Genomic DNA, 72,089 nt, shown 5'->3' with positions numbered 1-72,089 from the left:
TAGTTTTGCTGTGGATTTTTCAGGGTTTTCGACATATAGTATCATATCATCTGCAAACAGTGAGAGTTTTACTTCTTCCTTTCCAATTTTGATGCCTTGTATTTCTTTTTCTTGTCTAATTGCTCTGGCTAGAACTTCCAACACAATGTTGAATAACAGTGGTAATAGTGGACATCCTTGCCTTGTTCCTGATCTTAGGGGGAAAGTTTTCAGTTTTTCCCCTTTGAGGATGATATTAGCTTGGGGGTTTTTCATATATTCCCTTTATCATTTTAAGGAAGTTCCCTTGTATTCCTATCCTTTGAAGTGTTTTCAACAGGAAAGTTGTTCAATTTTGTCAAATGCCTTCTCTGCATCAATTGAGATGATCATGTGATTTTTCTGCTTTGATTTGTTGATATGGTGTATTACATGAATTGATTTTCTTATGTTGAACCATCCTTGCATACCTGGGATGAATCCTACTTGGTCATGATGTATAATCCTTTTAATGTGTTGCTGGATTCAATTTGCTAGAATTTTGTTGAGGATTTTTGCATCTACAGTCATTAGAGAGATAGGTCTGTAGTTTTCTTTTTTTGTAATATCTTTGCCTGGTTTCAGTATGAGGGTGATGTTGGCTTCATAGAATGAATTAGGTAGCTTTCCCTCCACTTCAATTTTTTTGAAGAGTTTGAGCAGGATTGGTACTAATTCTTTCTGGAATGTTTGGTAGAATTCACATGTGAAGCTGTCTGGTCCTGGACTTTTCTTTTTGGGAAGCTTTTTAATGACTGATTCAATTTCTTTACTTCTGATTGGCTTGTTGAGGTCATCTGTTTCTTCTTGAGTCAAAGCTGGTTGTTCATGCCTTTCTAGGAAGTTGTCCATTTCATCTACATTGTTGTATTTATTGGCATAAAGTTGCTCATAGTATCTTGTTAGTACCTCCTTTATTTCTGTGGGGTCAGTGGTTATGTCTCCTCTTCCATTTCTGATCTTATTTATTTGCACCCTCTCTCTTCTTCTTTTTGTCAGTCTTGCTAAGGGTCCATCAATCTTATTGATTTTCTCATAGAACCAACTTCTGGTTTTATTGATTTTCTCAATTGTTTTCATGTTCTCAATTTCATTTATTTCTGCTCTAATCTTTGTTATTTCTTTCCTTTTGCTTGCTTTGAGGTTAGTTTCCTGTTCTTTCTCCAGTTCTTCCAAGTGGACAGTTAATTCCCAAATTTTTGCCCTTTCTTCTTTTTTGATATAGGCATTTTAGGGCAATAAATTTCCCTCTTAGCACTGCCTTTGCCTTTCCATAAGTTTTGATATGTTGTGTTTTCATTTTCATTTGCCTTGAGATATTTACTGATTTCTCTTGTAATTTCTTCCTTGACCCACTGGTTGTTTAAGAGTGTGTTGTTGAGCCTCCACATATTAGTGAATTTTCTGGCGCTTTGCCTATTATTGATTTCCAACTTCATTCCTCTATGATCTGAGAAAGTGTTTTGTATGATTTCAATCTTTTTAAATTTGTTGAGATTTGCTTTGTGGCCCAGCATATGGTCTATCTTTGAGAATGATCCATGAGCACTTAAGGAAAAGGTGTATCCTGCTGTTGTGGGGTGTAGTGTCCTATAAATGTCTGTTAAGTCTAGCTCATTTATTGTAATATTCAAATTTTCTGTTTTTTATTGATCCTCTGTTTAGATGTTCTGTCCATTGAAGAGAGTGGGGAATTGAAGTCTCCAACTATTATGGTATATGTGTCTATTTCCCTTTTCAGTGTTTGCCTCATGTATTTTGGGGCATTCTGGTTCGGTGCATAAATATTTATGATTGTTATGTCTTCATGTTGAATTGTTCCTTTTATTAGTACATAGTATCCTTCTTTGTCTCTTTTAACTGTTTTACACTTGAAGTCTAATTTGTTGGATATTAGCATAGCTACTCCTGCTCTTTTCTGGTTGTTATTTGCATGAAATATCTTTCCCCAACCTTTCACTTTAAACCTATGTTTATCTTTGGGTCTAAGATTTGTTTCCTGTAGACAGCATATAGAAGGATTCTGTTTTTTAATCCATTCTGCCAGTCTATGTCTTTTGATTGGGGAGTTCAATTCATTAACATTTAGTGTTATTACTGTTTGGGTAGTACTTTCCTCTACCATTTTGCCTTTTGTATTTTGTATGTCATATCTAATTTTTCTTCTTTCTACACTCTTCTCCACACCTTTCTCTTCTGTCTTTTCATATCTGTCTCTAGTGCTCCCTTTAGTATTTCTTGCAGAGCTGGTCTCTTGGTCACAAATTCTCTCTGTGATTTTTTGTCTGAAAATGTTTTAATTTCTCCCTCATTTTTGAAGGACAATTTTGCTGGGTATAGAATTCTTGGTTGGCAGCTTTTCTCTTTAGTAATTTAAATACATCATCCCACTGTCTTCTCGCCTCCATGGTTTCTGCTGAAAAATCTACACATAGTCTTATTGGGTTTCCCTTGTATGTGATGGATTGCTTTTCTCTTGCTGCTTTCAAGAGCCTCTCTTTCTCTTTAACCTCTGACATTCTGACTAGTAAGTGTCTTAGAGAACGTCTATTTGGATCTATTCTCTTTGGGGTATGCTGCACTTCTTGGATCTGTAATTTTAGGTCTTTCATAAGAGTCGGGAAATTTTCAATGATAATTTCTTCCACTAGTTTTTCTCCTCCTTTTCCCTTCTCTTCTCCTTCCGGGACAGCCACAACACATATGTTTGTGCGCCTCATATTATCATTCAGTTCCCTGAGTCCCTGCTTATATTTTTCCATTTTTTTCCCTATAGTTTCTGTATCTTGTCAGATTTCAGATGTTCCATCCTCCAGTTCACTAATTCTAACCTCTGTCTCTTGAAATCTACCATTGTAGGTTTCCATTGTTTTTTTTATCATCTCTTCTACTGTGTCTTTCATTCCCATAAGTTCTGTGGTTTGTTTTTTCAGACTTTCCATTTCTTCTTTTTGTTCATTCCTTGCCTTCTTCATATTCTCCCTCAATTCATTGATTTGGTTTTTGATGAGGTTTTCCATGTCTGTTCGTATATTCTGAATTAGTTGTTTCAGCTCTTGTATCTCATTTGAACTATTGGTTTGTGCCTTTGACCGGGCCATATCTTCAATTTTCCTGGTGTGATTTGTTATGTTTTGCTGGCATCTAGACATTTAATTATCTTAATTAGTTTATTCTGGTGATTGCTTTCACGTCTCTTACCTAGGGTTTTCTTGCTAGATGAATTTGTTGTCTATCTGTTCTTTGACCTTCAGTTCAGCTCTTTCTGGACCTCTAGATTAGGTTTTGTTTAACAGAGGATATTTTTTCAGTTCTTGTTTCTTGCCCTGCTTGTATGGTGCCTTTTCCCTCCCCACCCTTAGGAGTGTCTATGTAGGTATTATAGACTCCAACCGGGTTTTCCCAGACTAAACTGGCCTCCTATCAGGGGGAAGGAGTCACCTGAGTCAGTTTTCCCTGAGGGTGTGACCCAGGAGGTTAAAAGACTTTCCTGTGAAGTCTCTGGGCTCTGTTTTTGTTATCCTGCCCAGTATGTAACGTGTCTGCCTGCAGGTCATACCAGCAAAAGATGTTGCAGTGCTTTTAACTTTGGAAGACTCTCCCTGCTGGGGGCATGGTAGAGACGGATGAGAGGTTGTAGGCTGGTTTTAATGGCTTCAAATTGCCAAGCTTGGGGTCTGAATTCCTTAAGAGAGGGATTCCACCTGAGTTGGGCTTCACCCCTCTCCTGGGGAAGGCACAGGTGGGAGACAGCCCTGAAAGCAGCCCGTTTCTGCCTATGCCTGGGGCAGTTGCAGCCTGAGAAGTCCCGCTGTTGAATCCAGCAGCTGCCATGTCTCCGTAGAGACACAGCCACTAAAGCCTCCGTTTTCTCCCCTTTCCTCTTTCTCCATGAGCCCAATGAGCGACCTCTGCCTTGACCAGGTTTAGAGTCTCTTTCCTTTCCCTCTGGGAAGCCGCCTGTGGGGGAGGGGCGCCAGGCGCCGGCCACCGCGGCTTGGGGAACTCATGGTTTTGGGGAGGCTTGCAGCCGGTCCAGCTGGTCCAGACTGGGGTATGCTGTGTGTCCGGTCACTGACGTGGCCCTGGAAGCTGTTCTGTACTGTTTCTGGTTATTTAGTAGTTGTTCTGGAGGACGAACTAAAATGCAGACATTGCTAAGCCGCCATCTTGGCCCAGAATCCCAAGTTGAATTCTTGATATTCTCACAAGCAGTGTGGACAACCAAAGCCATAGGCTGAGCCCCCAGTCTTGGGGTTTGTCCACATGAAACTTAACCCCACAAAGGATAGGTCAAGTCTACTTAAAATTTAGGCCTAAGAGTCACCCCCAAGAGAGCCTCTTTTGTTGCTCAGATGTTGCCCCTCTCTCCAGCCAACACAACGAGCAGTCTTACCACCCTACCCCTCTCTACATGGGACATAACTCCCAGGGGTGTGGACCTTCCTGGCAACGTGGGACAGAAATTCTAGAATGAGCTGAGACTCCGCATCAAGGGATTGAGAAAAAACCTAGAATGAGCTGAAACTCAGCATCAAGGGATTGAGAAAATCTTCTTGACCAAAAGGGGTAAGAGGGAAATGAGACAAAGTGTCAATGGCTGAGAGATTCCAAACAGAGTTGAGAGGTTATCCTGGAGGTTATTCTTATGCATCAAGTAGATATCATCTTGTTATTCAAGATGTAATGGAGAGACTGGAGGGAACTGCCTGAAAATGTAGAGCTGTGTTCCAGTAGCCATGTTTCTTGGGGATGACTGAATGATACAGCTGTCACTATGTGACTGTGTGATTGTGAAAACCTTGTGGCTGATGCTCCTTTTATCTACCTTGTCAACAAAGGAGTAGAACATATGGAATAAAAATAAATAATAGGGGGGAACAAGTGCTAAAATAAATTTAGTTTAAATGCTAGTGATCAATGAAAGCAAGGGGTAAGGGTATGGTAGGTATAATCTTTTTTTTTCTTTCTTTCTTACCTGTATTCGTTTTATTTCTTTTTCTATTGTCTTTTTGTTTCTTTTTCTGAATTAATGCAAATGTTCAAAGAAATGCTGACTATGCAACTAAGTGATGATATTGTGAATTACTGATTATGTATGTTGTTTTATTTTATTTTTTTAATTAATATATAAATTTAAAAAAACTTAAAGATAGTAGGTTAAGTGAACGAAGTCAGAAATGAAAAGACAAGTATTAAAATGTCTCACTAATATGGACTAACTATAATGTACAAACTGTGAGAACTGAATTTGAGAGTATAGGCTATCCATTGAAGGCCTATTGTAACAATTCCTAGATTGTAAGCTCTCACAGCAGTCACATCTATCTTGAGCTGTAACTGTCATTTCTAAGTTCTAAGATACTGAGCTCTTTGTGTATAATAGTCATTCCATGGAACTTTGCCTATTTGGGTGACACCTGAGAGTTAGAGCTAGAATTCTGCAGCTATGAGTGTCAGCATTACCCCATTTAGCAACTATGAAAACACTGAAAAAGTGGTCAGATTTCAATTAGAGATATGAATGAGGTTGATCTGGGTAGGACTAAGATAAATCACACTAAAAGGTAAAGGATGATATTGACTGTGTTTTAAAGCTTTAACTTCTGTGTGAGATCAAAGGAAGGGATATTTATTTGGTTAAAAAAATTGATCTTTTTGGTAGCACACTATCTAATTTAAAATGTATCGTCAGTTTATATGAACACCATAATTACATGGGCCCATGAATAGGGAGTGAGATCTTCCTTTCTCCAGGTTGGTATGATGTGCCACTATATCCCAGAGTAAGGTAGGCAGAAGATTGAAAAGTACTTGCAGTTTCCTTGAGGGTCCAGGGAAAAAAGTGGAAATATTAAACTTCCCTACCTGGGGAAGACCTGATATCTTCACCAACATTGGGGACTGCCAATATAATGGAACAGGCCTTCAATCTTGGGGCTAGTCCTTATGAAACTTATTCCTGCAAAGGAGAAGCTAAACCTACTTACGAATATGACTAAATGTCATCCCCAGAGAATCTTTTTTGCTCAGATGTGGCCTCTTTTTCAAAGCCAACTCCATAGGTGAACTCACTGCCTGCACCTATGTGAGACATGATTCCCAGGGGTGTAAATCTCCCAGGAATGAGCCTGGCCCCAGAATTATGACAGAAAGAAAGTCTTCTTTACCAAAAGGGGGAAAATAGATGAAACAAAATAAAGTTTCAGTTCCTGAGAGATTTAAAATAGAGTTGAGAAGTCTCTCGGGAGGTTATTCTTATGCAGTACATAGATATTGCGTTCCCTTTTTTTGGTGTATTGGAGTAGCTAAAGGGAAATACCTAAAACGGTTGAACTGTAATCCATAACCTTGATTCTTGAAGATGACTGAATAACTATAGAGCTTTTAAGGTATGAACGTGTGAGTGTTAAAACCTTGTGACTGTACTCCCTTTATTTAATATATGGAAGATGATTAAGAAAAAAAAGACAAAATAAATAAATAAACCAAAGGGGAACAGGGAATGGATGTTTTAGGTGTTCATTTTTACTTTTATTTTTGTTGTTATTGTTCTTGGAGTAATGAAAATGTTCAAAAATCTACTGCAATGATTTTGTGAACCACTACAATAATACAAGAGATGTCAGTGTTGACAATGTTTGCCTCATGTATATGAAGCACCCTGGCTCGGAGCATAAACATTATGATTGTTATGTCTTCTTGCTGGATTGTCCCTTTTATTAATTGTCTCTTTTAATTTGAAGTCTAATTTGTCTGATATTAGTACTGTTATACCCATTATTTTCTGTTTGTTATTTCATGAAATATCTTTTCCCAACCTTTCACTTTCAACCTGTTTTTGTCCTTGGGTCTAAAGTGAGTGAGTCTCTTGTAGATAGCATATAGATGGATCCTACTTTTGATGATATTGTGAACCACTGATTGTACATTTTGGATGATTATATCTCAATATAAAAACCATTGAAGAAAAAATAACAAAGGTCACCTTTCTATTTTGCAATGACACATTCATCATTTCTGTCTTAGGCCTCAGCAGAAGTGCCTTGAGCGTCCATATATCAACAGCCTCTTCAAAGCAATCTAGGTCTTTGCTATCAAACTCCTCACAATTCTTCCAGAATCTTCCCCTTACTCACATATAAATCATGCCAGCATTTTTGGTATTTGTATCTCACACCATCACAATTCTTTGGTGCCAAAATCTGTTTTAGTTTGCTAAGGTGCCAAGAATGCAATATAATAGATATGAGTTGGTATTTAAAAATGAGGATTTATTAGTTTACAAATTTACAGTTCAAAGCTCGTGAAAATGTTCTACAATTATTTGTTTAAATGTAGTTTGAAATTTATTGCTTTTTGTCTATGTTATATTTTCCAATAAAAAATGTGAAAAAAAACAAGATGAATGTGAGTTTAAGATATTTACCAACAGATACTAGGAGAGGCTCGTGAACAAGAGACCTGCTCTACAAGAAATACTAAAGACAGTGCTACTGGCAGACAGAAAAAGACAGGATAGAGAGAGATTTGGAGAACAGTGTAGAAATGAAGATCACCAATAAGGGTAACCAATAGCATAGAAAGAGAGGAAAAAAAATAAGAAATGACACATAAAATCCAAAAGATAAAATGGTTGAAGAAAGTACTGCCTTTACAGCAGTAATATTAAATGTTAATGGATTAAACTCCCCAGTCAAAAGATATAGATTGGCAAAATGGATTAAAAAAATAGGATCCATCTATATGCTATCTACAAGAGACTCACTCACTTTAGACCCAAGGACAAAAACAGGTTGAAAGTGAAAGGTTGGGAAAAGATATTTCATGAAATAACAAACAGAAAATAATGGGTATAACAATACTAATATCAGACAAATTAGACTTCAAATTAAAAGAGACAATGACACAAATATGTATTAATAAAAGGGACAATCCAGCAAGAAGACATAACAATCATAAAGGTTTATGCTCTGAGCCAGGGTGCCCCATATCATAAGGCAAACATTGTCAACACTGACATCGCTTGTATTATTGTAGAGACACCTCTACAATAATTGTAGACTTCAATACACTAATCTCATCAATGGATACAACATCTAGTCAGAGGATTAATAGAGAATAGAGATCCTGAATAATATGATTAATGAACTAGACTGAACAGACATTTACAAAACATTGCTCAAAAGCAGGATACACATTTCTCTCAAGTGCTTATGGCTCATTCTCTAGGATAAACCACATGTTGGGTCAAAATCTGGTCTCAGAAAATTTTAAAAAATCAAAATTGTACAAAACACTTTCTTGGGTCATAATGGAATGAAGTTGGAAATCAGTAACGCTGAAAAATTCACAAATATATGGAGGCTAAATAACACATCCTTAAACAACCAATGGGTTAAAGAAGAAATTACAAAAGAAATAAGTAAATATCTCAAGGCAAATTAAAATAAGAATACAACATATTGAAGCTTATGGGATGCAGGAAAGGCAGTGTCAAGAGGGAAGTATATTACCCTAAGCATCCATATTTTAAAAGAACAGCAAAAATCCAGGAATTAACTGCTCACCTGCAAGAACTAGAATAAGAAGAGTAAACTAACCCCAAAGCAAACAGAAGAGATAAATAACAAATATTAGAGCAGAAATAAATAAAAATGAGAACATGAAAGCAATAGAGAGAATCAGCAAAACCAGAAGTTGGTTCTTCGAGAAAATCAATAAAATTAATGGACATCAGCAAGGCTAACAATGAAACAAAGAGAGAGGATAAATAAAATCAGGATGCGAGGTGAAATATAACTCCTGATTCCGTGGAAATAAAGGAGATAATGAGAGGATACTATGAACAACTATATGCTATCAAACGAGGTAACTTAGACTAAATGGACACCTTCCTAGAAAAGCAAGAACAACCAACACTGACTAGAGAAAAAATAGAAGACCTCAACAAACCAATCTTTTTTTTAAATACCTCTTAAGATAGGTCCTTTTTTTTTTTGTTAATCTTTAATGTGTTGGGAATTCCATCAAACATAATCATATAGTATTGTTTTTACTAACTATCCCATTGGTCACCTCTACTATATTGGGCAAATAAGTTTATAGACATTACTTCAAATGCACTTGACTATTTCAATTAGCACAATTTCATTTAAGTTATGCCGTCTATGTTGCCAGTGTTGGCATTTTCAGGAATATATGGGGTAGTATATAGAACAAACTTCTGGCCCAGAAGTCTCACTTTAAGCCCTGCCCCTACCCCCCAGTAGCATGTGATCTTGGGCAAGCCAATCCATCAGAACCCTGGGTCCACATCCACTAAATATAGACATTACAATTTGTACTATCTACCTCACAGTGTTCCTGTACAGATCAAGTAGGTCAGTGTGTGTTAAAATTTTTTTCTGAAAACTATGAACTACTATACAATGATAATTACAAAGAAGTTAGTGAAGTTAACCACCAAAATAATGATTTCAAATTCATGCCTGTAATAAGTTTTTAAATAAAACAGCTTAATATAAAGTAATCCATCAAGTAAATGAAGACTATTACACATACTTGATCCTAGTCTACTCTACTAAATCTATTCTTTGGGAAGATTAAATTCACTTTAGGGGGAGAAAATCTGAGTTAAGATATTTCTTAGTGTTCATATGAACAAGCTGCAACCACTAATTCAAAAATAAGGAGACTGGGTGGGCCACGTTGGCTCAGCAGGCAAGGACGCTTGTCTGTCACGCCAGAGGACCCGGGTTCGATTCCCGGTGCCTGCCCATGTAAAAAAAAAAAAAACAAAAAATAAAAAATAAAAAAATAAGGAGACTTTTCCCCTCCCAGCAAGAGTGCATTCTTCAATAGGACTGCATTTGAATAAGAACACCATACAAATAGAATATATACTTCACAAAAAGCAAGAGGAAATATTTTATATTATACAGAACAGATATTCAGTTGATTCAACAGGATGAGTTACCACTCCAGCCAAATACTCATTTTTTAATATTTATTAGGAATGTTGCTGTCAATCCAGCATATGCCAACAATCATGTAGTTTTAACATTAGTAGTGTGAAGCACATGTAACTGTTTCCAAAGGGATATGGGACTTAACCTTTATTTCAGAGGAGCAGAGGGTGAATTACTATCTGCTCTTTAATGTTTCAACCAACCATTCTGTTGCCACATCAAGACCAGTGCCTTTGGTTGCTGAAGTTTTAAATATTTGCCATTTCTGGTCCTTCAAGGTAGGTAACCCAAGTGGGTTTGCCGTCTCTGAGGGAGTCATGGCTTGTTCTATGTTCTGCTTATTTGCAAAAGCACTAAAACGGCTTTTCTCAGCTCTTCTCCCTACAACATGGCAATTAACTCTGATTTAGAAATGCCAATTCGGTCTCGGTCACAATTGTCTACTATATAAATCACTGCATCTACGTTTGACTAATGACATCTCCAGTGTGGCCTGATCATTGTCTGTCCTCCTAAATTCCAGACTTGGAACTTAAGGTTTCCATATGTTACCATCTCAATATTAAATCCAACAAAATTGAGGTTTTATCTGCTCCATCTAATCCCCAAATTAAAATTCTTTGGCTTCCTGCTCCAACTGTGAGGCTGTTCCCTTGGAAGCCTCATCCACTAGCAAGTGCCACCTCAAAAACCAATCTTAAATAAAGACATTGAATCAGTCATCAAAAACCTCACACACACAAAAAAAGTCCAGGACCAGATAGCTTCATAGGTGAATTCTACCAAGCATTCAAGAAAGAATTAGTACTAGGTCAACTTAAACTCTTCTAAAAATTAAAGAGGAGGGAAGGCTACCTATCTCATTCTATGAAGCCAACATCACCCTAATAACAAAGCCAGGCAAAGATACTACAAGAAAAGAAAATTACAGACCAATCCCTTTAATGAATACAGATGCAAAAATCCTCAACAAAATACTTTCCAATCAAATCCAGCAGTACATTAAAAGAATTATCTACCATGACCAAGTGGGATTTATTCCAGGTGTGCAAGCCTGTTTCAACACAAGAAAATCAATTAATATATCATTCAAGCAAAGGGGAAAAAACATATGATCATCTCAATTGATGAAGAAAAGGCATTTGACAAAATTCAGCATCCTTTCTTGATGCAAATGCTTCAAAGATAGGAACAGAAGGAAATTTCCTCAACATGGAAAAGGGAATATATGAAAAACCCACAGCTAACGTCACACACATGAGGAAAGAATGAAAGCTTTCCCTCTAAGGTCAGGAAAAGGATGGTCACTGTCACCATTCTTATTCAACATTGTGCGGGAGGCTGCAGCTAGAGCAATTAGACAATTAAAAAATTTTTTGAAAGGCATCCGAATTGGAAAGGAAGATGTAAACTTTCATTGTTTGCAGATGACATGTTCCTTTATGTAGAAAATCCTGAAAAATCTACAGCAAAGTTATTAGCACTAATAAATGAGTACACCAAAGTTACACGATACAAGATCAACATGCAGAAATCACAGTGTTTCTATACACTAATAATGAGTAATCTGAGTAGGAAATCAAGAAAAAAATAACATTTACAATAGCAAAAAAAGAAAAACAGAATCAAATATCTCCAAATAAATTTAAACAAGGACATAAAAGATCTATACACAGAAAACTACAAAATGTTACTAAAAGAAATCAAGAAAGACATGGAAATGGAAGGACGTACCATGCTTATAGATTGGAAGACTACATAAAATTAAGATGTCAATTCTGCCCAAATTGATTTATAGGTTCAACGCAATACTAATTAAAATCTGAACAACTTACTTTGCAGAAATAGAAAAACTAATAATCAAATTTATTTGGTAGGGTATAGAGCCCAGAATAGCTAAAAAAATATCTTGAGAAAGAAAAATGAAGTGGGAGGGGTCATACTCACTGATTTTAAGGCATATTACCAAGCTACAGTGGTCAAAACAGCATGGTATTAACAGAGACCATCAGGAGATAGAAATAGGGTAAGATAGTGGATAATTGGAGCTGAGGGGATACAGACTGTGCAACAGGACTGGATACAAAAGCTCAGAAATGGACAGCACAATACTACCTAACTGTAATATAATTATGTTAAAACACTGAATGAAGCTGCATATGAAAATGATAGAGGGAGGAGGGCTGGGGACATAAATGAAATCAGAAAGAAAGATAGATGGTAAAGATCGAGATAGTATAATCCAGGATTGCCTAGAGTGTATAATAATAGTGAAATGTACAATGTACAAATTTTAAAAACGTTTTTGCATGAGGAAGAACAAAGGAATGTCATTATTGCAGGGTGCTGAAAATAGATGATAATACTTTAAAATGTCACCTTCTGTGTGAGACTAAAGCAAAAAATGTTTACTTGTTACAAAACTTAGATTTTGACTAGAGCATTTCCTAATATAACTCATGTAGATAGTTTGATTGAACGTCCTAAGTACTTGGAATCTCAGGTAGCACATGAGGTTTTGTTGGTTTGTCCAGAGTGATGCCCCGATGAATCCCAGAATGATCTGATCAGTGACTGGAAAAGTATTTGCAAGTCCCCTTCGGCAATGGTGAGAGTGGGGAGAAATTCAACTTCCCCAAGTTGAATTCTTGATATTCTCACAAGCAGTGTGGACAACCAAAGCTATAGGCTGAGCCCCCAGTCTTGGGGGTTGTCCACATGAAACTTAACCCCACAAAGGATAGGTCAAGTCTACTTAAAATTTAGGCCTAAGAGTCACCCCCAAGAGAGCCTCTTTTGTTGCTCAGATGTGGCCTCTCTTTCCAGCCAACATGACGAGCAGTCTCACCACCCTCCCCCTCTCTGCGTGGGACATGACTCCCAGGGATGTGGACCTTCCTGGCAACGTGGGACAAAGATCCTGGAATGAGCTGAGACTCAGCATCAAGGGACTGAGAAAAACCCTAGAATGAGCTGAGAATTAACATCAAGGGATTGAGAGAAACTTCACAACCAAAAGAGGGAAGAGTGAAGTGAGACTAAGTGTCAATGGCTGAGAGATTCCAAACAGAGTCGAGAGGTTATCCTGGAGGTTATTCTTACGCATTAAGTAGATATCACCTTGTTGTTCAAGATGTAGTGGAGAGGCTGGAGAGAACTGCCTGAAAATGTAGAGCTGTGTTCCAGTAGCCATGTTTCTTGATGATGATTGAACAATGATATAGCTTTCACAACGAGACTCTGTGAATGTGAAAACCTTATGTCTGATGCTCCTTTTAGCTACTATATCAACAGAAGAGTAGAACATATGGAATAAAAATAAATAATAGGGGGAACAAACGTTAAAATAAATTCAGTTTGAAATGCTAGTGGTAAATGAAAGTGAGGGGTAAGGAGTATGGTATGTATAATCTTTTTTTTCTCTATTATCATTTTATTTCTTTTTCTGTTGTCTTTTTATTTCTTTTTCTAAATTGATGCAAATGTACTAAGAAATGATGAATATGCAACTATGTGATGATATTAGGAATTACTGATTGTATATTAGAATGGAATGATATCTTAATGTTTTGTTTGTTAATTTTTTTTAACTAATAAAAAAAGTTAAAAAAAAAAACAGCATGGTACTGGCATAAAGATAGATGTACTGACTGATGGAATAAAGTTGAGTGTTCAGAAGTGAACCCCCTTATCTATGGACAATTGATATTTGATAAGATGGTCAAGTTGACTCAACTGGGACAGAGAAGCCTCTTCAACAAATGGTGTTGGAGAGTTAGATATCTATATCCAGAAGAATGAAAGAGGACCCCTATCTCACACCTTATAAAAAATTAACTCAAAATGGATCAAAGACCTAAACATTAGATCAAAGACGATAAAACGTTTAGAAGAAAATAAAAGGAAATATCTTAATGATCTTTTGGTAGTAGATGGCTTCCTACAACTTACACCCAAAGTGTAAACAATGAAAGAAGAAATAGATAAATGGAATATCTTCAATATTGAACACCTTTGCGCATCAAAGGATTATGTCAGGAAAGTAAAAAGGCAGCCTACACAATGGGAGACAATATTCAGAAACCACATATCAGATAAGGGTTTAATATTCAGAATATATAAAGATTGGGAAAGTGACCAAATGAGAAGGAGAAAATTTCTCAAACAGAGAAATTCGGATTTAACAAGTGATTTTGCCTACTCATTATACAGACATTTCTTTTTAGTTTCTAGTGTATTAGACTAGCTAGAAGGAAATACCAGAAATTGTTGAGCCGTAACCCCTGTAGTCCTGATCTTTGATAATGATTGTATAGTTATATAACAAAAAAATAAAAGTCAGTTGCCCATGTTTATGAATCTACTCTTGGATGTTTTATTCCTATCCACTGATCTGCACATCTTTCTCTGACAATACTACACTGTCTTAGTTAACTTGCCTTTACTGTAAGCCTTCAAATTGGGTAGAATGCAATACTAGGTCAATAAGGGGGGTAGGGTAAAGGGTTATGAGATGTTTGGGGTTTTCTTTTTTCTTTTTATGTCTTTTTCTGGAGTCATGCAAATGTTCTAAGACTGATCATGGTGATGAATGCACAATCACGTGATGACATTATAAACCATTGAATGTATATTTTGAATGGCTTGTATAGGGTATGAATATATCTCTATAAAATTACTTTTGGAAACAAATAAACATTACGGGCTATCTTTAGTGATCCTAAGACTCCAAAGTTGAAAAACAGGATAAGGGTTTACAAGTGGGAGTCAGTTATAAGATTTTTACAATCCCAAGATAAAGGCTATATAGTTATATAATCTTTATCAGAGATCAAAGCAGCTGGAGTATAATTCAAAAATTTCAGATATTTCCCTCTGGCTATTCTAATATACTAGAAAATAGAAATATCTATGTAATCATTCAGTAATCATAGTCATTTCTTAAACTTTAACTTCTCAGTTACACCAAGACAAATCATTTTTTGTCAGATCCAGCCATGAACAGAATGTCACAGGTCCATACCGCAAGTATATATAAGTAGCAGAAGGAGGAGATTGAGATTTAGATCAGAAGACCCCATTATGCTGTGGTCCGATGAAATGTCTCTCGGGCCCCAGCCATTTGGATACTGCTCTGACCTTTGCAGGATCCCACACTGAGTGGAAATACTAGATAAGCAGCATAACGGGTAGGAAAGAAGGCTCATTACACAGGAGAGAGAAGACTGGCAAGCTGCTTGCTGCATGACTCAGGTTGGGAGTTGGCTTAGCAGGCCTCATAGATTCCCAATCCCTATGTCTTGGAGAAAGAAAATAAAAGCTGGAGGGAGAAATGAAAGAAAACCAAATGGAAGGTCTGACGATAGAACTGACACTAAACCTAAACCAAAGAAACTAAATCAACATCCTAAATAAAAGGCAGTTGAGGGTGCTCCGGGAGTTCAGTGGTTAGAATGTCTGCCTTCCATGCGGGAGACCCAGGTTCAATTACAGGACCATGCACCCCACCCCAAAAAAGGCAGTTGAACTCCAGGCAAATTGTAATGTTCAGATATAAAAGGGGTTACCTGGTGGGTTTGGAATCTTGGCGATCAAACAGCACACATTAAAGGTTCTTTTTTCATGAGTGCCTCATCTGGCCACCTGGCTGATCCCTGGAGCACATAGCCCCAGAGAGAACCTTCTATATCTCAGTGGAACCTCCAAACTTTTGAAAGACAAATAGGAGTTGAGTTTTCAGGGACACCAAAGTTTTGCTGCAGCAAAGGAAGCCAGAAGAGAAGTAGTTTCAGGTTTCTCTGGGTGAGGACCATGATTTTTATAGACATAAAACAGATGTTAGCTGGACTCTTATTGATTGGGGGAGGATTAGCCTATCTTACAGAGGTGAATTTAAAGCAGGTTGGTTTTATTTTGTATTGGCACAAAGGCTGTGAACTAGGGGATTGTTTGGTTATTTGTGTCAGCCTTGGTGGAATTTCAAATTTCAAAAGATAAAGTTAAAACTTAACTTTAAGAGGGCCTGGGTTGTTTTTGGCTCAGAAGGGCTCCCAGCACTTTCCCTATACAATGTTATCAACGGAAAATGCTTATATCTCGCAGATGCCTTTTTTTTCTTCAAGATTCCTTCCCCTCAATTATCTCCATCTTGAAGATGAGATCATACTAGTAAGAGCATTCACTGAGATTTACTAGTAAGAAGGTTCATTGAGATTGCACATAATTGAGGGATTTTTAATGGAAATGTGCTATATAAAATGAAAAGTATTATTAATGTAGCAGTAGTCATTATAAAAACTAAATCATTTGCTGAGCTGAAGACCCAGCTCCTTACAAAGGGTTAATTCCTCTGCTATGATGCTGGAAGCTCAACTCACTAGCTTAAAATTCACACATATGACTGTGCAAAACTAACCAACCAAACACAGGTGTTCTGTGTCTCATAACTATTTGTATGTTGTTCTAAACCTTCACTCTAGCTGAGTATTGAGCTGGCACAGTAATCAAAATTGCAAGCTACTGTGGTACATTTGTCACAATTAATGAGCCAACACATTATTATTAGCTAAAGTTCTACCGTGTTATAAACAGCATTGGTCTTGTTTTCAACAACCTTGGGGTGGCCTTACTAAACAGCTAGATAAAAGCTACATGCTATTCCTCAACTGTCTTAAAACCAAGGTTACAATTTTTGATGGACACCCCCCAAGATTTAATTTGACCGAGCAATCAAAATCCCCTGTAGGAAGCAGCTTAGCTCAAAGCAGTTGCTCTTTGCTTAGGAAATCTGGATCATTAGTGCCACACGACATGAGTAGAATTCTGCTTCCTCAAAAGCCCATTTATCCGCACCCCAGAGAGGAGTGAAAATTGCTTCCTCAGACTGTGACCTATTAGACAGTAATATGTACAAGTTAAGCAGCACTGCCCTTGGAGTTGGATTCTTGTTCTGCCATTTAACCATTATTTGGAGTATGTTATGAAACCTCCCTGTGCCTTAGTTTACTCATCTGCAAAACAGTAATAATAATAATGCCTTTCTGTATTGGAAACTATGTGGGGTGCTTTCCTAACTGCAATGACCCCTTAAATAGTACCTGCACACAGGGACTTTAGCAGCTGTGGTTGTATCATCAGTCATGGGTAACCCTGACCCAAACTGCACGAACCAAATTCTCCTTTCTAGCATTCTGGATTTGGTACTAAGTAAATCCAGTACTTTCTGGACTAATCTGGAACTTAGGGGGCTATGAAGTAGCCACAATTTTCCCACCATGTGGTCTGAGAAATAGAGAGAGATGGTCAGCAGAGAGAGAAAGACGAAGTAGGTGTGAAAATGAAGTAGAGATACGTGCGAGAGCTACCCTTGCACCTTCATAAAAAATCCATGCTTTTGGTTTAAGCCATTCTCTGTCCCATTTAACCAGCGTTCTAACTGTCAGATTATCTCACAGCCTTGCTAGAAGGATTACATGTGAGAATGTCTCAAAGAGCTTAGCCTGGGATAAAGTGGTCAATAAATGGCATTCATGAATTTTTACTCCCTTAGCTCATGATGGAGTGGGCTTCTGTTCAGGCATGGGTCTTGTTGAGCATTCTTAGGTTTCACAAGAGAAAAATCAAGTTTCTTCAGGCCTATCAAACAACAAGACTTAAAAGTTTAACTGAAAGCATAAAATAGGTGTATTTCCAGTTAACTCCAGGGAGAACAAAAAAGAAGCAAGCTTAATTTCAACATACCTCTGAGTTTTGTGCAAGTCCAAAAAAAATTATATTTCAAAGTTCAGCATCAGGAACATCTCTGTATAATATTTTCAGTGTTTTAGGCCTCTGAATGTTTCCATCTGGCTTTGACTCTGTTAAAGAATTTTGACATGAGGCAGTCTCAGTTTTGGACCAGGAGAGATTAAGTTTATCCTGTCTTCAAAATTGCCATATGAACAACCTATAACTGTACCCTTTAAACCACCCAGGGATAATTAGCGGTTCATGAGGCTGGTGGCATTTCAGGAACTGTGACAAAAGAAGCACACCAGGATGTTGAAAGAGACTTTTCCTGTAGCCCCAGAACTAGGAACCTGAGCCCCTGGTGAAATACAAGAACTCTATTCTCCTAAGAGAACTCAACCATCTCCCCAAGGGCTACTAAGAGGCAGCAAACCAGTCCTTCCAACCCAACCAGTACAGTTATCCTCCCTACCTCACATTAAGTACGATAACTTATGGGAAGACAGTCAAGTGAATACAGCATTCATGGCCAAATGTTACATAATCACCCCAAAAAGTCAAAGTTCAGATGTGCGTTCCAGATAATCACTTGCCTAAATTAAGACTGCTTATGCAGAAGCAAGGATTGAGCTCTGCCTCTGGCTGTTTGGTTACTACCGCCCACTACACACACACACACACACACACACACACACACACCAAGTACTGGAAGTTTGATGTGTAAATCAGGAGTTATGGTTCTCAGAAATAAGTTGGAAAAAGTGAAGTGGAATCTACCCCAAGAAAATTATAGATGTCATATAGGCCAAGCCATCTGCCCAGGCACCGAGCAACAGAAAGGACCAGACCAAGGCAAAGGGAGCAGCCCTGCCTGCTCTCCTACTGCCTTTCCCTGCCCTCGATACCAGAGGCCCTAACGACAGAGGAAGGAAGGAAAGACCCTTCTCCCATTCCAGTCTCCAACCACAAGCCTGGCCAGGGCTGCAGGAAAGGAAAGCTAGAGTTTTCAACTAGCCTGGACTAGACTTTTAATAAGTTGCCATTAAGGACAAGAAAGAAGGATTCGACAGAAGAGGCATAAAGGAGTAAATGGAAAACAATAAGGCAAGCATCTTATTTATCTTCAACTGAACTGAGACTTTCAATAAATGGGTACAGAAAAATTCCAGAAAGATTATAAATTTCTCAAAGTGGAGAGAAAGGGCTTCTCAAAATAGATTGCTAGGTCCTGGCTTTTATATTTTGATCCAGATGAGGAGAAACATGTCAGAAGAGTCTTATAATCGTGGTTTTGAGGAAAGAGCACAGGCTTGGAGTTAGGAAAAAAGGATTCAAATTCCATACATGCCACTCAATACCTGTAGCTGTGTGAACTTGGGGACATTCATAAACCAATCTGAACATTAATTTGCTCAAATGTAAGATGAAGGTGATGATGGTGGTGATGGTGATGGCAATGGCAGCCATGAGGATGGGCCTCGTAGACCTCCATCTACAGGGAGGAGGGTTGACCAAGGGCCCTAGTTGCTGTGCCAAAAATCCACCACAGAGGTTGTTCTGAAACTTCTTTTTCCACAGACTGTGCCCAGGCAGGGACTAAGCACTGCAGGGATAGTAAGGCAAAGGATTCCTCTAACATCCGCCTTGGCTCCAGAACTCCCCGATAGTCTTGCCAAACTTCTCTACCCTGCAGGGCAGTGCAGGACACTCCCACCCAATGTCCCTCACACTCTCCTTCTCTTGCATCAGATTGCAGCCTTTCTCAGCCACTCTTCCCCTTTTCTCTCACACAGGACTTTGCCTTAATAAAATCCTTGTACACTTAATTCTTTCTTGGAATCTGCTTTTTGGAGGACTCAGACTAACACAATGATGATGATAACTACCTCAAAGTGCTGTTATGAAGTAAGGTGTCAAACTAAAAATGCCTAAGTCCCCAAGTAATTGATACAGCCTTTGCTAAAGTTAGAATTGAAGTCAGAAGCCACATGGTTTAATTAGCAACTTAATGAAGAATAGTGAAAGAACAGGAGGAAGAAGAAAGCGGGAGGGGAGGAGGGAGAGGGAGAAATTGTTGGCACTGGGCTTTAGAAATAAAAATCTGAGGCAGCCATATCATTTTGTTACAAAGATAAGGAGTTAACCTGGAAAATATTTCCAAGATCTTTGCATTGAAAACTAATAACAGAAGGTAGGATGAAAATCTTTTTGCATCATAATTATATCTATTCTCCATCTTGTCATCACCATATTGAATAATGAGTTTTTCTATGAAATTCTTCTTTAACTATAATAGATTTATTGTTATCTTTAACATTCACCTTCACCTAAGATCATTACTAGTCTGTTGTACTAAATTCCATTTGCTCACTATACATTTCTCATAGAAAATTGAATTTGAATTTGCCCATAAACCTTGTAATGTTTAGCCCATGGACTATTAAGTTCATTGATATTTTTATCATTAATTTAACCATTAGACAGACTGTTCATATCCTCTTAGTAGGAGGAACTATTTTTCTCTTTTATGAAATATGGTCCAAATAAAAATAAATTTTGCCCAGAGCAGTCACTCAACGCTTGTGTGGAAAATAAATGAGTGAATGAAAGCACATCCTAAAAGTCAGTGCCATCTCCCCACCCATTCTCGGTCACTTAAAGCTTTCCTGGTTTAGGTAATTATTGGCAAATCAGAGGAGGCTGTTCCCTTGGCTCTAAGCCTGGCTTAGGTAACATCCTTGATGAAGTTTCACAATGTTTCAGTTCCCCAGAAATGCCAGTTTCTGGGCAGAGCTTAGGTCCCAGTCCCTAGCCCCGCCCCTGGCCTTGCATTCCAGCTCAGTGGACAGAGAATATAATTGTGAGGGGCTCTCAGCCCTGCTGCTCTTACACCAAAGACTTCCAACAGCAACATGAGGTTGGGAGGCTTCCTGCTCCTCGTGGCCCTCGTCACCCTCAGCCTAGCAGTGCAGGAGCTCCCGGGTGGCTCAGAAAAACTGCCCATCTTTGGTGAGTGTACTCTACAGACAGCCTCAGTCTTCTTTGAATGAAGGAGTCAAAAATCAGGGCCAGTCGTGCAGGGGGGAGAGGGGAAGAAGAAAAGATTCTCTAGTTAAGGAGCCATTGCAGGGACACATGTTGACTGCTGCCACCTGGTTCCCAGCCCAAGGTCTCTCTACTGCTGTGTCCCCTCTCTCCCCCTCCTTTCCCCTGGCCACCCCTGCAGCTGGAATCCTCCTCCTTCCCCTCTGCTACTCTGTTCCATCAGCTACCCTCCACCTCTCAGCATCCCGCTCTCACCAGCTTCCTCCCCTACTGCTACAAATAGATGGACTCACCTACAGAAAACATTATCCTACTCATGTTAAGCACTATTTGAATCTCTTTCCTTCCACCACCAACATTCTCAAAGGATAGTCTCTATTCCCTGCCCTCATTTCCCACCACTCATTCCTTAAACCACTGAAGATGGACAGTAGCCTCCATCCTGCCCCATCTCTCTCCTGAAACTTCTTTCCCATATCCTGCTGATGAATATCTTGACTCTCCTCAGTTACCAGAGTCTTTAACCTCTGCAGTATTGTTTAACCCTCAAACTTTCTTCTCTCCTGGATTATTTTCACTGTATCTTTTTCATCTCCTAAAATATGATTGGTTCTGATTCAACTCTCTTTCTTTTTTGTTCCTTTCCCCACATTAAGCTGGTTGCCACATATAGCTGATTCTCCCTTGAAACTACCTCTTGCACATGTTCCTTCCTTCTAACCTCCACTACCCCCTGTGTTTCCACCTCAATTACTCAATGCCTAGACCACTGTGATAGCTTCTTAATGACTCTTCCTGCCACTATCCCTTCTGAATTCTGCTTCATTCTGTGTTCTCAAACAAGAATAATTTCCCAAGGAAACAGCAGTAACATCCCTCTCTTGACATCCAATCCAAACTCCTTCAGGCTTCAAGATCTGCCCTCTGCAACTGTACACACACCCACACCCACTAGCCAACACACACTTTTCCTGCTTAACTTCTGATTGTTCCCTTACCCTGACCTCCAGCTAAAAAGCACCATTTACCATTCCTCCTGTGTACCTTGTATTTCAGGGCTGGGACTCGGGTGAGATGAGTGAGACACCTAAGGCACAAAATTCCAGGTTTGTGCAAGTGCATCTTAGATTTTGCACCGTTGGTGTCCCACCAGCCTCCATCTAGTCTCAGCTCTTTTGCATTTTTCACCTCATGTGCTTTGACTGGTAATTCTTTTCTCTTCCTACAACACTCCATCACCACTCTCAATGCCTCCTGGAAAAATTTCTTGCACACAAGACTCACTTTTCTGATTAGTCTAACTGAAAGGAATGCCTTGTTTGTTTTACGCCCCTTAAGTCCTTTGGATATACCTCTCTCAGGACACACCACACACAGCCCTGTTTTTAGGACTTTGAACCTAAGTCTTATCTGCTTTACTAGACTGTAAGCTACTTGAAGGCAATGAGCCTGTCTTACATCTTTGTAGCTCCTGAATAGCTTATCTCTATGCTTTATACACAATAAGAACACAGTAGATATAGACTTAATGACCAAACCGCTGTGAGTAGGGATAGGGGTCTTCAACCTTCTCATCATAAATGGATAACACTAATAAGAGCAAGGAAGGATCATATTGATTTTTTCTAAGGTCTTCAAGTACACTGTCATCATCCCACCAGGTCTTCTTCCTACACCCCAGATATTCTGGTCAACCACAGCACTTCTTCTCTATAAGCCTGGACAAGTTCTATCAAGCATTCTCAACATTGTATTCACATAGCTACCTTCCCTGATTAGAATTGACACTGGAGAATGAAACCCATTTCTCCTGGTAGATCCAAGGTCCCCATTTTACAGATGAGGCAACAAAGGCCCAGAGAGGTACAGAGACAAAATCAGATAGAGAAACTCCTATTAACAACTGAATATCCAATTGACACACAACACACATTCACCCAGAATTCTGCATACATTTTGCTAGAAGTCCCTGTGGAGTTCAACCAACTTCTTGGACACACTTCATTGGTCCTCAAGGACCAGTTTTGAAGCTCTGGGATCTTGGAGAGCCTCCACTTAGGTCAGGTGTGACTCCTTAGAATTTGGTGATGCATTCTTCATGTCAGGATCAATTTTACTATGTGGCACAGCAAAAGGAACCTGGCCCTAAGAGCCAGGCAGGTCTGGACTGAATTCCACTTCTCTACATACTAGTGGACAAGTAACCTCTATGAGCCCAGCTTCATGGGCTGTAAAATGGGGCTAGGAAGACCCACTTCACAGGGTGGCCATAAAGCCCCCCAATGGCACTCAGTTGATGTGTCTCCCCTTCACTCCTTTCCCTGCACAGTGGGGAGTGAGCACATTTCAGTCATCCCAGTCTTACCTTCTTTGGGGTTCCCCACCACAAACCCAATTATCCCACATCTCTAAAGCAGATCTTATTTGAGATCAAGTGAGATTATTTATGTAAATGCATTGTTTTAGCTGAAATATTTAAGATGTAAATAACTATTATTATACCAGTAATCATCTCTAAATTCTATTATATATTGGGAAAAAAAAACAAAACAGTGGGACTGTCCTTCCCCAGCACCAGTGCCTAACGGTTTGCAACTGTTTTGGTCTAAAGCAGGCATCTGTGTAGAGGCCTGTAGTAGTAACGAGGACTGTGATCCAGGAGAACGGTGTGTCAGCAATGGGTGTGGCCACGTATGTGCTGCGGGGTAAGAACAGGTAAGAACAGCCCCTTAACTGCTTCCCCAAACTTGTGCAGCACAAGTAGGTTATACACTTGGCTCCAGTGGAACTTCCCAGAGATGTGTGAAAAGAAGCCACCTGTCACCCTGTGGCCTCTCCCTCTATACTTGCTCCTCCTAAGAGAAAAATTTATCTATCACAGGGACATAGTTCCAAACCTGAAAAATAATTTTCATTACCCAGGAATCCTGAGGAAAAATCAGATTATTTAGCTCAACAAAAAAATAAAATCATCCATGTTCCCCCACTTCAAGGTGATACCTTTTAAATACTTTGTTGCATATTTTAAGCACAAACACATTTATAGTATTTATATAAAAATGAGTTCATATATATAAAAATATAATTTCCTGGTTATTTTTCTTAAATATAGCTTAAATACATTTTCTTAAATATAACTTTCTATGCACATAACTCCTTTTTCTCAGCAAATCTCCATTAGTACACATTTAAGATATTTCCAATTTTTATATTATTAGTAAGGTATGCTTACCCTTATTTCTTTTCTTGGTATAATTTCAAGAAATATAATTGCCAATCAAAGAGGTGCTCATTTTAACACCTTTGGTGTACATAGCCATATGTAAAAATGATCAGGAGCCTTACATGGCAGTTTGTTTACTTTCAAGTAGTCATTACTTAAAAAAAAAAAAAGCATAAAAGAGTTACCAGATTCAATTTTGTTTCAAATTAATTTGTATCAAACACAGCAGATTCAGCATATATTTAAAAAATAATCCTTTGTGTTCAGAACACATTATTTGTCCAATCCATCCACAATCCCTGGGGTGCTGGTGGCCCTGCCAGCTCCCTGTATGTGTTTACTGAGTCCCAGAAGTGGGAACCTTTGTCTCTTACTGTTTTCTGGGGTCCAGGTCCCAGAAGCAGCAAGTCTCATACATAGTTTCTCTGTCTCTTTCTCAGATGAAGACAGTCATAAGGAGCATCATCCTTTCCCAGAGTTCCTACCTTCGAAGATGTGACTGATTGGAGTTCCTTGACCAGGGAGACAGATGGGAATGGGGGTGGGTGGATGGTGGATATGGAGGGAAGAATTGTGTCTTTTAATAAATCATCATCACTAAAAGCACCCAGACTACTTGAGTCACTCGGTCAGGGGTGAGGATGAGGAGAAAGGAGACGCCCTCTGGCGAGTACCTGCTATGCAATAAGGACCATATTCAGTTCTCCACAAGCATCATCTACTTTATCCTTACCTCAATCCATTTTACAGATAGGGACACTGATATTTGAGGAAAGTAAGTAATTGCCCAAGGTCTTATATCAGTTAAGTGTCAGGACTCAAATTTTCACCCCAGGTCAGAGTCCAAGGTCTAGGCATTGTAGCCTAGTGGTTAGGAGTCAAGTTTCTGAATACAAATCCCCAGGGTTTTAAATCTGGTCCCATGTCATAGCTGTGTGGCCTTCAGGGTGTGTCCTAACCTTAACTAACGCTTCTCAGAAAATCCCCAGAAGGGTGCATTCTGTCACCCTCTGCAATGACTAACTCAACAGTGCATATTTGTATTGATCTTCCTTCCTTCCTTGGTCATTCCTGAACAAATCACTTACAAATCAACCTCATCTCTGGCTCTGCCTTCAGGGAACCCAGGTTAAGGCACCCAGTGACTGGATCTCAGTTCCTGATCTTCTGATCAGTTCCTGATTCAGGCAGATGCCTGAATATCACAAATACACACATACATAAATGCACACATACATAAATCCACCTATATACCCACTCCCAAGAATAAGCAATAATATGCAAGCATAGAACCTAAAGCCAAACAAAAATAAACCTTTTTCCTGAAAGGAGCCCAAAGTCGTCAGAGAACTACCTCGGCTAACGTTTATCAATTTCCATTGCTCAACCCAAGTATCTTATTCTCAGGATAAAATACATACATTCAGGGTACTTCAAGGTTTTACCTAAGAGTCAAGAGTGAGGATTTGCCTTGAATTTGCGTAACTCAAAGGTCCTCGAAAAGGTTTTCCAGTCTATAGCCTTCACCTCTTGAGTGTCTGAAAACTGTTCATAGCTTTTTAAATAATTATTTTATTTTCCAGCCTCTTGTCTTTAGGATTTCAGAGAATCTCGGGGTGTCTAATCTCAACCAGGTCGCCTTTAGACAGGTTACACTTTACTTGGTTCAGTTTTTACTCCCCAGTTAGTTTTCCTGAGGAACAAGGTTCCTCTGTATCCACACTGGAAAGAGAGAAAAGGAACAAAGAAAGCAGCCAGCTGTCACCTAATTGGAAAGCGGCTGCCCTGTATTCCACGGGCTGGATCTTAACAACAAGGACCAGCCAGCTGCAAAGTACTGGGAAATTAGCCTTTTCGTCAGCTCGGCCTTGGACAAGGGTAAAAATCAGGGTCTCTAATACAATCTGAGAAGGGGAGAAGGATATCGTAAAACTAGCAGTTTCTACCACTGCCATCCGCAGCAGCCTCTCCTCCATCCCTAGCTCGAATTTGAAAAATCAGTACTTGACAAAGTAACGTCAGTCTAGCCCAGGAACAACCTTGAGGCAGGGCTCAAGAAGAATGGGCCTCGAAAAAACTTCCCCAATTTCTGTAAAGCATTTGCAGGTAACCAGTCCGAGGCGTCTCATAGTCAAAGACACCGATCAAATCAAGTACTTCCATAACCTGCGAGGACGTGCAGCACAGAGTGGCTGTGAGGGCGTGGCCTCTGTGTCCCGGAAGTACTTCCCTGCCGTCCGACGAAGACAAGATGGCGGCGGTGCAAGTTGCCGATTCTCTGCAGGGCGGCCCCGCGCGGGAAGCGCCGCGGGAACCGCCCCCAGAGCAGAAAACTGGGTTCCGCCGCCTCTCGGCCAGACTCTGTGCCCTGCGCGCGGACGGTAGCAACTCCACGCGTACGGAGATCCACCTGCTGTTCGACCAGCTCATCTCGGAGAACTACAGCGAACACAGCTGCGTGGCCCCCGAGGTAGGTGGTTCGCCTGTTGGAGCTCCTAGCTGGTTGCTCTCGCCTACCCCTCTGGGCTATTCCGGTCTCCGCCCTGGTTTAATTAGTTCCAGGCTTAGTTGCATCTTCCGACCCGGCAGTCTCTGCCCTCCTCCACGAGGAAGGTCTTGCTGTGCTTGGCAAACTTGCATCTTTCAAAACCCAGCTTTATGGCATCTGCTCTGATTACGCCTCAGGTGTCAACCCTCCCCAGCTTCTTCTCTATGCATCCGAAACCCTTTGTATATAAATTCATTATTTCCATTTATTAAGTCCATGATACACTGTCCACGTACTGTACTAGGAGTTTCACCATCCACGGTTCCAGGAATCTTACAATAGGGGTATTAGATCTACTAATACCTATTAGTAGATCTCTTTTACGGTGGAAAATACTGAAGCGCAAAAACATCCATTATCATATTGCTGGCAAATGGCAGAGCTGGAGTTGGGAAGTCTTTTGCAAAGTCCCTGCGTTTTCTGTACCTCCATGCCACCTCCTCCCTCTCTGTCATTTCTTTAGAAGCTCTTTTTACCCTCTCTGAGAAATCTTATGCACATACATCAGGTCTTGGATATCACTTGTAATGTGGTGATTGCTGAAATCCCTGAATACTTGACCTGGTCATATTGCCTTCTGGTGCTTACAGGCACTTCACCTTGACAGTTCCTAAAACAAAATCATTGTCCCATCCCCCCCACCCCACCCCCACACCCATCCCCAACCCATCCCATCTACCAGCTTGTACAGACATGCATACAGTCCACCAGATCACTCAAGGAACGAACACTGGAGTTATGCCTGGTTCTTCCCTGTATCTCAGTCCCATCCTATTCATCACTGAATTATTTAGAATCTGCCTCATAAATATTTCTCAGTCCATCCCCTCCTCTTCCCATTGCTAGTGCCTTAGGGCCTCAAGCAAGGTGCTCTTGCTTGTACTATTTCATCAGTCTTCCTAACTGATCTCTTGCCTCCAGTTCAGTCCTTCTCCTAACCACTCTTTGTTTTGCTACCAGAATGATCATTTCTTTAGGGGGGGAAATCTCATTATAAAAGTAAACATCTTATCTGGGAATATCTTCAAAATGTACCAATAAATGGTCAAAGTTGCAAAAAAAGATTCATAGATCATGAGACCAATTAAGGAAGGGGGGGCAAGGAAGCTTTAAAGTATGCATTTGTATATGCAATGAAAAAATCTGGAAGAATTCACAACAAAACAATAGGATATATGTTTGTACATCACCAGGAAGCAGAAAGGGGTTGAAGGGATAGTGAAGAGGGACTTTTCCTTTATTTGGATAATCTGGTATTTTTGCCACAAAAATATGTACCTTTCCAGTCGACTCTCCTGCTGTCCCTCCTTTCGTGCCATGTGTACCATCATTTAAAATTTGCTGTTTTTCAGTAACCTAATGTTGTTTCATATCTCCATGTCTTTGCACACTTCATTCTCTTTGCTTGCAGTACCCTTTGATGCCTTGTGTGACAAATTTCTACTTATCCTTTAAATCATTCCAGATTCTGCCTAACTCCCTTCCACAAGGCCTTCCTAATTACCATTTCCCCTCCTCCAGCCTCCAGTTTGTACTGTATTAAGTTAAAGTTAATTTTTTCAGCATCTAATTCCATTTGTTTTCTTTATTTGTAGGTATTTCTGTCTTCCTCACTAAATTGTGAACTCTTTGAAATTCAGGAACATGTTCTGTTTCTTGTTTTTTCCACTTTTGGAACCTAAGAACCTAACACAGTACCTGGCACTTAGTAGGTACTCAAAGCCTCTTTATTTGGTAAACATCAGTGATGAATGAGTAGTGTGATTTGCAGATCAGTTCCTCTTCTTATAGAATTCCCTAGTTTTTATAAAATCCATACATGTGTCATTTCTGATTTTCCCAGTGATATTAAAAGTCTGCTTGCTTTTGCTTACTTTTACATCAGTGCATGCTTTTATATTCTGGAAGTCTTACCTTGGTTAATTGTATTAACGCTACATCTGTAGAGATTTTGAACTGTTTAGCCTGCAAAAAAAAAAATATTGATTCTTTTATTCCTTCTTTTGTACTACTATCATTTCACTATTGTCCTACTTTCTGCCTCAAACTTCCTCTTTCCCCATTCTTGAGTGTGAATACACACTCTTATTTTCCAATTTGGCTGTTGTTACAAAATCTCTGCTTGGTAGATAGAAATGTGTTTTTGCTTTTTGGTTTTTTGTTTTTATGTTTTTTTTTTTTTGGTAGGATGTCAGTGCTCTTCTTGTCCAGGCTTGCCGACTGGTGCATCTTAACCAGAATCATCTTGTCAGCAAAGTGTCTCAAGTTATTCACCATTTACTTAACAGATTACAGGTAATCATGTATGTTATTTTAGAATTCAGATCGTGAATTTTGAAAATAAGTAAATACCTTTTGAAATACTGCATCTGTGGTAGGAATGATAAGCCAGTCTTTTGAGAAGCTGTAGGAAAAAACACATGCCTTAATAAAAATTAAAACAAATATAACTGTACAAAAGACAAAAAATGTTCTGTACAATTATAGAAGTTTGTCCATTAAAGCTATTTCTTTCTATTTGATTAAACTGATGTCATCTAGGTCCTCCCAATTTTAGACTTTTTCATGGAAGATCTGTTTGACCAAGATACATCTAAGAATCAAGTGAAATGATTCCCCCCCCCCGCACCTAAAGGTTCTCCAACCTTTTCACCAATATGTGTTCCCTTTTCCTGCACCTACTATTTTTATGGTCTACTTTTGATCTTCATAAAATGTAAGGAGTAGCTTAGGGAAGAAGGAGCTCTAGGATAAAAAGATCCCAGTTATTTATATCAAGGTCTGACTCCATCTCTCACTTTCTTCAGAACCTTTTACAAACTGCCAAGTAAATTAAATATCTTTTTAAAACAGTTGAGAAATTAAGACTGTTACCGCAAGAGATAATGTACATGAATGTAATTAAAAGCACAAAACATGTATCGATTAGCATTATATCATTTAGGATGCTTTTGGCTACGAGAAACAGAAATCCAATCCAGAATAGCTTAAAAATTAGAAAATAAAATTATCTCATGTCACAGGTCCCAAGAGAGGCAGCTCTAAGGACAGTCAGTAATAAGAGGCTCACTAGCATCTTTCCACTCTGCCATCCTCAGTGTGGAGGTTATCCATGGCTAGCATCTGTCACAGTCATAAGATGGTAGTCTCAAGTCCAGGCATGATATGTAAAAAAATTGACATCTAGCGGAAGCAAAGTCATTGTTTCTTTTTCACTCTTTTTTTTAAGAGTGAAGAAACATTTTCAGTAAATTCTCCAGCAGCCCTTCCCATATCTCACTGGGGAGACCAGGATCACACGAGCACTCCTCTAAACCATTCTCTTGGGGGAATGACATTATTGTGATTGCCTTAAACCAGTGGTTTCAACCTTGGCTGCCTGTTAGAATCACCTGGGGCTTATGCCCAATTACGATGTCCAGCCAAAATCTGCTTATATCAGGGTTTCTCATCCTCCTCACTGTTGACATTTCAACCAGGTGATTCTTTGTTGTGGGCAGCTGTCCTGTATATTATAGGCTGTGTAGCAGCCTCCTTGGCCTCGACCTACTAGATGCCAGTAGCATCCCTCCTATTAAAAACCAAAATGTCTCCAGATATTGCCATATGTGCCCAGGGAGAAAGCACCCCCAGTTGAGAACCAGTGTCTCAAACTAATTAGGATTTACCTGTGGGCTCATGTGGAAAAGGTCAGAATCTAAGTAAAACTCTGCCAGTAGAGAAAGAGGAGATGAATGCTGGGTAGATAACCAATAGTTTCTGCTACATGTGACTTCCTAGATGAAATTGGGCTGTTTTCAAATTGAGAATTTTCAAACTAGTAGCCCTATAAACTGGAGCATGGGTGGCTTCTGAATGTTTACTCTCGAATCATCTTTGGAACACTGGCAACTAGAAAGGTCACTGATCACCTGTGGCACCTACAGCCCTTAACCAACTTTCCAGCACTTGATGACATTTTGTCTCAATTGTCCATGCACTGGTTCTTTGATTAGTGTAGCCTGCCCCAACAAGATTATAAACTCTTGAGGGTGGGAATATGCTATCTCTTCTTATTGTATTCTCCACAATATACCAGAGACATAGTAGCTATTTAGCACATATATTTACTCACCATGTATCTAATGAGTATGTATTATGTATTTACACCTGCCAGTGTCTAGTTAGTTCAAGGGAAAGTTACAAGGACTTGGCCAGGTTCTAGTTTGAGTAGAGAGACTAAAGGGGAAGAAATGAACAAATCTCTGGGTCAGGGCAAAAGCCTCTGTCTTGATCAAACCTTCAAGGCCTGTAGAGCTGATCCTATTGACAGAAAAAAGATGGGGACACACTCTGTCTCTTACACAGCTTGATTCAGGTGAGCATATGTGTGTGTAAAAGGCTAAGAATATTTTTTAGAACTTATGTCATCTGTATTTTTCTCTGTTGGTAGGTGATTGTTGATGAACAGAACCTGGACTTCCTGTTGGCATATACTATCTCTGCTATACAGCATTGTAGTTCCTGGACACATGTGCAGATTCTCCAAGCTTTGGCAGCTCTGGTTTACTGCAATGGCTCAAAATGTCAAAAGGTAGTTTAAATGGATGGCTTTTTATTTATTTTTGCATGTCAATCTGAAAGATTTACATAGCAGCTAGTCTTTTGGTGCTTACCTTCCCTTTAGATGAAAAATAAGATCTGTCTAAAAAGTAATGTTTTCCTAGAAGGTTTCCTTTAACCAACATTGATTGTTATCTTGTTTTAGTACCTCCCGGACTTGCTAGGCAAAACTGGACTCTTGATGAAATTGAGTGAACCAGCTCAGTCTGACCTTGAAATCAGGAGAGCTGCAGTACATTGTATGGCAAACTTATGTCTCAGGTATGTGGATCCAGTCGAGTTGTCTAGTAATATCAAGATAGGGCCTCTTTTGGCTCTTTATAGGTAGTTCAATCATCTAAAGCCAGAGCCAACTTAAGAAAAATAACCCACTTTGCATTTCCTATTTCTTTTACTAATAAGATCATCTTATATTATTTGCTTTTAATTTCAATATTCTTCTTAAAGAAAGCTTGTAAAGAACTGAGAGAAAAAATAGACCAGGAACTGGTCCCTAAAATGTGGCAAAAGTGATATATAATTGCAACATGTCAAGATTTTATTTTCTATTTGTATAAATTCTAACCATATTAAGTCATTTAGAGGGATATACTTGTATGAATTTAAGTTCTGGTGCAATTTACTTGTCAAGGCCAGCTCCTCTCTTCTAAGAAAATAGAATCAAACCTAGGTGCTCAGTTTTAGATTCATGCAATAGAAAATGAACAGCACAGACTTGAACTGACTTGTCTCTGCAGAGCCCATTGTTGTCCGATGGTTAGGAAGACAGATGCGTCTGTTCGATTCTAGCTTGATAGAACCTGTCTGCATTATTTCCTTATTAGAACTGACAAGCAGAACTGAAAATTTCTGTACAGAACTGAAAAATTCTGTTACCTTTCCCTATATAAAAACCCTGTTTGTTCTTGCACATGCGTTTCAGCCTTGTGCCTGTCCATAGCAATAATGTATAAATAAAGTTCACAATTTCCTATAATACAGGTGTATCCGGAGATATATTCCTCCTCAATCTGCATTACTATTTTTAATTCTTATTATTTTGCATGTCAATTTCAGAGGAGACTGAATTTAACTTGTTTATTCTGTATGTATTTTAGTGTGCCAGGACAACCGTTCTTGGATGAGCCCTACCAAAATTTCTGCTTTCAAGCTTTCTTGACGACTTTACAGTCTCCAAAGTCATCTGATATGGATGATATCACATTTTGCATGGTAGGTGGGAATATCACTGTGAATGTTACAAATGTGTCTGGAAACAGCAGTAGAACAGAGGCTGTTACTAAAGAGTTGAATTTTGTTGTTTTATTAGCTTTGTCTAGAGATGTAGGCATAAGTGGAATATTTATACTCCAAAAGACTGAAATAATGCATTTTGGGTTTAAATCACAACAAACTGTTTTTGTTTATTTGTCTTTCTGGGCTTTGCTTGTTTTTGTTTGTTTTTTCAATTTCAAGTTTAAAAAAAAAAGTGTCTTTACTTTTTTCCCCTCCTGACTTGAAAAGCAATACAATTTCAGACTAGCAACTGGCTGTAAGAGTGAAGGGAAGGGAGTGGATTTCAACAATATTTGCAATATTTTATTTCTTTAAAATTTTTTTGATGCATATATAGTAATTTATTGGCATTTATTAAATCCAAAGTGACAAATTTCAAACATTACAGTCTAACATAGTGAAACTTTCTTATGGTCCCATGCCTCTGTTTCCATAATCTCTGGGAATAATTTGTTCTATATGCCCCAGATTTTTTCTCTATTTAAATGAGCATATTTATATATACATTTTTAACGGAATTATATTGTTTATGCTGTTTTTCAACTTGCCCCCCCCTTATTAAACTTTTTTTAATTGTGTAATATAACATACATACAAAGCAAAGAAAGAAAAAGGAGTAGTTTTCCAAGCACTCTTCAACAAATAGGTACAGGACAGATCCCAAAGTTTGTCATGCGCTACCATACCATCTCAGATTTTTCCTTCTAGCTCCTCCAGAGCATTGGAGGCTAGAAGAATAAATATTTTTTTTATCATCACAATCGACTTTTTTTTTTTCATACTATCTCTTGGACATCTTTTCAGTACCTATTGTTCTACCTCATGCTTTTAACTGCTATAGCTAAGAGACCTTACTATGGTTAAGCATAGCAAGTTACTTAATTTCTTATAGCCTCCTTATTCCTCAGCTCCAAAATGGAATTGATATTATAACTGCATTGCAAGGTACTTATGAGGAGTATATGAAATAAATCATTTAAAGTACTTGGCTCAGTGCCTACAAAAATTATAGTTGTGTTTCACTGTTTATCAAAGTGCTAGCTTCTATATCACCATTGTCATAATCATCATAACTGATGGAAATTGAAAAGTTTTGTTTGTTTTTTTTTTTTTCATTTTTTCCACTATTTCAAATAAGGCTATTAGTTCAGCTCTTCCCCACATGCATATGGGGAGTGTTTCTTAAGGACAGTGTCCTGTAAACAAGATAAGGGAGTCAAGATGTCAATCTGGATCAGAATTGCCCTCCAGAAACCAGGTTCCTACCATCTGTCATCTGCTCCCATATACATTCCTTTACCTTTAAATGCTGATAAGGTTGCCACATTATAGAGCTTCCTTACTGTTCCAACTTCTGATGTATGGGGCTACCTCTTTTTCATTCCTTGCCACATTCTGCTAAGCATCTCTCCTTTTTTTTCTTGCTCACCATTTGTCCATGCTGATTTATAAGAGCACTTTTCTAGAAGAGATCGTCATCTCTCCCTTTTTTTTTATCTAAAGGTTTTTCATCTAAAGACTTTTTTCTTCTCCATTCTCAGTGGTGCTAGAAAATTGACAGCTGGACAATCAAATTTTATTCTACCTTCTAACTTGGTCTCCTCTTTGCCCCTAGTTGTTACAAAATGCATTAAAAGGTATACAGTCACTTCTGAATTGTGGGAAGATGAAACTGACACAGACTGATGAACTTGGAGCTCTTCTAGCTGTGCTAAAGGTAAGGCGTTGTTTATGGAAACCCTACGTCTTCATTATGGCTAGTGTCTTTTCTATATAAACCTTTATGTCATCACCCTCAGCCTAGCCTTCTTTATTTTTTTATTTTTACAAACACGCTTCCTCCATCCCCCCTCCCTATAACCACTGATCTGCTTTCTATCTCCATGAATTTGCTATTTCTGGTAGTCTCTTATAAGTGATATGAGACAGTTTTTGTCCTCGTGTGTCATGCTTATTTCACTGAGGATAATGTTCAAGGTTCGTCCATGTTGTAGGATGTCTCATAACTTCATTTTTTCTTATCCCTGAATAATATTCCGTTCTATGTGTGTACCACATTTTGTTTGTCTATTCACTTGTTGATGGCACTTGCCTTCATTCATCTTTTGGCTATTGTGAATAATGCTGCTATGAACATTGATGCACAAGTATATTATGAGACCATCCTTTTACTCTCTTTAAGATTAGCCCAAAAGTTTTATATTTTTTTTTATTAACGGAAAGAAAGAAAAAAAAAAAAGAAATTAACACAACATTTAGAAATCATACCGTTCTACATATGCACTCAGTAATTCTTAACATCATCACATAGATGCATGATCATTGTTTCTTAGTACATTTGCATCGGTTTAGAGGAACTAGCAACACAACAGAAAAAGATATAAAATGTTAATATAAAGAAAAGAAATAGAAGTAGTAATAATAATAAAAAACAACAACAACAAACAAACAAGCAAACAAAAACAAAAAAAAACCCTATAGCTCAGATGCAGCTTCATTCAGTGTTTTAACATGATTACTTTACAATTAGGTATTATTGTGCTGTCCATTTTTGAGTTTTTGTATCTAGTCCTGTTGCACAGTCTGTATCCCTTCAGCTTCAATTACCCATTGTCTTACCCTGTTTCTAACTCCTGCTGAACTCTGTTACCAATGACATATTTCAAGTTTATTCTCGAATGTCCGTTCACATCAGTGGGACCATACAGTATTTGTCCTTTAGTTTTTGGCTGGATTCACTCAGCATAATATTCTCTAGGTCCATCCATGTTATTACATGGTTCATAAGTTTATCTTGTCTTAAAGCTGCATAATATTCCATCATATGTATATACCACAGTTTGTTTAGCCACTCTTCTGTTGATGGAGATTTTGGCTGTTTCCATCTCTTTGCAATTGTAAATAACGCTGCTATAAACATTGGTGCGCAAATGTCCGTTTGTGTCTTTGCCCTTAAGTCCTTTGAGTAGATACCCAGCAATGGCATTGCTGGGTCGTATGGCAATTCTATATTCAGCTTTTTGAGGAACCGCCAAACTGCCTTCCACAGTGGTTGCACCCTTTGACATTCCCACCAACAGTGGATAAGTGTGCCTCTTTCTCTGCATCCTCTCCAGCACTTGTCATTTTCTGTTTTGTTGATAATGGCCATTCTGGTGGGTGTGAGATGATATCTCATTGTGGTTTTGATTTGCATTTCTCTAATGGCCAGGGACATTGAGCATCTCTTCATGTGCCTCTTGGCCATCCGTATTTCTTCTTCTGGTAGGTGTCTGTTCAAGTCTTTTTCCCATTTTGTGATCGGGTTGGCTGTCTTTTTGTTGTTGAGTTGAACAATCTCTTTATAAATTCTGGATACTACACCTTTATCTGATATGTCATTTCCAAATATTCTCTCCCATTGTGTAGGCTGTCTTTCTACTTTCTTGATGAAGTTCTTTGATGCACTAAAGTGTTTAATTTTGAGGAGCTCCCATTTATTTCTTTCTTTCTTCAGTGCTCTTGCTTTAGGTTTAAGGTCCATAAAACCGCCTCCAGTTGTAAGATTCGTAAGATATCTCCCTACATTTTCCTCTAACTGTTTTATGGTCTTAGACCTAATGTTTAGATCTTTGATCCATTTTGAGTTAATTTTTGTATAAGGTGTGAGATACGGGTCTTCTTTCATTCTTTTACTTATGGATATCCAGTTCTCTAGGCACCTTTATTGAAGAGACTGTTCTGTCCCAGGTGAGTTGGCTTGACTGCCTTATCAAAGATCAAATGTCCATAGATGAGAGGGTCTATATCTGAGCACTCTATTCGATTCCATTGGTCGATATATCTATCTTTATGCCAATACCATGCTGTTTTGACCACTGTGGCTTCATAATATGCCTTAAAGTCCGGCAGCGTGAGACCTCCAGCTTCGTTTTTTTTCCTCAAGATGTTTTTAGCAATTCGGGGCACCCTGCCCTTCCAGATAAATTTGCTTATTGGTTTTTCTAATTCTGAAAAATAAGTTGTTGGGATTTTGATTGGTATTGCATTGAATCTGTAGATGAGTTTAGGTAGGATTGACATCTTAATTATATTTAGTCTTCCAATCCATGAACACGGTATGCCCTTCCATCTATTTAGGTCTTCTGTGATTTCTTTTAGCAGTTTTTTGTAGTTTTCTTTGTATAGGGTTTTTGTCTCTTTGGTTAAATTTATTCCTAGGTATTTTATTCTTTTAGTTGCGATTGTAAATGGGATTCGTTTCTTGATTTCCGCCTCAGCTTGTTCATTACTAGTGTATAGAAAAGCTACAGATTTTTGAATGTTGATCTTGTAGCCTGCTACTTTGCTGTACTCATTTATTAGCTCTAGTAATTTTGTTGTGGATTTTTCTGGGTTTTCTACGTATAGTATCATATCGTCTGCAAACAGTGATAGTTTTACTTCTTCCTTTCCAATTTTGATGCCTTGTATTTCTTTTTCTTGCCTAATTGCTCTGGCTAGAACTTCCAACACAATGTTGAATAATAGTGGTGATAGTGGACATCCTTGTCTTGTTCCTGATCTTAGGGGGAAAGTTTTCAATTTTTCCCCATTGAGGATGATATTAGCTGTGGGTTTTTCATATATTCCCTCTATCATTTTAAGGAAGTTCCCTTGTATTCCTATCTTTTGAAGTGTTTTCAACAGGAAAGGATGTTGAATCTTGTCAAATGCCTTCTCTGCATCAATTGAGATGATCATGTGGTTTTTCTGCTTTGATTTGTTGATATGGTGTATTACATTAATTGATTTTCTTATGTTGAACCATCCTTGCATACCTGGGATGAATCCTACTTGGTCATGATGTATAATTCTTTTAATGTGTTGTTGGATACGATTTGCTAGAATTTTATTGAGGATTTTTGCATCTATATTCATTAGAGAGATTGGTCTGTAGTTTTCTTTTTTTGTAATATCTTTGCCTGGTTTTGGTATGAGGGTGATGTTGGCTTCATAGAATGAATTAGGTAATTTTCCCTCCACTTCGATTATGTTGAAGAGTTTGAGGAGAGTAGGTACTAATTCTTTCTGGAATGTTTGATAGAATTCACATGTGAAGCCGTCTGGTCCTGGACTTTTCTTTTTAGGGAGCTTTTGAATAACTAATTCAATCTCTTTACTTGTGATTGGTTTGTTGAGGTCGTCTATTTCTTCTTGAGTCAAAGTTGGTTGTTCATGTCTTTCTAGGAACCTGTCCATTTCATCTAAATTGTTGTATTTATTAGCGTAAAGTTGTTCATAGTATCCTGTTATTACCTCCTTTATTTCTGTGAGGTCAGTAGTTATGTCGAGTTTTATATTTTAAGAAAGGAAAATAAAATGTTCACATTCAAGCATACTTAAGAACAGAAAACAATAAAATTCAATTTAGCAAATGTATCATAATTTTAATCTATAAATATTAACTTGGGAGGGCAGTAGTTTTTGAGGTTTGATCTGTAGATTAACTAAATTATAGATTATCTTGAACCTACTTATATTTGAAAGAAGAACCAGGCTTCTCCTTGGCTTTCTCCTCTGTATATCAGACAGGCCAATCAAGTCATGATGGCAAGCTGCCATCCTTTAGTTTCTGAGTCTGCCAGCCAATAGCAAAGTCAAGTTGGCATCTCTGGGGGCCCAGCTAACTTCAGTTCAGCCATGAAAGGGTAGAAAGTTGAGACCTCAGGTGTAAGCCATGTGCACTAATCTAATTTTATCTGGGATAAAAACCAATATTTAATTCTTGCCCTTTTCTTTCTCCCCTACTCCCAAATAGATAAACAAACAGATGACTTGATATAGAGATAGAGAAGAAAAATGAAACAATAGATTGGTAAAAAATATAGAGAGATAAAAATAATTGGATGGATAATTTTTTAAAAATTAAATTTTTAAAATTAAAAATTAAATTTTTAAAAAATAATAAGTAAATAAATAAGTTAAAATCAAACCTAACATGATCTAGCCAAACCTTTCTGGAAGCCAGATGAGATTGCGCTCTCTTAAGCCCTAAATCATAAAAGTATCTATTTTCTGTCCCATTTTTATTTCCTTAAAAGCTTCCGAACATTACTCATGTAAGTGATTGAGAACATGGTGAATAATTCTCTTTTATGGTTTATCATTTTTGTATCACATGTATTTTCTTTCATCATTATTGTTAGAAATCCATGTTCCATGGACTCCCTGGACTGAATATACAGATACCCATGGTGTTGTACCCCACTCCACTTCCTCTGTACGATGGGCGACCACCTGCCAAACCACAGGAATCAGAATCCAGTGCTTCTCGACCAACTGGGGTATATTTTTGTCCAATTATATTTACGTTGTAGATTGTTTTTTATTGTTTGCTCTATGTCTTCTGTGATTTGCATTTGAATTTAGTGTTTTTAGCATAGTAAATTTAAATTTATCAGACTAAACTGAAAATAATAATTAAGCCTCTTATACTCCTAAGAAGTCTAGGCAGTGTAACAGCCAAAAAATGTGCATTCACCTGTACACCTGAAGCCAAGCATCCTCATCCCAAAGTTGTTCAAGACGTGGGTTAGCGAACTTTTTACATAAAGGACCAGATAGTAAATATTTTAGGTCATCGTTGCAACTCTCAGCTGTGTCACCATAGTGTAAACATAGCCATAGACAATATGTAACAAACGGATATAGCGCTGTCCCAATAAAATTTTATTTACAGAAACAGGAGGTGGGCTGAATTTGACCTTCAGGTCATAATTTGCCAACCCCTCTCTAGTTCTTTAGAAACCTGCCTATTACTTAGCTCACCTCCTCCACACTTCCTGCATTCATCAAATTTCCTCGCATTTCCAGACAACTGCCTCCTGTTTCTGTAAGAGAACCTAGAGCGCATGGTATCACATCCAAAAATAGAATACCTGATAGAAAATGCTTATAATTAGAAATTCATTTACTTAGTGACTAATTGAACATTTACCGATGTCTGCTACGTGTCAGAGATTGTGTTAGGCCTTAAATTTAGGGACGGGAGGAGGAGAGAAATGGATAAGTAAACAACTACAATACACTATCATGATTTCTTTCATCAGAATATACACAGAGTACTCTGGGAACACATTAAAGGCACCCTATCCAAATGGAGAAGTAAGAGGAGGGATTTAATAAAAAGATGTGGTGGCTCAACTGCAATTCGAGAATTATTAATAGTTAGCAGTACAGAGAAAGAAGGAAGAGTTTAATTCCATGGGAACAGAAAGTACATAAACAGGGAATGAGAATGTGCATAGCCCATTTGTTAACCACTAGAGCTAAAGTTGTGGGTATGAATGGGAAGGGTGGATCAGAGGCCAAGTCATAAGGGCCTTGTTTTGTAAACTTTTAGGTGGTGGAGATTTTTTAAAGAATCTTATATAGGAAGGTGATGTGATCAGATTTGCATTTTAGAGAAATCACTCTGGTAGCATGTGAAGCAGTATGGGTCTGGAACCCCATTAAGTTATCCAAGGTAGAAGTGGTAAGGACCGTCCTTCCCCAAGGCCAGGGACTTTGGGAATGCCAAGGAGGACATAGATTCCAGAGATATGTGAACCTCAGAAAGAAGGAAGTAGGAGAAAGGAAAAAAACTGGCTTTTACTTAATATCTACATCTGTAAAGCCCCACTGCCCTAAAACATGCATTACATGGTATAAGTTCATGTGTCTCCTAATCATCTAGAATGATACTAGCTATGTGTCTTATTTGGGAGAACTGAGAAAATAGTCACTCAAAAATTTTCTATAGGCCTTAATTCTCTTGCGGAACCCCAGTTGAGAAAAGCCGAGTGCTTCCACAACAATTGTTCAAGGTAGGTGATATTAGTTTTATACTTACAGATGAGGAGGGTAAAGCTCAGAGAGGTTAAATAATTTTTCCACTGCCACAGAGGTAGAATTTAAACTCAGGCCACATGTTTTTCTGTCTCACATATTTCATATTTCATACTTGTTTCTTATAGTCCAGTAAAATATGTGTACTTCACATAGTATCTGACACAGAGGATATTAAGTACTATTTTCTTTTCTCCCTCTTTCCTCTTTCTTCACACTACACGGTTGGGGCCATATTCAGCATTTATAAGCTGAGAAAGTACCAATGATTAAAAGCTGTTTTTTGTTGTTGTTTGTTTTTGTTGTTTTTTTTTATTAAACATACCAACATACAAACACAAATATTCTTACCATATGATCATTCCATTCTACATATATAATCAGTAATTCACAATATCATCACATAGTTGCATATTCATCATCATGATCATTTCTTAGAACATTTGCATCAATTCAGAAAAAGAAAAAAAAGAAAACAGAATAAAATTCATACATACCATACTCCTTACCCCTCCCTTTCATTGATCACTAGCATTTCAATCTACTAAATTTATTTTAACATTTGTTCCCCCTATTATTAATTTATTTTTAAACCATATGTTTTACTCGCCTGTCAATAAGGTAGATAAACAAAGGAGCTTTAGACACAAGGTTTTCACGATCACACAGTCACATTGCGAATGCTGTGCAATCATTATACAGTCATCTTCAAGAAACATGGTTACTGGATCACAGCTCTACATTTTCAAGCAGTTCCCTCCAGCCTCTCCATTACACCTCCAGGATAACCTGTTGACTCTGTTTTGAATCTCTCAGCCATTGACACTTTATTTTGTCTCATTTCTCTCTTCCTTAAAAGCTGTTTTGAAACTAGCTATCATATGTTTTCATTTGTTCCTAAAATCAGAATAAAAAGAAAAAATCAAAAATAAAACCAAAAAAAGCCCAGCATGGAGAGGAGCAGGAAGAAGAATCCAGTGGTGAAATGGAAGTAGCCCCAGTCTCTGGCTTGGGCAGAGTGAACCTACAAGACAGGAACACTCAGGGTTCCTCCTCTGTGGGTGTCCAGAGTCTGCCATTACATGGAAATCGAGCTGAAGGAAAAGATCGAGTTTCCTTATCCTACAGTTCTTCCGGTTGGAAAAGGGTCAGCAGTAGCGAATCAGACTATTCTGATGCTGAAGGAGGCATGCAGAGTAAAGTAAGGTAGTAGTTGTTCTATAACATTTCTATAGTATATAGTCTAATTATGTTTAACTTTATGACTGTTTAAAAACCTGACTGCTGCCTGTGATTTAGCCTGAAGATTCAGATTCACTTTTGTGGACTTTGCATTACTCTGAACATGCCTTGCTCTCTTAATCTGCCCTGGTACATACTGCTTCTCTGCCCAGAATAGTCCTTCCTTCACTTTTTTGCCTTTTTTACCTTATTAACCACTACTCATATTCAATATGCACTCAGCAATTCTCTCTTCTGAGAAGCCTGTTCTAACCCCTTTTTCTGGCTTAAGCACCCCTCCTGTATGGTCGTTTCTTACCTGTAGCTTAGCATTATCATAATATGTTATAGTTACCTGTTTATCAGTTCGACTCTGCCACTAATCGGCTTGACAAGGACAGGACCTTTGTTTATGTCTGCCTGCCTCTGCACAGTGCCTGGCACGTACGTAAGGCACTCAGTACCTGTTTGGTGAATGGGTGACTGGATGGTTGAATGAATGGATACTCGGTAGTGTTTCATATCTAAACTAGTTTCCTAGCATCAAAATGTTGACCTTTATTCTTTATCTGTTTGGCCTTATTACATTTTTTTATATAAGCAGATTGCTTTAACATGTTTTAAATATGTTTGAAAAAATTTTTTGAACTATCACCTTAGGGTCTTTAAGACTTACTCAAAATGTTTAATTTCTTTCTCAATGTATCATATGAATTGACTGGAATAAGTAGCATTTCATGTTGGCATTTTTGAAAACTTTTACTAAAGCCTTCCTTCCTTCCGTCTTTGGATATTAAAGGTCTTACCAAGCCAAAGTTCGCCAAGGAGCATTAGCTTGTTTTCTTTCTACTATAAAATCAATAGAGAAGAAAGTTCTTTATGGCTACTGGTCAGCCTTTGTTCCTGATACACCTGAGCTTGGAAGCCCACAGTCTGTGTCCTTAATGACTCTTACATTAAAAGATCCTTCTCCAAAGGTAAGAGAATTTTTAAGTTCTAAGCTTTTAATGAAAAGGAAACATTTTTAAATCTTCATTGCTTCTCTGCTCTATCTGATCTCATCTGAACATAGCTCTTACTAATATGGAAACAAGTCCTGACTTAAGCGCTGGATAGACAGGAAGTTAGGAAAGGGCTTATATGAATAATAGGCAGGGAAACATACCAAAAATTACTTTGAGGTAGCTTTCTGCTCCGGGAACAAGTCCTGACTTAACCACTGGATAGACAGGAAGTTAGGAAAGGGCTTATATGAATAATAGGCAGGGAAACATACCAAAAACTACTTTGAGGTAGCTTCGCTCTGGGGCTTCCTTGAAGCCTGAGTACCCTGAGTTATAACTTTGGTGTCTCCTTTGAGCTTCACTGACATAGCTGTGCTTCTCTTCTTTTTTATGAGAATGTTGACTGCGCTGTTATTTACAATAGAAAAGTCAGAAATTACTCTTTGAAAAATGTCTCACTATACCCATAATAGTTGTGCTTCCAGTTAAATCTATGATAGTCATATCACAGTCTGCCATGAACTCAAAAGTATCATCACTGAGCACTTCAAAGAGAAATGGACATAAAGAAAGGTGATTAAACACTTTTGGTCATAACACCAACAATAGACAAAGAGCACTTTTAGAAAATTGCTGTATAAGATGCTAGCATGGGTAATTAGGAAGGAAGAAATTTAGAAATTTCCTTTAGGATTTGGCAGTGTAGTAGTACTTTTATAATGTGCTTACTTTATATGTTGGACATGTGCTTTAGAAAACACTTTATATGTCTCCATGGGGCATGGAGCCAATTATCTATTAAAATAGATGGTAAATCTAAGAATTTCTTCTAGATGATTTCCTCAGACGTTACTAAGGTAGATTATGGAGATATTCCATCACCACCGTACCGTTAAATCTATATGCTAGTGAGACTGAACACATTCATCTTGATTTAGGAAATTAAAGTCTTTCATCAGTTTATGGTTTGTTTGCATATCAGTAATTTGTGTTGAAAAGGCTCAGTAGAACTGATAAATTGTTAAATATTGATAATGAGAATAAATGGGGAAGGCATGCAACTAGGTAAATGAACCTCATGGACTGTATGTTGAATGAAATATCAAGTAAAAAGACAAATATTATCATGCATCACTCATATGGTCTAACTATAATATATGAACTCAGAGAATTCAAGTTGAGAGCATGGGTTATCAGGTTGAGACCTATTGTAAAGGGTCCTAGATTGTAAGCTATTACAGCAGTCACATCTATTCTAGAGTTGAAACTGTTATTTCTAAATTTTGAGATACTGAGCTATTTGTGTATAACCTGTTCATTCCCTGAAACATAGCTCTGAAGCTATGAAAGTCAGCATTACCCCACACAGCAACTGTTTAAAAGTTGACAAAATGATCAGACTTCGAGTAGAGATATGAATGGAGCTGATCTGGATAGGACTAAGGTAAATCAGAATACAGGGTAAAGAATGATAATTGTCCATATTTTAAAATTTCAACTTCTGTGTCAGACCAAAGGGAGAGAGGTTTATTTGGTGCAAGATTTGTATTTTACGTAATGTATTACCTAATTTAACTCATATGGTCAGTTTAACTGAACACCATAAGTGCATGGAATCTTGAATAGGGCATGAAATCTTGTTAGTTTGTCCAGGTTAGTGTGATACCCTGATACATCCCAGAGTAATTTGAGCAGAGAATAAAAAAGTATTTGCACAGTCCCGTTGGGGACTGGGGAGAAAGGAGGAAATATTGAACTTCCCCATCTGGGGAATTCCTGATAGTCTCACAAGCAGAGAGGACACTCAATTCAATAGGCTGAGCCCTCAATCTTGGGATTTGCCCCTACGAAACTTATTCCTTCAAAGGAGAAGCTAAGCCTACTTACAATGATACCTTAGAGTCACCCCCAGAGAACTTCTTTTGTTGCTCAGATGTGGACTCCCTCTCTAAGCCAACTTGGCAGGTGAACTCACTGCCCTCTCCCTACATGGAATGTGACTCCCAGGGGTATTAGACTCCCTGCCAACATGGGACAGGACCCCCAGGATGAGCCAAGACCTGACATCATAGGATTGAGAAAGCCTTCTTGACCAAAAGGAGGAAGAGAGAAATGGGACAAAATAAAGCTTCAGGGGCTGAGAGGTTTGAAGCAGAGTTGAGAGAGATTATCCAGGAGGTTATTCTTATGCATTATATAGATATCCCTTTTCCATTTATGGTATATTGGAGTAGCTAGAGAGAAGTACCTGAAACTGTTGAATTGTATTCAGTAGCCTTGATTCTTGAAGATGATTGTATAACTCATAGCTTTGACAGTGTGGCTGTGTGATTGTAAAAACATGTCTGATACTCTACTTATTCAGGGTATGGACAGATATTTAAAAATAAATGGGGATAAGAGGGGGAGGCTGGGTAGATTGAAATGCTAGTGGTCAGTGACAGGGATGGGTAAGGGGTATGGGATGTATGAGTTGGATTTTTTTTATTTCTTTTTCTGGAGTGATGCAAATATTCTAAAAATGATCATGGTGATGATATTGTAAGTCATTGATTGTATACTTTGAATGGACTATGTGTGTGAAAATATCTCAATAAAAATATTTTTAAAAAAAGAATAAGTCGAGAATATTATGCTGAGTGAGTCCAGCCAAAAACTAAAGGACAAATACTGTATGGTCCCACTGATGTGAACGGACATTCGAGAATAAACTTGAAATATGTCATTGGTAACAGAGTCCAGCAGTAGTTAGAAACAGGGTAAGATAATGGGTAATTGAAGCTGAAGGAATACAGACTGTGCAACAGGACTAGATACAAAAACTCAAAAATGGACAGCACAATAATACCTAATTGTAAAGTAATCATGTTAAAACACTGAATGAAGCTGCATCTGAGCTACAGGGTTTTTTTTTTTTTTTACTATTATTACTACTTTTATTTCTTTTCTCTATATTAACATTTTATATCTTTTTCTGTTGTGTTGCTAGTTCCTCTAAACCGATGCAAATGTACTAAGAAACGATGATCATGCATCTATGTGATGATGTTAAGAATTACTGAGTGCATATGTAGAATGGTATGATTTCTAAATGTTGTGTTAATTTCTTTTTTTTTCCTTTCTGTTAATAAAAAAAAAAAAGAATAAGTAGGGAAAAAAGCAATAAATGAAACTGTTTGAACCAGGTTCAGTATCATGTAAATAATATTTTTATATCAGCAGAGATATAAAATAGGGCTTAAAGGAAATTACATTATAACTATGAATAATATGATTTTTATAGTATGAATTTCTATATAGGGGTTTACCTCAGTGAGGAATATAAACAACTTTCATGGCTTTCCTTTTGTCATTTGTGATAGTCATGAATGCTTTTTCCCATTACTTAATTTCTTTCCACAACTTAATTTTTAATTTTTTTTGCTTGTGAGCTGTTGGAATTGTGACTTTTATTTGCCTTCTAAAAAAATGGAGGTTTAGCATAACATCGACATTTTTTAGTTCAGACCAATTGTAGAGTAAGTTGCTACAACTGTGTGTCATAGGAATGCAAGTTCAGGGCACAACAGAAAATTTTAGCAAATTATTGTACAGAATGGTCCAGAAAGGGCACCTCTTATCACCTGCTTAGCACAGAGTCCAAAAGAGCAGGGGAAGAGTTGGGCCAAGATGGCAGCTTAGCGAGGTATGGGATTTAGTTCATCCTTTAGAGCAGCTAGTAAATAGCCAGGAACACTAAAGAACAACTGCTGGGGCCACATCAATGATGGGACACATAGTGTACCCCAGTCTGGACCAGCTGGACCGGTTGTGGCCCCCCAGAACTGTGAATTCCCCAGGCCGTAGCAGCCAGCTCCCCTCCCCCATAGGCTGCTTCCCAGAGGGGAAAGGAAAGAGACTTTACCAGTAGCAGGGGCTGAGCATAACCAAACTCCAATTGTTGAATTAATTAACAAATTCTGACCACTGAAAATAGGCCCACATCTCAGCTGAACCTCGAGTAAAAGTGGAGGTCACTCACTTTTGCCCTTGGCACAGAGGGGACAGGGCTGATGGAAAAATTTGGGGGGATTTGAAAAGTTCTGGGCCCTGAAGGAAAGGAGGGGGCACATAGGACCTGGAGATATGCAGAGCAATGTACCAACTTAAGCTCTTGATTGGCAAACCGAAAGAACAGGGTCCTGCTCTGAAAAGGAATTTTCTCTCTTTTTTTTTTTTTTTTTTGGTGACTGTGTTTCTACAGCTTACCTGCTGTTTGGATACAGCTACAAGGCTTCTCAGGCTCCACTGCCCCAGGCATAGGCAGAGTTAAGCTTCTTTGAGTGTTTGTCTGGAGCCTGTGCCTTATGCAGGAGAGGGATAGGGCCCAGGTCAGGTGGAATCCCTCCCTCAAGGACCCCAGGGCCTGGAAAAGTACAGCAATTAAAACCAGCCTACAACCTCTCCTCTGTCTCCACCACACCCCCAGCAAGGAGAGTCTGCTGAAGTTAAAGGTACCACATCACCTTATGCTGGTGGGACCTGCAGGCAGAGAAGTGCCACATACTGGGCAGAACAGGAAAAATGGAGAGCCCAGCAGCTCTGTAGGAAAGCTTTTCAATCTGCTGGGTCTCATCCTTACGGAAAACTGATGCAGGTAACTCTTTCCTCCTGACAGGAGGCCAGTTTGGTCTGGGAAAATCTGGCTGGGGTCTATAATACCTAAGTAGACCCTCCTAAGGGGGGGTAAAAAAGGCACCATACAAGCAGGGCAAGAAACATAAAAATGAGAAAATCCTGATCTGTTAAACAAAACCTAAGCTAGAGGTCCAGAATAAGCTGAACTGAATGTCAAAGAACAGATAGACAACAAAGTCATCCAGCAAGAAAATCCTAGGTAAAAAAAGTGAAAAAAATCTCTAGAATAAACTAATTAAGGTAATTAAATGCTTGGATGCCAGCAAAAAATAATGAATCATACTAGGAAAATTGAAGATATGGCCCAGTCAAAGGAACAAACCAACAATTCAAATGATATACAGGAGTTGAAACAACTAATTCAGAATGTTCAAATAGACATGGAAAAAACCTCATCAAAAATCAAATCATTGAATTGAGGGAGGATATAAAGAAGGCACAGAATGAACAAAAAGAAGAAATCAAAAGTCTGAAAAAACAAATAACAGAACTTATGTGAATGAAAGTCATAGTAGAAGAGATGAAAAAAAACAATGGAAACCTACAATGTGACATTTCAAGAGGCAGAAGATAGGAGGAGTGAACTGGAGGAAGGGACATCTGAAATCTGACAAGCAAAAGAAAATGTAGGTAAAAGAATGGAAAAATGTGAGTAGGGACTCAGGGAATTGAATGATAACATAAAGTGCACAAATATACATGTTGTGGGTGTCCCAGAAGGAGAAGAGAAGGGAAAAGGAGGAGAAAAACTAATGGAGGAAATTATCACTGAAAATTTCCCAAATCTTATGAAAGACTTAAAATTACAGATCCAAGAAGTATAGCATACCCCAAACAGAATAGATCCAAATAGATGTACTCCAAGACACTATTCATAATGTCAGATGTCAAAGAGAAAGAGAGAATCTTGAAAGCAGCAAGAGAAAAGCAATCCATCACATACAAGGGAAGCCCAATAAGACTATGTGTAGATTTCTCAGCAGAAGCAATGGAGGTGAGAAGACAGTGGGACGATATATTTAAATTACTAAAAGAGAAAAACTACCAACCAAGAATTCTATATCTAGCAAAATTGTCCTTCAAAAATGAGGGAGAAATTAAAACATTTTCAGACAAGAAAATCACTGAGAGAATTTGTGACCAAGAGACCGGCTCTGCAAGAAATACTAAAGGGAGTACTAGAGACAGATACGGAAAGACAGGAGAGAAAGGTGTGGAGAAGAGTGTAGAAATGAAGACTATCAGTAAAGGTAAAAAGAGGGAAAATTAGATATGACATAAAATCCAAAAGGCAAAATGGTAGAAGAAAGTACTACCCATACGGTAATAACACTAAATGTTAATGGATTGAACTCCCCAATCAAAAGACATAGACTAGCAGAATGAATTAAAAAACAGGACCCATCTATATGCTATCTACAAGAAGCAGATCTTAGACCCAAGGATAAATATAGGTTGAAAGTGAAAGGTTGGGAAAAGATATTCCATGCAAATAACAATCAGAAAAGAGCAGGAGTATCTATACTATATCCAACAAATTAGACTTCAAATGTAAAACAGTTATAAGAGACAAAGAAGGACAGTATATATTAATAAAAGGAACAATTCAACAAGAAGACATAACAATCATAAATATTTATGCACCAAGCCAGAATGCTCCAAAATACATGAAACAAATACTAAAAACATTGAAAAGATAAATAGGCATATCTACCGTAATAGTTGGAGACTTCAATTCCCCACTCTCATCAATAGACAGAACATCTAGACAGAGGATCAATAAAGAAATAGAGAATCTGAATAATACTATTAATGAGCTAGACTTAACAGACATTTATAGGACATTACACCCCACAACAGCAGGATATACCTTTTTCTTAAGTGCTCATGGATCATTCTCAAGGATAGACCATATACTGGGTCACAAAGCAAGTCTCAATACACTTAAAAAGATCGAAATCATACAAAACACTTTATCAGATCGTAAAGGAATGAAGTTGGAAATCAATAATAGGCAGAGTGCCAGAAAATTCACAAAATATGGAGGCTCAATAACACACTCTTCAACAACCAATGGGTCAAGGAAGAAATTATAAGAGAAATCAGTAAATATCTCGAGGCAAATGAAAATGAAAATACAGCATATCAAAATGTATGGGATGCAGCAAAGGTCATGCTAAGAAGGAAATTTATGGCCCTAAATACCTATATCAAAAAAGAAGAAAGAGCAAAAAAAAGGAATTAACTGTCCACTTGGAAGAACTAGAGAAAGAACAGCAAACTAATCCCAAACCAAATAAAAGGAAAGAAATAATGAAGATTAGAACAGAAATAAATGAAATTGAGAACATGAAAACAATCAAGAAAATCAGCAAAACCAGAAGTTGGTTGTATGAGAAAATCAGTAAGATTGATGGACCCTTAGCGAGGTTGACAAAAAGAAGAGAGAAGATGCAAAGAAATAAAATCAGAAATGGAAGAGGAGACATAACCACTGACTCCATAGAAATAAAGAAAGTATTGAGAGGATAGTATGAACAACTTTATGCTGATAAATTCAACAATGTAAATGAAATGGACAACTTCCTAGAAAGGCTTGAACAACCAACATTGACTCGAGAAGAAGCAGACAACCTCAACAAACCAATCACAAGTAAAGAAATTCAATCAGTCATTAAGAAGCTTCCCAAAAAGAAAAGTCCAGGACCAGATGGCTTCACATGTGAATTCTACAAAACATTCAAGAAAGAATTAGTACCAATCCTGTACTCTTCAAAAAAATTGAAGAGTAGGGAAAGCTACCTAACTCCTTCTACGAAGCCTATATCACTCTCATACCAAAGCCAGATAAAGATATTACAGAAAAAGGAAACTACAGACCAATCTCTCTGATGAATATAGATGCAAAAATCCTCAACAAAATTCTTGCAAATCGAATCCAGCAGCTTATTAAAAGAATTATACACCATGACCAAGTAGGATTCATCCCAGGTATGCAAGATGGTTCAACATAAGAAAATCAATTAATGGAATATACCATATCAACAAATCAAAGTAGAAAAACCACATGATCACCTCGATTGATGCAGAAAAGGCATTTTGACAAAATTCAACATCCTTTCCTGTTGAAAACAGTTCAGAGGATAGGAATAGAAGGGAACTTCCTCAACATGATAAAGGGAATATACGAAAAAACCACAGCTAACATCATCCTCAGTGGAGGAAAGCTGAAAACTTTCCCCCTAAGATCAGGAACAAGACAAGGATGTCCACTATCACCATTGTTATTCAACATCGTGTTGGAAGTTCTAGCCAGAGCAATTAGACGAGAAAAAGAAATACAAGGCATCAAAATTGGAAAGGAAGAAGTGAACTCTCACTGTTTGCAGATGATATGATACTGTAAGTTGAAAACCCCGAAAAATCCACAGCAAAGCTACAAAAGTTAATAAACGAGTACAGCAAAGTGGCAGATTACAAGATCAACACTCAAAAATCTGTAGTGTTTCTATACTCTAGTAATGAACAATCTGAGGGGGAAATCAAGAAAAAAATTCCATTTACAATTGTAACCAAAAGAATAAAATATTTAGGAATAAATTTAACTAAAGAGACAAAAGACCTATGCAGAGAAAACTAAGAAATTGTTTAAAGAAATCACAGAAGACCTAAATAAATGGAAGGGCATAACATGTTCATGGATTGGAAGACTAAATATAGTTAAGATGTCAATTCTACCTAAATTGATTTACAAATTTGATGCAGTACCAATTAAAATCCCAAAAACTTATTTTTTCAGAAATAGAAAAACCAATAACCAAATTTATCTTAAAGGCAGGGTGCCTCGAATAGCTAAAAGTATCCTGAGAAAGAAAAATGAAGTCGGAGGTCTCACACTACCTGACAAAGCTACAGTGGTCAAAACAGCATGGTACTGGCATAAAGACAGATATACTGACCAATGGAATCGAGTAGAGTCTTAGATATGGACTCTCTCATCTATGGACAGTTGATCTTTGATAAGGCAGTCAAGCCAACTCACCTGGGACAGAACAGTCTCTTCAATAAATGGTGCCTAGAGAACTGGATATCCACATGCAAAAGAATGAAAGAGGATCCCTATCCCACACCCTGTACAAAAATTAAAATATGTTAAAATGTATTTAAAAAATGTATTAAAATGTATTAAAAACCTAAACATTAGCTCTAGGACCATAAAACTATTAGAAGAAAAGGGGAACTATCTTACAAATCTTATAATAGGAGGCAGTTTCCTCGACCTTACACCCAAAGCGCAAACATTGAAGAAAGAAAGAAAGAAATAGGAACTCCTCAAAATTAAACACATTTGTGCATCAAAGGACTTCGTCAAGAGAGTAAAAAGACAGCCTACACAATTAGAGACAATACTTGGAAACAATGTATCAGATAGTCTAGTATCCAGCTCAACAACAAAAAGACAGACAACCCAATTACAAAATGGGCAAAAGACTTGAACAGACACTTCTCACAAGAGGAAGTACAAATGGCCAAAAGGCACATGAAAAGATTCTCATCTTCCCTGGCCGTTAAGGAAATGCAAACCAAAACCACAATGAGATAGCATCTCACACGCACCAAAATGGCCATCATCAATAAAACAGAAAACGACAAGTGCTGGAGAGGATGTGGAGAAAGAAGCACACTTACCCATTGTTGGTGGGAGTGTCAAATGGTACAACTGCTGTGGAAGGCAGTTTGGCAGTTCCTCAGGAAGCTAAGTATAGAATTGCCGTATGACCTGACAATAACCGTTGCCAGGTATCTACTCAGAGGACATGAGGACAAAGACCCAGACGGACATTGGCACACCAATGTTTATAGCATCATTATTTACAATTGCCAAGGGATGGAAACAGCCTAAATGTCCATCAACAGATGAGTGGCTAAACAAGCTGTGGTATATACATACGATGAAATATTATACAGCTGTAAGACAGAATAAAGTTATGAAGTATGTAACAACATGGATGGACCTTAAGGACATTATGCTGAGTAAGATTAGCCAGAAACAAAAGGACAAATACTGTATGGTCTCACTGATATGAACTAGCATTAATGAATGAACTTGGATAATTTCAGTTAAGAACAGAGGTCATCAGAAGATAGAAATAGGGTAGATATTGGGTAATTGGAACTGAAGGGATACAGATTGTGCCACGGGACTGATTGTAAAAGCTCAGAAAAGAATAGTACAATACTACCTGATTGTAGCACAATAATGTTAGAATGCTGAATGAAGCTGAATGTCAGAATGATAGAGTAAGAAGGCCTGGGGGCAAATGAAATCAGAAGGAAAGATACACAATAAAGACTGAGATGGTATAGTCTAGGAATGCCTAGAATGTATAAAGATAGTGACTAAATTTACAAATTCTAGAATGTTTTGCATGAGGAAGAGCAAAGGAATGTCAATACTGCAGTGTTCTGAAAATAGATGGTAATTAATATTTTAAAACTTTAACTTATGTAGTGAGACTAAAGCAAAAAAAATATTTATTTGGTCCAAAATTTATATTTATATTTTGACTAGTGCATTTCCTAGTATAACTTATGTGGACAGCTTAATTGAACACCATAAGTACATGGAACCTTGAGTAGGACATGAGATTTTGTAGGTTTATCCAGAGTGATGCCTCGATACATCCCAGAAGGATTTGAACAGTGAATAAAAAGGTATTTGCAAAGTCTCCTTGGGGAAATGTTCCAGGTTGTGGAACAGCACACAGAAAAGGAGGTGGAGTAGTGGAAGGTAGAGGATGGAGGCTTAGTGTGTGTTTGTGAATTCCCCAGTGAAGGAGAGTAGGGGCAGGGGAGGCCTGGGTGATGGCTCTAAACTCAAATGTGCATCACGTTGAATAAATATTTAGATTAGATCCTTGAATTATAATGTTGATTCCCTGTGTGTGTGTGTTTTAAATCTGACTAAAAGTGTTTGTCATTAAAGAATGACATACCATAAAATAGGTAGTCTTATCGCCTTATTCTATTTAAAGAATTAATTCTATTTAAATTCTATTTAAAGTGATTATAAATACTCTAGAAATTAAATATATGTAAGAAGAAGAGGATACAATTCCTATTTTTTAACTAACAATGTGACTCCTTCTGAAATTTCAGACGCGTGCCTGTGCTCTGCAAGTTTTATCTGCCATCTTGGAAGGCTCAAAGCAGTTTCTTTCTGTTGCTGAAGATACCAGTGACCACAGAAGGGCTTTTACTCCCTTCTCTGTAATGATCGCTTCTAGCATTAGAGAGTTGCACAGATGTCTTTTGTTAGCTTTGGTGGCAGAGTCATCCTCACAAACCCTTACTCAGATAATTAAGGTAAATATACCAAATTGTTTGTGAGTTCTAGAGGAGGTTTTTCTGTTTTAATTTTGTATAATGCTTTACATTGCCCCAAAGTAACTTACAGAGATAGGTAATAATTTTATTAAAATATCCCATTTGGAAGTCTAATCTTCTGATTTTATTTACAACCTCTGTTAGTCCCAAAAAATAATTTATTGAAAGTACTCCTTTATCTTTAGTACCAAGGAGAATATAAGTATTATTTCAAAAACAGAAAGGACTGATTTTCAAATAAGTGTAAAAGACTTTTTTTCTTTATTTAATACTATAAAATTTTGTTTCTGGGCTGTGTCTTAATCAGTCATACTGATGAGCTGTTTGCTCATTTGTGTTTTGCAGTGCCTTGCAAATTTAGTATCAAATGCACCTTACAACCGTCTTAAACTCAGCCTGCTGACCAAAGTCTGGAACCAGATAAAGCCTTATATCCGCCATAGAGGTTGGTAGTGGTTTAAAACTGATTACTTCTTTCTATCAATTAAATCTAGATTATTAATGAAAAAAGAGTTCAGAGCATTTTCATATTTATTTAGTTCATCTTTATAAATTTCCTAAAAAAAGAGATAGGAACACAGACTAATGTTTATCTACTATTTCCATCTCTAAGATCTCTCTGCTTACTCTCCTCACCTGTGGACCTGACCAACCATTGCTTAGAATGCCACTTTAGACCCTTGTTGCCCTGATGGGCTTCAGTGGAGATGTAGAGGTTAATGCCTCTTCAGTGCTTCAGTTCAGGGGATCCCCCACTGGTTTATAATAGTTCATATCCTTTAGGCATAGATAGAGGGTGGATGGATGGATGGATGGATGGATGGACAGATGGATGCATGGACAAATGACAGACATATTTTCTTTCTAGAAAGAGAAACTGGAATATAAAACCTAACTCCTTTAAAATTATCTTCTCTGAAGTTGAGATAAAAATCCCAGAACTTCAAATCCTCATTAACTACAGAGCCTTACTTCCTGTTTTTTCCTGACTTGCTCCCACACATACTATGTCTATGCTATAAACATTTGCCTTTAGAATATTTGTTTTTATTTTGTTTGTAAGCTTAGAATCAGGGAACGTTCTGATGAGTATTTTAACCAGAACTGTAGAATTGAAAGGAACTTTTGGATGTTTCCTATGACGTTGTGGGAGGAGCACTGCACCTGGAGTCAGTCCAAGGGTCTGAGTCCAGTCCTATTTCTGCCATCTCTGAATCCTAATTTCCTCCTAATAGGAAGAATTATACACCCCCTTCCCCACCCCCACTCCCCCCGCCCACCATAGGATTTTGTGAGACTCAAAAGAGATAATGATGTACAACTAAGTCCATCCCACTATATTCACCAATATGTTTAACAGGGCTCAGAAAGATAAATCATGCCTTAAGGTCCCTTAATATGTTAGTGACAAAAGTTAGTTTTAAACAACCCAAGTCTCCTGGTTCAGTCCATTGCTCTGTTCACTGAACCAGTTTTTCTTCATGTGCAGACTGGGTGTTACAGACCATTGTCAAAGGTCTCTTTCAAGTGTCTGGCTTCTCCTTCCAATAACTTTTTTTTAATGTTTTTTTATTGTATAATATAACATATATATAAAACAAAGAAAGAAAAAAGCAATAATTTTCAAAGCACTCTTCAACAAGTTGTTACAGAAAAGATCCCAGAGTTTGTTGAGGGATATTTCCTTCTAGCAGCTCTGAAACATGAGGGACCAGAAGGAATATAAATAAAGCGATTCAGCAGCCATACTTGTTTGTTAAATCCCATGTTCTCTGTTATACCTCCTACTTCTCCTTTAATTCTTCCCCCAATCTATAGGGATCTTTAGGCAATTCGCATTCTGCCTTTTTCGTGGTGAGAAGTGGTGTCCACACTAAAGGGTAAGGGGATGTAATTAATTGGTAATCCTGGAGAGGCTGGTCTTTCTCAGTTTCAGGATTTATCTAATTTAGGAACCCTCTAGGAATTATATATTCCAGGAAGGCAAACCTAGTGCATGAAATGAAACCTTTGTAGAGTCTCAGTTCGAACCCTAAGTGTTCTTACCTCCAGTAACTTTTTATTATTCAAGTATTCAAACACACAGAAAAGTTGAAAGACTAGTACAATGAATACCTGTATACTTCTCCTAGACTTAACAGTTATTGACATTTTGTCATATTTATTTTCTCTCTTTCTGCATATATGTGTACGTAGGTGTATATGTGTGTGTGTGTATATATATATATATATATGACGTTTTCCTGAACCATTTGAAAGTAAATTGCAGATATTATTTCACCCCAAATACCTTAGCATATATCTCCTAAGAATAAGAACATTCTAAAAGCACAATACCATTCTCACACCTAAGAAAATTAGCAATAATTCCTAATGTAGTCTCATATCTAGTTTGAAGACAGTTTAATCAAAATTCATTCATTACATTTAGTTGTTATGTCACTTTAGTCTTTTTTTAGTCTCAAAAAAAAGAGACTAAACCCACCTTTTTTTTTCCCCCGTGATAACTGATTTTTGGAAGTTCCAAACTAATTATCTTACAGAATGTCTCACATTCTGGATTTGCCTGATTATTTCTTTGTTGATGTTATTTAACTTATACTCTGTTCCATATATTTCCTATAAAATGGAGGATAAGTCTAAAGATTTCATTAGATTTTAGTTGAACAAGGATACCCCAATTCTTAACTGCTTGCTGAGATAACTTGATCCTTATGATAGCTGTTCCTGCAGTGATAGATTCTTCCTATTTCCTTTGACAGATGTCAATGTCCGTGTGTCTAGTCTTACACTCTTGGGAGCCATAATGTCTACTAATGCACCTTTACCTGAAGTTCAGCTACTTTTACAACAGCCCTATTCTTCTGGACTCAGTAATAGCAGTTCAGCAACTCCTCACCTCAGCCCTCCCGATTGGTGGAAGAAAGCTGCCTCGGGACCCTCCCTGGAAGAAGCCACAGTTAACTCACCTAGAGGGTCTTCCGAGCCCTGCTGGCTCATTCGACTTTGCATTTCCATTGTTGTGCTGCCCAAAGAAGATTCCTGTTCTGGTAGTGAAGGTGGCTCTGCAGCCGGCAGCACCTATGAGCCATCCCCCATGCGATTGGAGGCCTTACAGGTAGGAGGTTTCATTTCTTTATCTCTGAAGTGGAAATAGTCATTCCTCCTTAGGGTGATTGTGAGACGCAAGTGTATGAAGATAATGGAAAACCTAGCCACATGTAACTGGTGTTACTGGGAGTTGTATTTTAGGTGTGAGTGGTTTGTGTTTTGATCTTTTGATTTGGAAGGGGGGATCTTGGTTGTAAAATGACAGATTCACTCCTTTTTGTTGTTTTTGTTGCATGCTCTTTTAGTCACCTCAGGTATTATATGGCAGGTGGGTATAATAGATTAAATAAAAAGTAATTCTGAACAAATTGTACAGTTAATCTTTGATTTTTGTAATTTAAAGTTAAATGAATGTTTGATTCTCTATGAACTTCTCTGGTCTTGTATCTGCTCAGAGAAAACGAAATAGTTACTCCTTCAAAGGAAGTAAACAACCCTGGATAAAAACATTTGCTGTTACAAGTATGATCTAATACATGGGCTTGACCCTAGGGACTTGAAGCACGTCCTTGAGCCTTTTCAGCCTTATTTTCTTCTGCTGAAAAATTAATACCTACCCCCAAAGAATTGTTTTGAGGCTTAAATGAGATAATATCAATGAAAAATATTTTGAAAACTATAAAGCACTGTATGATACGGTATAATCAGTTGGTTTTAGCCATAAAATAAAGATTATGGTTGTTCTTCATTTCATTCAACTTCAGATTCCAGCCCCTTGTTGAGTGTGAGTGACTTCTGAAATACTGAAACACTTTTCTGGGTATTGCAGCCCTGAATTCATTCAGGTTGTGGAGTTAATACCCTCTCATTGTTCTCTTTGTAGGTGTTAACTCATCTGGCTAGGGGCTACTTTTCAATGGCTCAGGTCTACTTGATGGAGCTTGGAGAGGTGATTTGCAAGTGTATGGGAGAAGCAGATCCATCCATTCAGCTTCATGGAGCAAAGGTAATACTGCATTAAAAGCTAAATGCCTTTTTCCTCTTCACTTTCTACTCCTTCCCTCTACTGCTTATCCATCAATTCTTTAAGAAGGTTTGAATATAGATACTTTTACTGATAGTCTTTCAGATAAGGAATTTATACATTCCTCCATTTTCAGCTCTACATATAAACCCAAAGAATTGATGATAAAGTAATAACATATAACTGGTGGTTTTCCTCTGAGAAAGAATGCTTCTGATATAAGGAGTTAATGAGAAAAGAAAAAAGCAATTGGAAATTATTCTTCCCTTGATTTGAGATGATCGCTAAATGGCTATGAAGCTATTTGTAAGCTTCAAGTTCTGATATTCTCCTGTGGTTATCTATTTGTTTTTTTTATCTTGGCAGCTTCTGGAAGAACTGGGTACAGGTTTAACACAACAGTATAAGCCAGATTCTACCACAGCACCTGATCAGAGAGTGCCAGTCACCTTGGTATGTAAATGTCAGTCCGTAGTTTTCTCTTTTCTTAGTGCTTCAGTTGCAGCTTTATGATGAGGCTCAGTGATAAAGAAGAATAAATGGTTCCAGTGTCAAAATTTTTGATTTTATAATCCAGGATATGAAACTAACATGAATAGGTTTTATTTGCATTTCAGTTTATTTGCAGTTTACTATGTTGTAAGATTATGTGCACCACACAGCCCACAATGGAAAAAAATATTTCTTTTTCCAAAACTTAGTTTGGTTACTCAGCATGTCCGATTAGCATGGGAAAAGCCAAGAATTTGAACTCAGAAGATATGGGATCAAATTTAGGGAGCACCACTTAATGGATATGTGTTTATGTGTATAGTTCCACTTTGTAAAGAGAAATTATAATCCTTAATTCACAGGGCTTTTGGAAGATAGATGCAATGTGAAGTTGCACATAGGTGATGCACAGTCAATGTCAATTCCTTTAACTCTTCCCCCACCCTCCATAACTCCTATTAAATTCCTGCAATCTCAGGTTGTTTCTGTTTCCCCCATACTGTACCAGTTCTTCTTTGGAAGAGGAACATAGGACCCTACCACAAGAGGTTTCTACTTGGTGCCAAAAGCAAAATCAACTCAGCACTCATGCTGTTTTCTCTTTCTGTCTCCCTCATCCTGCCTCTTTTTTTCCCTTCCTCATTTCCATTATCCTTCCAGTAAATTAAGAATGTTTAGCCCTTATGCCTTCCTTGGGTTGCCACTAAAGCTGAAATGTAACCATTTACAGGAGATGACAGACCTGTGTTTGAATCCAAACTTCTCCTTTTGCTGATTGAATAACTTTGGGTTACCCATTCAGACTCAGGCATTTTTAAAAATCTGTATTGCTTATACATTACTGAGCACTATAGTACCTAAAACTTAGCAGCTTAAGACGATATATACTTTTCTTCTCATACAGTTGCTGGGTCAGAAATTGGAAACAGTATAGCTGAGTGGTTCTGGCTCAGAGTCTCACTTGAGGTGGCAGTCAGTGTTGGCTGAGGCTGCAGGCATTTGAAGGCTCAACTGGGGCTGGAGGGTTCACCTCCAAAGTGGTTCCCTTATGTACCTGACAAGTTAGTGCTAGATGCAGGAGACCTAACTCAGTTCCTGCCCATGAGGCCCTCTCCATAAGACTGCTTGAGTCTCCTCTTGATATGGTACTGGCTTCCCCCAGAGCAAGCAATCCAAGAGAGAAAGAGTGAGACTGAAGCTACAATGTCTTTTGTAACTTGCTTTGGAAGTCTCACACTGTCGTTTCCACAACATCATATTGATTATACACATCAGCTCCATTCATTGTGGGAGGGGAGTGCACAGAGATTTGAATATTAGGAGGCAAGAATCATTGGGGGCCATCCTACAGACTGGCAGCCACACTGTCTACATTATTTTCCTGGACTGGAACAGAGAAGGTCCAGATTAGGCTTCCAGGAGCTGGAGTTAGGAGAAGGCAGAACTGCCCCAGGGTCACACAGCAAAACCTAGGACTTGGTCTGCGATGCAGAAACTGGAGACACCAAACTGCAGACATATTTACAAATGAACATAAAATCCCAAGATTTTTATAAGGCATACCAACTGTGTGTGTGAAAGAAACTGTGAAAGGTGCCATCCAGATGCCTATCTTGAGGGATTTGGAAGTAAGATAATTCTTTAAAGTGTTTTAAACAGTGCCTGCCATTCAGTTTAAAAGTGCCTGCTGGGTACCAGGCACAGTGCTAGGAACTTCACACATAGTATTACATTTAATTAGCACATAGACATTGCGGCGTAGAAGCCTTGGACAGGTTAAGTGACACACCCAAGGTTGCAGAAACAGGGAGCAGCAGCTGAAGGACCCAACCTCAGATATGCCTCTGGATCCCATGCTCTTTGGACTTTAATATGTGGCCTTTGGGCTGCTCTGTAACCCTGATCCCTGGGCCCACATGGGGTTAGGTCGAAAGAACCCTGGTTCATCCAGCTGGGTGTCAGTTGCTCTGACAACTTTGCTGTCAACATTGTGCCATTTCCTTGTGTGAAAAATGGGGAATTTATATGTATATGACGATATATACTTCATCTAGTTGTTGCAAGGGTTAAATGAGTTGATTTGTGTAAAGTACTCAGGACTGTGCCTGGTATGCCTTAGGCTCTCAGAAAAACATTAGCTTTTACTGCCATTCTCTTTACTATCCTCTGCACCCTCATCATTTTTATCACTATTGCTGCTTCCTCAGGCTTAGTTTCCTAATCAGTAAAATGGAAGGATTCAACTGGTTTTCTAAAGTTCATTTCAGTACTGTAGAAGAATAACTAGTGAAAGAATATACCAATAGCTGCTATTTTAAGGAAAAATGCTTCATTACTACAGTCACTTCTGGTGACTTGGTGATGAGTTTATTCCACTGTCATCTGCTGGGCTGGGTTTGTAACTGTGCTCTGTTCCAGGTGGTGATGTTCTGGACTATGATGCTGAACGGTCCTTTACCCAGAGCACTGCAGAACTCAGAGCACCCGACTCTCCAAGCTAGCGCCTGTGATGCCTTGTCTTCCATCTTGCCAGAGGCCTTCAGTGATCTGCCGGTAACTTCAGGGGTATTTCTTCATCCTTCAATGATGCCCCTAAGCATCAGAGCTTGCATTTGGTTCTTTTACATTATAAACACATTACTCAGCATCATCTCTGTGGGAAAGGTGCTTATTCTGTTTGAAATTTGGGTGAGGAGAATGGGAGCAGCAAATAGAAAAACTTAAAAGTTTGTCTTAATGTATTCAGAGAGACTCTTCTCTCTGTACTTTTTTCAAGTTGGGTGGTCAAAAGAGGGTAGCAGAGGATGTGAAATCAGAGTAGTTTCAGAAAGATTTCACACCTGAGAGGGATACCCAGCTCTTCTACTTTCAAGCTGTCCTTTTGAATAGAGAAGTTCAAAACTTCTCTGAAACTTAGTGTTATTATCTGTAAAATGGGGATGATATAAGAATTGAATAACACAAAGTATATGAAAATACTTAGCTTGGTACCTGACACATGTGATGTTCACACTCGTTGTCTTCAGTCCTGGGTGGCATTTACATTTATTTCTTTGATTATCTGAATAAGTATATATAAAGAGGGCAGCTTAAAAGAAGTAGAAGTATAAAAATGACCTGATTCACAGAGTCATAAGGATTAAATCTGTTAGCAGAGTGTGTGCCCCACACAAAGCAGGTGCTCAGATGCTAGTTGATCTGAATTGAATCTTTCCTCTTTACTCAAGGTCACAGTTGTGTTCATCTCCTCAGTATGGACTAAAATATAGCTGCTACTGAGTTACATGTTGAAGACATTGTCCTGAAGTCGTTTCATTCTTACTTTTCCTTTGCCACCCTCTCTCATTGCAGAATGACAGGCAAATCCTGTGCATCACTGTGCTGCTCGGGCTGAATGACAGTAAGAATCGGTTGGTGAAAGCTGCAACCTCCCGTGCGTTGGGAGTCTACGTGCTCTTTCCCTGCCTCAGACAGGTCGGAGTGAGCCTATTTAGCTCTTTTTTGCCATTTTTATAATCCATATCGCTACTTTTTTTTATTATTATTATGGATGTGTACAGTAAAGGAAAATTAAATTGCTTTGTGATCTTATTTCCTTAATGCTACTAAAATATGGTAATGCCTGTAATTCCTTTATTCTTCAATTACTTAACACACCGCCTGAGACCCTAGGTGCTTAGTAAATTCAAGCACTCAATAAATGCTTAACTTAATGCATGATTGAATAAAAATGTAACAGGGCATTACCATGTGGTAGTAATAATTTGGAAAACTGATATCATTTTCACTAAGAAGGAAATGAATTTCACTTACCTCAGCCAGAGATATATGATAAACAGAATGTGTTTTGGAGATGCATTTAATTAGCAGAATATTATTTCCTGAGGTGGAAATCATTTTAAGCACAGAACTCATGGATACCTTATCAAAGGCCAGTTTGCGGGATGTTCACAAGTGCAAAATCCGCAGGCTCCTTGGTACATGGCACAAACAGAAATCATAGAGATCTTCCCCTGGGGTTTTAGTGACTGTCTAAATTGTAATAAACAAGAAGAAAGAATGAGTTGATTGAGTAAATGAATTTTGATTTCCAAATAGAAATTTGTGATAAAAGCTTAGCTTTATCTAAAAATAAATTTTAAAATTTCAAAGATGCCAGTGGCAACTCCTTAAGTAGATACAGTATTTTGATTTGTTTTCTTTTATCTTATAGGATGTCATATTTGTTGCCGACACAGCAAATGCAATATTGATGTCACTTCAAGACAAGTCTCTGAATGTCCGGACCAAAGCAGCCTGGTCCCTGGGCAACTTGACAGACACTCTGATTGTCAACATGTAGGCGGCTCAGCTTATTTTCCTTGGGGCAGTTTCTGAGGCTGAGGTCCCAAGAGGCTCTCTCTCTTCCCTAATATAAAAGAAGTATCAGTATTTCCCCATTTTATGTAGTCAATTATCCTGTTTCATTTTATATTCCTTCAAGTAATAATAGTGACAAGCTATCTTTGATATGTAATAGGAAATAAGAGATGTATATTTAAAATACTGTAGAAATTGCATATCTACATTCTAGAAAATATAAAAGTAGAAATCTAAGACTTCAGAAATGGTTTTCCTACTTTTTAAATAAAGTATTTGTATTTTTTTTAAAAGTAATGTATTTGCAGATTAAAAAAAAAAAATCAAACAATGCAAAGAGGTATTCAGTGTAAAGTTTTCTCCTACCCTGATTTCCTAATTCCTCTCCGCAAAGGCAGCTGTTGTTGTCCTGCCTTTTGCCACTTAACTGTAGCATATAACATATATAAGCAGTCTCCTCTATTACTGTCTTTTTATAAGTCATTTAATATTGCAATCTGCAGCTATACAAGGATTATTTGTTTTAAACACTCCCCTATTACTGACCATTTAAGTTTCCAATTTTAGGCTTTTATATGCAAGAAACATTTTTGTGTATATCTCCATTTTGAGTATTCCTTTTACTGCATTCCTAGATGTGCGCCTACTGGTTTAAAAGGTATAAATTAGTAAATTCTTGGTGTAAAGTGGAACAATTTGTTGAGCTGTTTTCCTGAATTTTCTATAGCTACACTTAGGGAGTCTATTTTTTATGTGTATATATTTAAATGAGTTTTACCTTTTATCATGTTTTGCATGCTTTGGGTGGAATAGGGAAACACCAGACCCAAATTTCCAGGAAGAATTCTCTGGTCTTCTGCTCTTCAAAATGTTGCGATCAGCTATAGAAGCATCTAAGGATAAAGACAAGGTAGATGCAAAATAAAAACTGGTATTCTTCAGTGAGATACTTAGTGTATTACAGTTTTATCCCAGCATGAGGTATGATGTGCCTCATACTAACCCACCAAATTCATCCCTATTCAAACAAGATTGAGGGTGTACCCTGAGGGTATAAAGTGGCCCACACCACACCTATGCAGTTTCTTGACTGTCTCTGTTTCATGAAAATAAATTAATGCCCATTATAATGTTACTCCATAATATATCCAGGTTTGTTTTAATGCTAATCTGTTTTTTTCCTGTGAAATCTTCATGTAAAATTGACAAGTCAGAAAGATGAGCTTTGAATATTTCCAGTTATATCAGGTGGTTTTAGAAAAACATAGTCCTGAACTTTAAGGTCAGGCAGACATGGATTCAAATCCTGGGTTTTCCTTTCATAGCTGGGTGAATACTGGTGCATGATGTAAGTTCTCTGAGGGTCAGTTTCCTCATCTAGCACATGGACATAGTTAGACATATCTCACTGGATGCTGAGATGCTTTTTGCTAAATTGCCTAGCACAGATCTGACCCATTCTTAACACCTAAGAAGAACAATGGTTCTAATAACCTGGTTATCCCCTGGGAAGCCCTGCCTCTGACTAATTTAATCAGAAATTCTGCGGTTTGGACCTGGGAATTAGTAATTCTCCAATACTCTCCAAATGATTCTAACATGTTTCAAGAGTTGAGAATCTCTAGTAGGAAAGTATTGGACTGGAATCAAAATATAGCTTCTACCCGTAGCCTTGCTATAAGCCAGCATCATCCTCTTTCCCCTAGACTTTACATGCCATTTTTGTAGAATGAGAAAGATGGACTAGATGGTCTCTGAGGTTCACTCAGGCACTAAGATAATCAGGGGGAGGAGCTCTGTAGAACCTCACCCTCCTGGTGATGCAGAAAGGTTAACCAGACAGGACTTTGCAGAGTTCTGAGAACTTGCAGATCATGAATCCTCCCACATTTACAGTTTGCATTTCTTTAGCACTCTTGCTTTAAGAAGTCTAAGACCTCAGGTGTGTTTTTTGGTTTTGTTTTGGTATATATAGCTGAAATTATACTTTCTGAAACATCTTTTTAACAGAACAGGTCTCTGATACTTATTTTTTTACGTTTTATATTAGGTAAAAAGCAATGCAGTCCGGGCCCTTGGAAATTTGCTTCACTTTCTGCAGCCATCGCATATAGAAAAACCCAGATTTGCTGAAATAATTGAGGAGGCTATCCAGGCCCTGATTTCTACTGTCCTAATTGAAGCTGCCATGAAAGTCCGATGGAATGCTTGTTATGCAATGGGAAATGTTTTTAAAAATCCTGCTCTTCCATTAGGTAAAAAAGTCCCTTTTTTCTCTCATGAAGGGCCTCTTTGGAAGACAGCACAAACCAGTCTACATTGTTGTTAAGATGTTGGTCATAATATTATTTATCACACAATTTGAAAAAATGGAAAGATACTGAACACCCAACTCTCGGGGGAATAGTTAAATAAATCAGAGTATGTATATCCAGTGAGATTTTGTTGCCATCTAAAGTGAGGTTTACAAAGAGTTTTTGAAAATTTGAGAAAATAATTCTGATGTTAAGCAAACCAAAGCAGGATATGAAGTTGTTTCTACAGTATGATTTTAGTAAATATGTAGCAAAACAGTATGATTTTAGTAAATGTGTAGCAAAAAGACTGAAAGGAAATTTGCTTAATTGTTATCAGTGGTTGCCTTAGATGGAATGATGAATAGGAATTTCTTTCTATTTGCATTTTCTAAATTTTCTAGAATGAGCATATATTACCATAATAATCAGAAAAAATAAAGGAAAAAACAGTGTGGGAGAAAGACAGTACAAATTGGAAAGTCCATATGAAATATGAGCCCTTAGTATAGAAGCAGAATGCTAGATGTAAAGAGGACATGTGTCCCTAATTAATGACATGCCTCTTGATAGATCCTTCAGTGACTAAAGCTGCTTAGGCTTATGGATCACAGCCTTCAAATCCCACTAGTAATGCCAGCATTTGCCTTATACACTTGTCTCTGATAAGATTTGAAAGATAAGGGTGTGTTCCTGTAGAGGAGAAAACCATTTTGGGCCCACAGAGCATATATCAAGTTAGGGAAATCTGCTTCTGCTCCCCTTCCTTGCAAAGAATGTCCAAGCAGACTGGGAGCTAGTGGAGAAGTAGCATCACGGTTTTTTCCACTGAGGAAATAATCTAAGGTGACCTTTTCCATATGGGGATATAGCTCATTGAGGTGGGTGTCTGCCCTCTGGAGAACCAAGAAGTCCTTGAGACCAGGAAACCCCAAACTACCATCCTGTCTGACCCTTCCCTTCTGATTGCTGGAGAAAGACGAGCTGACCTGAAGAAAGGGGAATGTATGACCTGAGGGGCAGTGGGAGGCCCCAGAGGCCCCTAGATTTGATGGACAAAGAATTGAGTGGCAGAGCTATCAGGAATCAGGTAAGAAAAGGAAATCAAGGTACAGACTAGGACAGTAGTTGGGGCAGAATGTGACATTCTAGGGCATCTTAACAGTGACCCATAATAAATGGCAATAATATCCACAATATGAAAAGGACCTCCTTGTCTGTGTTCAGAGACAAGAAAGGAGTTGGGAAGCGCTGGGTGAATTAGGAAAGTTTCTTGAAGCCCATCTTGAGGAATAGGGACGCTCCCAAACAGAGACGGTGGTGGTAGCTCTGGCAAGGGAGAGGAAAGCAGGATAATTTCCTGGGGCCTGTCTAAAGGAAGGAAGAAAAGATAGAAATCTGGGCATCTCCTTAAAATTAGCAGCTTTCTTTTTCTTTTCATAAAATACATGAATTGCTATGTCCAGAGCAAGGTCTGGATGCTGATCTGGGTGAGGAAATATTCTTTTTTACCTATACGAATTGGGCTGTCACATACAGTTGTACAATTTGTGCAGTTTACACACTGTTCAGAAGCATCCAGCTGAGAGGACAAGTGGGAATGCTTGCTTCTCCCACCACCCCCTACCTCCTTGAAATCACATCCTCCCAGAGGAAAAGCTGTTTTTTGAGACCTCAAAGGTCCTGTTTAGGATTCAGAGGCATTGAGCATGTGTCAGGCTGGTCTAGGAGAAGAGGAAGTTCTTCCTCTTACTCTGGATCCCACATGAGTCACTCACCACCCAGCTTGTAGAAGTGTTGTGAGAATTAAATGAAAACATTAAATGACTAACATGAGTACCATTGTATGTGCTTCCTTCCACCCCTTTCTCCCCACTTATTTCTAAGTCTTCATTTGTTATTAATGACTGGGTTTTTTCTAGGAACAGCCCCATGGACCTCTCAGGCCTACAGTGCTCTGACATCAGTTGTGACATCATGCAAGAATTTCAAAGTGCGCATCAAATCTGCTGCTGCTCTTTCCATCCCAGGCAAGAGAGAGCAGTATGGGTCTGTTGAGCAGTATGCTCAGATCTGGAATGCACTGGTCACAGCCTTACAGAAGAGTGAAGATACCACAGACTTTTTGGAATACAAATACTGTGCCAGCCTAAGGACCCAAATCTGCCAGGCACTGATTCACCTCTTGAGCTTGGCTGGCACCTCAGACCTGCCCTGTATCAAAGAAGTCCTTGAACTGAATGGAGACATAGTCCAGTCCTATATCCTGCAGTTTTTAAAATCAGGAGAGGAGGGAGATGACACCGGAGCACCCCAAAGCCTACAAGAAAGAGACCAAATGGTAAAAATGGCCCTAGAGCACATAAGCAGTGTCCAGCCACTAGCTGGAGACACTGCCAAAAGGGTCATCATGGACTTTTTAGAAGATATTCTGACTGTTTATTTTGACTCAGCTGGATCATAGTTGGGACTCCTAGGGTTAACAAATTCATGAATGTTCCACTGTACTTTCCAGATGTCAAGTATGGCCATAAGAAAACCTCAGCTTGAGCATCAGCTATGTGGGGTTTAATCTTAGGGGCAGACACAATTCGTCCAATATTTACTTAGACGAGGGAATGAGTGAACAGCTATTTAAATTTATCTCAAAAGACTCAGCCACTTTAGAGAGTGGGAAAGTTTCACTGCAGTAGCCATTGTCTGCATTGTAGGAACCTCTGAGACTTCACGGCTGTAGTATCAGCTGAGCAGTCTGGGAAATTGTGAAAGATGTCTAGTCTCAGCAAAAAAAAAAAAATAGAAAGGCTTTGGAATTAAAATGTTGCATATTGTGTGTCTAGAAATCGTTTTTCTTTTATAATAAACTAATGATAATTAGTGTGCCCACACTCTCTTGTTTTATCAAGTTACATTTATAGAAAGCTGTAAGCAAGCTGGTTTGCATTGGTCCAGCTGCACTTGTTGCTCAAATACCAAAGTAGTTACTTACAGTTTAGTAAATAGCTGCTGCACTGAGTCCTCCACAATCCGGTAATCAAAGAGTTAACTCCTGGCACTGCAGGGCCTCTAGCCTAAGCCTGTGTGAAAAAGTGAATCTGTGAATCTGTGGTGGTTTTGCCTTAAAAAGGTATTATATTTAATTTACATGGTTACAGAGAGGTTTTAAATTATATTTTGATAATGCCTGAGCGGTTATAAAAGTGATTGCTCACTGAAGAATTAGTTAGCATTTAAATTTTACATTTGTCTATTGATGGCCAATAATTTCTTGGAATAGATTTTAGTCAGGGACTTAGAAATATATAAGAATTATTTAAAATATTCCACATTTATATTTGATGCAGGATCAATAAGAATCAAATACTTATTTAAGAGCACTTGTCCTCCGATTTGCTCCTTTGTGCTTTTTTTTTTTTTTAATATTCATAGCAGCTTCATATATAATAGCCAAGAACTTGAAGTAGTCTAGGTGCCCATCAACAAGAGAATGAGCTAACTGGTATATTCACATAAGGAAATTCAACTTAGTGGCATAAAGAAATTAACTACTGATACACACAAAAACATGGATGAATCTCAAAAAACGTGGCTGAAAGAAACCCTTTGTAAGAGTATATCCTTTTATTGAGAGAACCTTCTCAACCAAAAGGAGGAAGAGTGAAATGAGACAAAGTGTCAATGGCTGAGAGATTCCAGACAGAGGAGAGAGGTTATCCTGCAGGTTATTCTTAGGCTTTAAGTAGATATCACCTTGTTAACCAAGATGTAATGGAGAGGCTGGAGGGAACTGCCTGAAAATGTAGAGCTATGTTCCAGTAGCCATGTTTCTTGATGATGATTGTATAATGATACAGTTTTCACAATGTGACTGTGTGATTGTGAAAACCTTGTGTCTGATGCCCCTTTTATCTACCTTGTCAACAGATGAGTAGAACATATGGAATAAAAATAAATAATAGGGGGAACAAATGTTAAAATAAATTTAGTTTGAAATGCTACTTATCAATGAAAGCGAGGGGTAAGGGGTATGGTATGTATAGTCTTTTTTTTTCTCTGTTATCGTTTTGTTTCTTTTTCTGTTGTCTTTTTATTTCTTTTTCTGAATTGATACAAATGTTCTAAGAAATGATGACTACGTGATGATATTGAGAATTACTGATTATATATGTAGAATGGAATGGTATGTTAATGTTTTTGTTTCTACTTGATTTTTTAAATTAATAAATAAATTTTTTTTAAATGGAGAACTTTTTATCTATCAACCAAGAATGGGCAGTCTAACTATAATCATTTAAAGGATCATCACCAAATGCTTTGGTAATGTCAGACCTTATGCACATAACTGTTCTCATTTCAAATACTTCAATTTTACTGGGGCCATGCTATCTAAAGAAGAGAGACAATATCAGAGCAAAATCAAAAATTTTACTAAAATCTGATATGTTAAACATATGAGTGTGAAAAGCCTAAACATAATACGTGTGCATAAAAAACTGATCACATTGTAAGTGAAATAAAATAGTGGAAACTGCAAAAAAAAAAAATGTATATATATCCTTTTGTGTCTGGCTTATCTTGCCCAGCATTATGTTTTGAAGATTCATCCATGTTGTCATATGCCCCAGGATCTCATTTCTCCTTACTGCTGCATAATATTCCATCATATATATATAGAGAGAGAGAATACTCTTCATTCACTCATCTGTTGATGAACACCGGGACTGTTTCCAAGCCTTGGCAACCATAAATAATGCTACCATGAACATGAGTGTACAAATGTCTGTCCATGCACACTTTCAGCTTTCAGCTCTTCTGGGTATATATCAAATAGAGGTATTACTGGGTTGTAGGGCAACTCTATATTTAGTTCTCTGAGGAACCACCAAACTGTCTTCCACAGTGGCTGTATCATACATTCCCAACAGCAGTGAATAAGTTCCGATTTCTCCACATTCTCTCCAACATTTGTAGTTTCCTGCTTGTTTAATGGTAGGCATTCTTATAGGTGTGAGATAATACCTCATTGTGGTTTTGATTGTCATTTCCCTTAAACCTAATGAAAATGAACATCTTTTCATGTGCTTTTTTGTAATTGTATTTCCTCTTTGGAAAAGTGTCCATTCATATATTTTGCTCGTTTTATACTTGGGTTGTATGTCCTTGCGTTGAGTTGTACAATTTCTTTATATATACTGGATATCAAACCCCTATCAGATATATGGTTGCCAAATATTTTCTCCCATTGAGTTGGCTGCCTCTTCACCTTTTGAAAAAGCCCTCTGAGGCACAGAAACTTTTGATTTTGTGGATTTATCTGTTTTTTCCTTTTGTTGTCTGTGCTTTGGGTATAAGGTCTAAAAATCTATCCCTTATTTCTAGTTCTTGAAGATGTTTCCCTATATTTTCTTCTAGGAGTTTTATGGCACTGGTTCTTATATTTAGGTCTATTATCCACTTAGAGTTTGTTTTTGTATAGAATGTGAAGTAGGAGTCCTCTTTCATTCCTTTGGCTATGGATATCCGGTTCACTCAGCCTCATTTATTGAAAAGACTTTTCTGTCCCAGTTCAGTAGATTTGGGAGCCTTGTCAAAGAGCAGTTGGCCATAGATCTGAGGGTCTACTTTTGAACACTGAATTTGATTCCCTTAATCAATACATCTATCTTTGTGTTAATACCATGCTGTTTTGACCAGCTCTTTTTTTTTTAATTTTTATTTTGAAATACTTTCAAACAGGGGACATCAAAATGCAAAAATAATACAAACTCCATACAGAGAACTCCAACGGACCAACCCACCCTCACCCAGATCCACCAATTTTAACATTTTGCCAAATTTTCCATATCATTCCGTCTCTGTCTATTTATCAATTCATCTATTTATTCTGAGAACATTTGAGAATAGTTTGTATGCATCATGCTCCTTAAACACCTAATACTTCCATATATGTTTCTTAAAACCAAGAATATTCATTTATGTAACCACTGCAAGTACAGTTTTTATCAAGTTTGAGAAATTTAACATTGATATAAAGCTTAGTGTGTATTTCCATTTTTTTTCATGTGTCCCAGTGTCCTTTTGAGCATTTTCTTTTCCGACTGAAGATCATATATTGCATTTAATTGTCATTGTACCTTTAGTTACTCTCTCAGATCTTTTGAATATTTTATTTTGAAAAATGTTCTAACTTAGAGGACAGTTATAAAAATAATGCAAACCCTACACAGAGAACTCCAAAATACCTCTCTCCCCCTCTCCAGATACCCAGATTCACCAATTCTAACATTTTGCCATCTGCAAGAATGGAAAACTGCAAGCCAATCTCCCAAATGAATATAGATGCAAAATTTTTCAACAAAATACTTGCAAATTGAATCCAGTGGTGCATTAAAAGAATTATACACCATGATTGCTTTAGTTTACTAAATGCTGCTGGAATACAATATACCAGAAATGGAAAGGCTTTTAAAAGGGGAATTTATTAAGTTACAAGTTTACAGGCCTAAAATCATAAAAGTATCCAAACTAAGGCATCCAGAAAAATATGCCTTGACTCCAGGAAGGCTGATGAAAAGGTACAAGGCTGGCATTTGCTGGCCCTTGTTCCCAGTTCCATTGTTTCCAATGCTAGATGCTTCTCTCTAAGCATCTGTGGGCCTTCACTTAGCTCCTTTGGGACACAACTCTGGGTTCTGGCTTGCTTTGTATCCCATGGGGAGGCACATGGTAACGTCTGCTGGGCTCTGCATCTCCAAACGTCCCTATCTAGATGTCTGCTCTCTCTGTTGGTACTCCAAGCATCTTCACATGTCTGTGTCTCTGCTGCCTCTGAAGCAACTGTGTTTTCTCCAAAATGTCTCCCTTTTTAAAGGACTCCAGTAAACTAATCAAGACAGACCTTAAATGGACTAAGTCACATCTCCATCTAGCCAAAAGGTCCCATCCACAATTGAGAAGATAGTATCTCCATGAAAACAATCTAATCAAAGGGTCCCACCCTACAATACTGAATCAGGATTAGAAGGCAAGGCATTCCTAGGGGTACATAACAATTTTTGACCAGCTTTAAAGTCAGGAAGGGTCAGTCTTCCCACTTCATTCTTCTTTTTATAGGTTGTTTTTGGCTATTTGAGACTCCTTTCCCTTGTAAATAAATTTGATAACTAGTTGTTCCAAGTCTTCAAAGTAGGTTGTTGGAATTTGGATTGGTATTGCGTTGAATATGTAGATCAATTTGGGTAGAATTGACATCTTGATAACATTCAACATTCCTCTCCATGAAAATGGAATGTCTTTCTACCTATTTAGAGCTTCTTTAATTT

At 38.0% G+C, this 72,089-nt stretch overlaps 1 protein-coding gene, 1 long non-coding RNA gene and 1 pseudogene across 3 annotated transcripts; 2 read left to right on the top strand and 1 right to left on the bottom strand.

Annotated features, from left to right (window-relative positions):
• Positions 1-10,064: 10,064 nt before the first annotated feature.
• Positions 10,065-10,562, bottom strand: LOC143686640 (ADP-ribosylation factor-like protein 1 pseudogene; annotated as a pseudogene).
• Positions 10,563-20,507: 9,945 nt separating this feature from the next.
• On the top strand, positions 20,508-24,591 carry LOC143687792 (uncharacterized). 2 transcript variants are annotated; one of them, XR_013177687.1, is made up of 3 exons: positions 20,508-20,726; positions 23,374-23,477; positions 24,426-24,591. It is a non-coding gene; the product is annotated as an uncharacterized LOC143687792 (long non-coding RNA). The 2 variants fall into 2 exon arrangements; XR_013177685.1 differs by having other exon boundaries at positions 20,522-20,726; positions 23,377-23,477.
• A 1,626-nt stretch (positions 24,592-26,217) lies between these two features.
• HEATR6 (HEAT repeat containing 6) lies at positions 26,218-69,293 on the top strand. The gene is made up of 20 exons (XM_077165115.1): positions 26,218-26,455; positions 28,721-28,828; positions 30,966-31,106; positions 31,281-31,396; positions 32,233-32,347; positions 34,026-34,127; positions 38,578-38,715; positions 41,166-41,464; positions 42,279-42,456; positions 53,320-53,526; positions 53,893-53,992; positions 56,310-56,665; positions 57,482-57,604; positions 57,989-58,075; positions 60,533-60,667; positions 61,466-61,588; positions 62,328-62,452; positions 63,287-63,383; positions 64,524-64,728; positions 66,690-69,293. The coding sequence occupies exons 1-20, from the start codon at positions 26,237-26,239 to the stop codon at positions 67,229-67,231; spliced, it is 3,516 nt and encodes a 1,171-aa protein (XP_077021230.1). The 5' UTR covers positions 26,218-26,236; the 3' UTR covers positions 67,232-69,293.
• The last annotated feature ends 2,796 nt before the right edge of the window (positions 69,294-72,089 follow it).

The sequence above is a fragment of the Tamandua tetradactyla genome, chromosome 6, assembly GCF_023851605.1.
Source record: "Tamandua tetradactyla isolate mTamTet1 chromosome 6, mTamTet1.pri, whole genome shotgun sequence".
Lineage (NCBI taxonomy): Eukaryota > Metazoa > Chordata > Mammalia > Pilosa > Myrmecophagidae > Tamandua > Tamandua tetradactyla.
Note: the sequence above shows the minus strand (reverse complement) of the source record. Positions and strands in the feature narration are given on the sequence as shown.

Bases quoted from the DNA above. Each gene is read 5' to 3' on its own strand.
- HEATR6 (XM_077165115.1), top strand. From the start codon at position 26,237: ATGGCGGCGGTGCAAGTTGCCGATTCTCTGCAGGGCGGCCCCGCGCGG. The intron at 31,397-32,232 runs GTATGTGGATCC...TATGTATTTTAG, and splicing joins ATGGCAAACTTATGTCTCAG to TGTGCCAGGACAACCGTTCT. The intron at 56,666-57,481 runs GTAGGAGGTTTC...TTCTCTTTGTAG, and splicing joins TGCGATTGGAGGCCTTACAG to GTGTTAACTCATCTGGCTAG.